Source organism: Malus sylvestris, chromosome 3 (genome assembly GCF_916048215.2).
Source record: "Malus sylvestris chromosome 3, drMalSylv7.2, whole genome shotgun sequence".
Taxonomy (NCBI): Eukaryota; Viridiplantae; Streptophyta; class Magnoliopsida; order Rosales; family Rosaceae; genus Malus; species Malus sylvestris.
The window spans coordinates 29,536,975-29,600,434 of NC_062262.1; the positions used below are offsets into that span (position 1 = coordinate 29,536,975).

The following is a 63,460-nucleotide window of genomic DNA, read 5'->3' on the forward strand; positions in this document are numbered from 1 at the left end:
TTACTAAAAATAGATTTAAATTGCTGTCAAATTTGATAGCAACTTTCTCTGTTGCCTTTCCATGTCAAGCCACATAGAAATTGGTATTTCAGTTGAAAAACACTATTAATGTCTTTTATTACTATTATTGCTAATATGAACTTTTTGACATATCCTTTGAAGATGCTCTTAGACGTTAAAATGAAAAGCAACCAAAAATAACAAAAGTGATTGATAGTTAGCATATTCTTTTAATTGTTTTTGTAATCCATATAGCATTAAGGACAAAATGTCCACCGAGATTGATCCTCGTGTGTCACTTTGTACTTGGTTCTTAATTTCTTCTAAGAGTTGTCAAGAAAATACTAAGTTTATTTTATTGCCAAAAAGGCAACAAAAATAATTAGTGAGCAGAAAAGTGACATATAGAAATCAGATACGCAACATCATGGATTTGGATCCGCTCCGGACCCTAAGGTCCGGAGCCTAGGGATTAAATCACTTGGGTTGCACAAATTCAATCCAACGGTTCTTATTAATTCATTTTCCTGGCCAACCGCACAAACCAACGACTCTAATTTCTTTTACACACCAATCAACGGCCCATATGATTTGATCTCTAGGCTCCGGACACTAAGGTCCGGAGTGGATCCAAATCCCAACATCATGATCCCACTTAGAATATAATGAATATATTTTGGCAAGGTAATTGCTTTTTTTATTTCAATATATATACAACTATCAACCAAATTTGGGATGCCTTAGGCCTTGACTTTCTTTTTAATTTTATTGCAGAAGATGTAAAATTTCAATTAGAATCTAATCAAACTTACCCCTTGACCAAAAAATAAAATAAAATAAAATAGGGTTAATCTTAAATTGTATATTTAGTTGCATGGAATGAAATCGCAAATAATTGTTAATATTGGGCACTTTTAGACCCACATAATGGTGCAAGTTCGGCAAAAAAAGTCACGAAAAGTTTAAGGTAAGGCCAAAGCCCAAGGTCCAAAGGGTTTAAACAAAGATTATACAAACGTTCAACCCATAATTATTATTTTATTAGCATGGTGTGATTGTAAATTTCCATCACGATTTCGTACCTTTGCATGTATTTAAGCTTGGCTTGGAGTATTTTTACGACAATCATGCTTCGAAATGTGATTGAGCTTGCATGTGCGATTTTTAAGCCCTAACAACAGCACTCTATAGTTATAGTAAATAACCATTTCAGCAGTGTTACACCAAATTTGTGCACTATATGATGTCACACATTCTACACCCTTATAAATTTTTATTACAATTATTAATCAAATTCTAACTTGAAGTAAAGCACAAATTTAATTAGTGCCACATCCATGCATAAACCTGGTGTGCCTAGCATTATTATTTGGAAACAATCAAGTCAGAAATTTGGAATGTTGCAATCTTTATATGCATTCTAATTTTTTCTCTCCTGCAACCTCATATCTCTCATTTTCTAAAATAGAAACTCTAGCACTGTAAGTCTTAGCTACTGTACCTTGCTTTGGCTTGGGGCTGGCAGCAGCCTCTCCCCCTTCCTAGTGCCCATTCTCCTCCTAACCTCTCCACCTTCATACCCTCTCTACTCCCTGCCTCCCATCCCCTCTTTTCCCCCCAGCACTCCCCTATGACCCTCCTTCTCTTTTTCCCTTTCTCCCCAATTTTTGGTGTTGCGTGTTGAGGATAGTGATCCAATGGTTCATAGGATGCCACTTGTCATTAGATAAGAAAGGTTGTTAGATTAGGTAGTTATAAGATAGCTTAAGAGATCAGCTTTAGTATGAAAAAGAATATAAGTATGTAATGATCTTTAACAGAAAATGTAACGAAATTCTTGAGTATTGATCATTGAAATCTCTCTTTCTTTTTCTCCAAGCTATCTCTATTCTTATCTTCTTCATTGCTTCTTCTTCTTATTCTTCATATTACAATAAGGTTTACATGGTATCATCGCCGGAATAGCGAATCGCTCGGTGATCGATCTTGATTATATTGCTTTCGCTCTACATCTTTCCTCTTTCTCTGATCCTAATTAATTTCTTCTCGAGTCTTTTGATTTTGCTTCTTGAGCATTGATCGGGTAAGAACTAATTTCTTGCACACCAGGTGTTTGTTAAAAGGTCTTTGGGTTCTTGAATTCGAATTGTTCAATAATGGTGACATCTTCTCAGCTACAGATTGTCCAGACTTCTATTATGGCTCTCATCTCCACAGTTTAAACTTCTGTAACAGCCAAGCTTGATGAATCCAACTACTTGACTTGGAATTTCCAAGTTCAATTGATGCTCAAAGGTCATGGAATTATGGGGTTTGTTGATGTGTCCTTGCCTTGTCCTTCAAGGTTTCTTGCTGCAGCATCTAGTGGTTCAGAGGTCAATTCTTGTACTTCATCCACCTAAGTCGAATATGAGGATTTCAAGATTTGGAAGATGCATGATCGAGCACTTATGCAGTTGATCACTGTTACCCTTTCACCACCTATTGTCTTATGTGTTATTGGCAGTACAAGTGCTCAAGATATCTGGAATCGACTAAAAGAACAATTTTCCACAGTGACTCGTACCAGTATCTTTCAATTGAAATCTAAACTTCAGAATATCAAAAAGGGTAATGATTCAATTTCTTTATATTTGCAATGGATAAAAAAAGCTAGAGATTACTTATCTGCTGTGGCTGTGAAATTTGATGATGATGATATAATAATCCTTACTCGAAATGGTTTACCTGCTAAGTTCAATATTATTTGTTTTATCATTAGAGGAAGAGAGAATGTAATTTCTCTCAAGGATCTCAGATCTCAACTACTTGCTGAGGAAACAATGCTTGCAAATGTATCTACTACTAATTTCATGTCTGCTATGGTAGCTAGAGATATTGATAAACAATTCAATGATAAAGGGTCAAAATTTGGGACTAATTCCAATTCTGGAGATCAATCAAGTGGTTTTTCTGATGGTAATTCATATGGTTATAACTTATCTGGTTATAGACTTTTCTATAATAAGAACAAAGGAAGGGGGAAATTTCAGTATGGTTCCAATTCTAAATTTGTCAATTGGCAAACAGTTTTATAACAATTCCACTCGAGGGATTCTTGGTTCTTCTCCACAAAGTCAATATCATCCAATTCTCAAGTGTCACCCTGCCAAATCTGTGTAAATATGGCCATTTTGCTGATACATGTAGATTTCAGAATACTGAATCTCCAATTCCTAAAGGTTACCAAATCTGTGGAAAAAGAAACCATAGTGCTTAGTTTTGCCATTTCAGGAATTCAAATGGTCTATCTTCTCAGCCATCTATGAATGCATATCATGTTAATGCTTTAGCACCACCTTTGGGACAAAAAGTGAATTCACGGCAAGTATGGCTTACTAATTCAGGTGCTACCAACCATATGACTGCTGATCTGAGCAATTTGTCTTCTAGCTACACCATATCCATCCACATAAATGATTCAGACTGCTAATGGTGAAGGTCTGAGTGTGTCTCATGTAGGCAATAATGTTTTACAAACTTTTGCTTACAAATTAAAGCTGAATTATGTGCTTTATGTGCCTAAACTCACTCAAAACTTACTCTCAGTACATAGAATGTGCCTTGACAACAACTGTCGGCTAATTTTTTATGCTTTTTGTTTTTTGGATTCAGGACAAAGTCACAGGAAAAGTACTGTTCAAAGGCCTTTGTAATAATGGATTATACCCCATTCCTATACCTACAAGACCTGCATACTCTAAACCAATTTTTCCAACTGCTGCATATCTTGGTCATCAAGTTAGCTATAGCCTATGGCATAGCAGATTAGGTCATCCCTCTAACTCTATAGTCTCTCTTATTCTTAAGAAATCCAACATACATATAGAACCAGATTCTTCTCCAATGTTGTCTTCTACATGCTTAGAGGGAAAATTTAGTAAATTGCCTTTTGCCTCTACCTTGTCAAAATCCAATAAACCCTTTAAGATTGTTCATAGTGATATGTGGGGCCCTTCCTTGTCTCTCTATAGAAGGGTTTAAATACTATGTTACCTTCATAGATGAGTGTACAAAATACTGTTGGATTTTCCTATCAATAATAAAGCAACTGTTTGTTCCATCTTTGTTGCCTTTTATCAGTTTGTGTTAAATCAATTTTCTGTATCCATTAAGACATTACAAAGTGATGGTGGGGGTGAATACATAGGAAAACAATTTCAATCTTTTCTGGTTCAAAAGGGAATAACTCATCAAATGTCATGTCCTCACACACTAGAACAAAATGGTCTGGCTAAGAGGAAGCACATACTCATTATTGAAACTTCAATCACTTTATTACAACAAGCTCAATTACCTCATAGTTTCTGGTCCTTTGCTTGTCAAACCTTAGTCTACCTAATCAATAGAATGCCAACTCAAACACTTAATCATAAATCACCCTTTGAAGTCTTATATGGATATGTTCCTGAAGTTAACCGTTTAAGAATTTTTGGCTGTTCATGCTACCCATTGTTAAGACCATTTAACTCGACTAAGTTGCAGCCTAGAACCAGTAAGTGTGTCTTTCTTGGTTAGGCTTCCAAATACAAGGGATTTATCTGTTATGAAATGTCTAGGAAGAAAATCTTTATCTCCCAACATGTTATATTTGATGAAAGAGAGTTTCCTTACCCATCTTTGGCTAGTACACAACCATTTCCAGTGTCTAAACCACCACATATAACAGTGTCAATACTTACTCTAGTTCCCAATATTCAAAATGTGCTTATATCTCCAGTTTTACCATCTCTCACATCACCCCTATCACACTCGAGTCCTCATGAGCCTCATTTAGTACAACATTCAACACCACTAGATTCTCCACTACCTGTTTCACATCACCAATACCAGATCCTCCAATACAACAACATTCACCATAATCCATTACTGCAATTGAACATTCATCCTCTTTTATTATCCATGTGACTCCTGAATTCCAACCAGAGAGACTACAAGTGGTTCTTCTGATTCCTCCATTAAACTTGCATCCAATGCAAACTCGCTCAAAAAGTCGAATTTCCAAGAAAATGGCTTTCTTAGCAACAATTCATGAGAATGGTGGAGTAGATTTATCAATGGCTGAACCCACCACATATAAGTTAGCCTTAAAAAGTGAAGTTTGGTTCAATGCAATAAAGGAAGAGATGTCTGCATTACACTCTCAGGGCACATGGACTTTAGTACCTTTACCTCCAAATAAAAACTTGGTTGGATGTAAATGGGTATTCAAGATTAAGAAGAATGTTGATGGAACTATTGGGAGATATAAGGTTAGGCTAATTGCTAAAGGTTTTAATCAGGAAGAAGGTATTGATTATGGGGAAACTTTTAGTCCAGTAGTTAAACCAACTACTATGAGATTTATGTTGGCCTTGACAACTAATTTTGGTTGGAAACTAAGGCAATTAGATGTGAAGAATGCATTCCTCCATGGGATTTTACAGGATGAGGTTTATATGTCTCAACCACCTGGATTTCTTGATTCTCATCATTCAGATTATGTTTGTAAACTCCATAAGTCTCTGTATGGTCTTGAGAAAACTCTATAAGTCTCGCTTATTTGCGATGGTTTGATGTGGTCTCGTTTGTGTAGTGGTGATATTATGTGTGCTCCAGTATAAGTCTGTTGCGTCTGACGTCATTGTGGTAGATTTGGACTGAAATGCTTATGCTAGTGTGCAGTGACGGATCCAGGAAATAATATTATGGGGGTCAATAAGAATAGTGCACGCAACGTGCAAAATTGTTTATACCAGAAATAGCATGCATATCACCATTTCATCGAGTTTTGGTAGGCCTGAAGTCATTTGAAAATGCATACTACAGACATGTTAATGTATGCAAGGGGCAACACCTAAGGTATTCATGGACATTCATCGGGTTTTGGTAGGCCTGAAGTTTATTGAAGGGCAAGGATGAAGCCAACTCTAATATTTAAAAGGGTAACACTCAAGGTATCCATAGACATTCACCGAAGTTCAGAAGGTCAGCACCTAAGGTATCTATGGACGTTTATTGAAGTTCGGGGGGTCAGCTGACCCCCCTTGCCCCTTAATGGATATGTCAGTGCTAGTGTATGCGCACTTGGTAGCCAATTAGGGATTTATCACTATTGCTTGTTTATTCGAATTACCTCCAAATCAAATATTTGATCAATGGAGATTGTACCCATGCGGCAACCCGTATAACTGTTATTGTTTATCGTTTGTAATGAAAATCGCTATCGTTTCTTGCAAAAAAAAATGAAAATTTTAATCTTAGAATAAGAAACTACAATCCTACGCCTATCTCTTAAGAACACCTAATATTTATTAGGTATCAAGCTTTTACATGTAAGCGACAAAAAAGTTAATTTCGTGTAAAATCTTTTACTATTTTAAAAGTTCTTGAGATGGTCCTTTTTATTAATAATTAAGGCAATACAAGATGTGGGATGGGCAGGCAAAAGCTTCCTATATTCATGTACATTGTGGATTTTGGGTTGGCTTGGGTTTTTGCCTTCAAACATTGAAGACAAGTTAAAGTCGGGTTGGCTTTGGTTTTTGCCTTTAAACATTGAAGACAAGTAAAAGTGCACCCATAATACGAAGCAGACAGTAGGCAAAGTGTGTGATGTTTGCGATGGAGTATTGACGTGTGATTTTTTCAGACTGTGGACTAGTAGGATTATCTGTTTCAATTAGTGATCTTTTAGGGTGGAGGCACATAGTTTGAGCTCAAGTGTGTGAAAATTTGTTTATGAAACTAGTTGTAAACACAAAAATTTCTACAATGAATAAGATAATAACATGTGTACAAAACAATATTTGTATTAATGAGTTTTTATGTTAACGACACTTTATCTTAGACGGAATATGATTTTCCAATGGTTGTGGCTTGATCTTGAGATTAAAATGGTATTGAAATTGGTAACCACATATATTATATAACCAGTCTTCCAATATGAATTATTTATATTTCTACAAGGTCTTATTTTTCCAATCATTTCTTATGTTGTCACTCAAGAAAGCCGGCCCAACGGCAATTAGAGCCACTGTTCTAAAAAACGGCCTAGGCGGTGATGAGCCGAGGCATTTTCTTGCAAATCGGTTGGAAAAATCGGATCAGCCCTAGGCGGCCGCCTAGGTGGGCTAGGTGGGTAGGTGGGGTAGGCGGGACTAGGCAGGCCTAGGCGGGGTTAGGCGGGGCTAGGTGGAGTTAGGCGGGTTTTTTTTTTAATGAAATTAAAAAATAAAATAAAAAAATCCTATCTAAGTCTATGTGGTTTAAAATTGTGAACTTATTGTACATTTGTCATCCTACAATACTCCTCAATATGGTTATATGACATATATGCTTAATGTATTTTTAAATTTTGGACTTGTTGGATACTCTTTTTGCATTTTATCATTTTTTTATTATCTTATCCATGGATTTTATACAAATATAATTTTTTGTAAGTATCAATATGCACTTATTTACAAGATATACAAAAAAATTACCTAAATCTGCCTAGACGCCCGCCTAGACCCCGCCAAGCCTCCTAGGCGCCAACCCGTCGCCCGACTAGCACCTAGCGTTTTTTAGAACCTTGATTAGAGCAATTCCACCCCTAAAAAAACATGTGCCAGCACCTAGCCCATTTATCCACTCAGTGAACAGTAATAGACCCCAATGAACAGTAATAGGTCAAAGCATCTCTAACCCTAAAAAAAATGCGCTGACACCCAGTCTAAAAATGTGTTGGCACAAACGATCTCCACCCCTACAAAATGCGCTGGCACCCAGCTCATCTAAAATATTATTAATTTTTTTATAAAATAATAAATAAAAAAATAGTTTTAATTTTGAATAGGATTTTTAACCAATCTCGTCACGCCATGTGTCATTAGCCGAACATACTATTTTATGAATAGATTTCCGCTACGCTTAGATTTTCAACCAATTCCAACACGCCACGTGTCACTTCTTGTTTACAATAATTTAGCCAAGATTTCGATAAGATTTTCAACCAATATTGTGAAGTCACATGTCATTATCCGAACGTACTATTTTGTGGATAGATTTCGGATAAGATTTTCAACCAATCCCGACACGCCACGTGTCACTTCCTGTTTACAATAATTTAGCCAAGATTTCGATAAGATTTTCAACCAATATTGTAACGCCACATGTCATTATCCAAACGTACTATTTTGTGGATAGATTTCTGATAGGATTTTCAACCAATATTGTGACGCCACGTGTCATTATCCAAACGTACTATTTTGTGATAGATTTCGATAAGATTTTCAATCAATCACATAGTGCCACATGGCATTGTCCAAAACCTCATCCTTTTTTTTTTGTCCATATAAACCTACATGTGGATGCAAATTTTCTCCTCTTCGATCTTGGACGATTTTGCACCTACAAAACAACTAGCACCTTAGGTTAAGGCCAAAAGCCTCACGCGCCCACGATGAATGGGGGGGGCTTTGGCCGAAGAACCTCCGATGCCAAAGTTAGAATTTTAGAGAGAAATAGTGTTTAGAGTGTTTTGGAATTTTTGCAAGAGATTTGGAATGAGTGTTTGGTAAAAATGGGTGACTATTTATAGGACCAAATTGGTCCACATCTTCAAGAAATGGCCGGCCCTTTCTTTGTGCTTTGGGATGAATTTTGTGGTTTTATTAGCCACTTTATTGGCTAATAAAATATAATAGAAATAAATGGGAAGTTACCCAATTGAATGACTAGCATTATTTGGCTAATAAAGTGGAAGAAATTTGAAAAGGTGTGGAGCAAAGAGAGGGAATGTGGCCGGTCTACTAGGTGGGATTTTAGGGTTTATTTTAGGTTTAATTAGCCAATTAATTGGCTAATTAAATATGAAAGGAAATGTTTTAGTATTTATGGTATTGATTGGCTAATTTAAAAGGGAAGGAAAGGTGGAAAAGGTAGAAAAAGGTGATGGAATAGGCTTTGAATGGGGTAGCCGGCCCTATATCATTTTTTAGGTTTGAGTGGATGTTTCAAATTGATAATTAAGGGATGATTTTAGGAGATATGGGAAGAATATATTATTTAGATAATTAATTAACTAAATAATATATTAGGGAAATTAAGTTTTGGAAATAATTACCTAAAATAAGATAATTTGGAATTGGTTACCTCTTTTGGAGCATTTTTGAATTGGTTGAGGATGATTACCCACTACTTGCGCGTAGGAATCCCGGTATGCCTCAAGGGTATTTTTGTCCTCTTTCATTCAAAAGTCCACGTGTCGCCTAGCGAATATTTTTGGCTCCACAAATGCCCCCACACCTGTTGGGCTGCTTGCAAAAAAGGGCAACAGGTGTAGAGATTTTCTCGCTTTAGGCAACTCTGAATTGATTTCTATTTTGTTGTTGATTCTCTCTTTAAATGGAAATTAGATCCTTCTAGGAAAGGGAAATAAATTTCTCTCAAAGCCTATTTAAGTCCACCTTAAGTGGGTTATTAAATCAACTTTGGAGAGCGATTTATTCTACCCTACAGGAGAGAGATAGCTTAGAGGATATTTGTTCCCCCTCCTCTAGCAATCTTCTACATCTTGCCCGTGCAAAGGACCGTATTTCGTTGCTTTCTTCGTCTTCTTCGTGCCGCACCAATGTAAGAAAAATTTAATTTTTCTTGCCTTATTCTTGGATAGTGCTATTGCGGGGTGGTGCGGCACGTCGGCTGGCAGGGGCCAGGAGCTGGCTCGGCATGAGCTGAGGAGATGTCGTGGCAGGGACCACTGCTTGGGCAGCTTGGCTTGGCCTGAGCCAAGGGCAGTTTGTGCAGCTGGGGTCGAGGATTGTGGCGCTAGGGCACAGTGTTAGGCGAGCTGCATAGCTCATGTCCTTTGGGCTCTTGGACCTGACTCGGGCCAGGCTGGCGATTGAGAGAAATAAGGAGATTGCGAGTCTCATAGGCTGCTAGAATGTTGGGCATGTATGCCTTCTGCCTGCTGGAATGCTGGGTTGAGCTCCCCTGCTGAGTACCATGAATGTCGTTGGCTACTTAGTCTTCTTTGCTGAAAGAAAGGTGGGCTGCTCCAGAAAGATGAGGTAAAGAGGATCAAGGCGGATGCACTGGCTCGTCTGATCGCTGTCGTGGAGCTTACTATGAATGAAGATGGAAAGAAGAGATCTTCCCCGCCTGCTCATGAGATGCCTAGTTAATAAAAAACTGAAGACTTCTTCTGCTGCTCATGAAGGTCCGCTTGCTACCGAGAGGTATGTGATTGACATAACTTCTTCTAATGGGAAGAAAAATAAGGCTGCTAGATCTGAGCATGTGGCGTCTTCCATGTTGAGAATGGCTAGTACAATTGTGGATAAGATTACTCAGCGTAAAGGTTTTATCATGCCCCCAGTGCCGAAGTCTGTAGGACGTTCTTTAGGAGCCAAGTCCGGTTCACCTTTGTAGAGACTTGCTATTATGAAGAGTGGTAAGGTGGACTCTGCTGCTAAATTGGCGCCAAAGCCTGCTCCCTTTGCTGCTGAGATTGATTCGCCTCAGATTCAATATCTTAAGCTTGCAATTTCTGAGCTTCGTTTCGCTACTTATGCTAAGAAGATAGTGGATGAGCTTCTCTATTTCTCCGGAAGACTTGCTTGCTTTTACTTTTAAGGCTTCCATTAGTGAAGTAGTTGGAGAAGTTAGTGCCCAGACTGGGGCAGCCGGGGGTGAAGCGTCGGATGATGCCGCTGCTAAGAGCGTTACGGCTGTTGAAGGTGTGGCGACCGAGTAGTCATGGGATGTCCAAGCTGCTGTAATGTAGTATTTTAGGTAGCCTTTAGGATTTTCTTTGTTTTTCCTTGTAGCTTTTGTTTTGCTTGAATTCCTTCGGCCTTTGCTAGTTGTTTATAAACATGTTTTCCTTCGTTTTTCTTCATCTTCACTTCTTTTGTTCATGCCCTAACCTTTAGACTTGATAGACCAGTGGCAGGCATGCTACTTTTTTATAAACAGACAAACTCGCGTAGCCTATGCAGCCGTAGGTGTTGGTGTAGAACTTTGCAAAGTTGTTAGCCATAGGGTTGGCAGCCGGATGCCTTACTTACAGAAGCAGACAAGTCCGCGTAACCACTAGGCTGTTAACCTTGACTTTCTTCAATTCTGTAGGTTGCGTAGCAAGTATCACAACACTTTAGGACTTGGTGTAGGTTGTTTCGCGCTTGGCAGAGGTGAAGCTTATCGACTACGTAGCATGTCGGCAGTGGATAAAACTTCGTATATACGCGCTAGCTTGTTTAACCTTTCACAAGAATGTGCGGTTGTATAAGTCTAGTGCGGCTTCACTGCTCTAAGGGCAAGCCGTAGGCAGTCTTCCGGAATCCGTAGGCTACCTTAGTGCACTCGGTAGCAGCTTTAGGATTCCAGGGCAGCCGTCCATTGGATGTACGGCGTAATGTGCCCTCTCCGTCTCTAGGGCCCGGTTCCCCACGGATTAGGCCAAGAGACCCAAAATCCTTCAGTTAGCTAAGCCTTGGAAAAGACCATTGCGGCTACTTCTAGGAATCCCGGCGCAAGCCATCGTGCATCTAGTTATACTAGGGCAGCCAGGCTCATCCACGTCTGGATATTCGGAGTGTAAAGTTTATCCTCCCGTCTTGGAGAGCTGACCCATATGGGTGTCGGAGAATTGGTTTACCCTCTCGCACTGGAGAGCATGGTTGGTCCCTCGGGGGGCGCAATTCCTGCGATGAGTCCCTAAGAAGGGCGCAATCTTCTTTTGAAGTGCAGGAGTGATTAGTTGTTGTAAGCATGCAGCCACGCCAAGTTGTGATTACTTCTAAATTCCTCATTGAAAAACGAGTGAAACGAACGAGAACTTTAGCTGTAAGGTAGGGACTGCATAACAACTGGATAGTCCTCAACTTGTGAGGTGGTGCCCGTCGAGCTTATTGAGTCTTTGGGTTTTGATGTAGCGGGAGGTCACACATGGTACTTCTTCAGATTGTAGGCCATCCATTTCTTTTCAATCTTTTTGCCGCTTCATGGTGGTGAGGGTGTAATTACTCTTACTCCCTACTCTGCTGATCTTGTACGGACCTTCCCAGATGGGATCCATCTTTTTGGAGCCTTCTCTGCCGGCAGTGATGAAGGCTTTTCTGCGTCGTCGACATGCAAATGCCAGAAGTCTCCATCGGGTGGAGTAGGCGCAGCTAGAGTGTGCTCGGCTACTTCTGAGGCATCGTTGGGCCGCTCTGTTGCGTCACCTAGGCTCGGCGTGAAGGGGCAGTAGGGAGCTGTGGAGATGGGGCCATGTCATACGCAACAGGAAATGCTCAACTGCCGGTATTGGGCCACTCTAGAGTTGAATCATTGAGCAAGGGTCGGCTAGGGCCGTGTGATGCGCAGCAAGAAATGGTACTCAACTGCCGGTACATGTTGCTCCTATGTAGAATCTTTTAGGGTGACGAGGACAAAACTTGCTTTCGAGTGTGTCCTTCCAGTGTTGTGTTTGTCAGAAAACTTTACTTCTGCCAAGGTCTACGCCTTTATCGTCGCGCGTCTGGATTGGGCAGAATAGTACGTCATTAAGATGATTGCATGCGTTTGAAAGTAAAACTTGTGTTTCTGGGTTGCAACAACTATCGCCAAAGTTAGCTTTTGAATTTTTAATAACATCGAGGAGAGCTTTTGAACTGTAAAATACAGGTAATTGTGGAATACAGGTAGTCGGGCCCCCATCTCTTCTCGCATGATGGTAGAGCTTATTGCTACTTTAGATACCGTCAAACATGTGAATAAGTCATCCGCTGCTTCTAGGGAGGTGATGTTGGGTACTTCTTCAAGTCATTGAATGTGCATTGGCGAGCCTCATCCCAAAGTGCATACTTCTCTGCCAAAGCAAAAGAGTCTGCCAGAGTTAGATCTTCTTTCATGATCAATTTTCCGAATAGCGGGTGGTCTGCTGGAAGTCCTTTTTGGAAGGCTGCTCTAGCTATCGAGTCGTTGCATCCAACTATTTTTGCCTTCTCTACTTTGAACCTCCTCACATAGTCGCGAAGCGACTCCTTTGGGTTCTTCTTGACGTTGAACAAATGATCAGACTTCTTTTTGATCGAGCGATAGGATGAATATTCTTTGGTGAAAACCAAAGAAAGTTCGTAGAAATCCCGGATGGATTGTGGCGGCAAGGTGTAGAACCAATCTTGCGCCTCGCCTTGTAGAATGGTGGCGAATATCTTGCACATGAGCTCATCGTTGTTTCGATAAAGGATCATTGCGCTTCGGTAGCGCTTTAAGTGTCTCTCCGGGTCTTCATCCCCTTTGAAATATGTGAAATGTGGCATGCTGAACTCTCGTGGAGGCTCTGCCTGCTCGATCTCATCCGTGAAGGGTGACCTGCTTATGTTGGTCATGTTCCGTCGTAGTGCCTCGTCGGTGACCTCATTGCGTTGGAAATCATGCAATCGCTTGGTCAAGAGTCTCTCTACTTCTTCCTGAATTTGCCTTTGTTGGGGTAGTGCAGCTCTCGGCTGCCCCCAGCCATGACTTGCTGGTCTAGGCTGCTTTTCCATGTGTTTGGCTCGTCTATGCCGTAGATGCAGTGCATATGGTGCATTCCTAGCAGGCGAGCGAGTTCTTTGCAGGCTGCTGGTTGAACTTGAGCTGGATTGAGTGACTGCTTCTCTCCGTCCGTCGTGCTGCCTACTCTGATGTGAGGTGGATGATGCTCCTTGTGGGCTTAGCCGCGAATGAACACTTTGTCTGGAAGGTTGCTCATGTTGACTACCGGAGTGTGACCCCAACCGTGAATGTATGCTCATTCGTTGGCCTAGTCGAGAGTACACGCTCCTCCGCGCGCTAAAACGGGAGTATACGCTATCTCGGGGGCCCAATCAGGAATGTACACTGCCTGAACGTTCAGCTCGTGGCTGGTTGAATGGCTGCTTGCTGGGATGCTGCTGGAAAGGTTCGTCGGCCCTTGTCCTACTTCGGGATACCTCGTCCGGGGCACGTTGGATCCCGATGCGTTGCAAAAGTTGATTCACCAAAGTTGTCTGTTGTGCAAGGGCGCTCGTCAACTCTATGACTTGTCGAGACAAGTGTTGTTCGCCATTTGGATTGGAAGAGCTTGGAATGAATGCGCCTCCTTGAGCAGTGGAAGGGTGGTAGACTCCGGGCGCGAGATTTGAGTTGGGAAATGTCAAATCCGTGAAAAAATGTGGTGAGAATGCCCCCGGCTCGATGGTAGGTCCAGATGGTTAAGATAGTTTTGGGCCGACTTGGGCTGCTTGGAAAGCCACGGGAGCAGTGTGGGCCTTGAGAGTGGGCTGCTCGTCGGGAGTGGGCTGCTCGTTGGGAGCAGGCTGGGTCACGAGAGCAGGCTACTTGGCAGGAGCAGGTTGCTTAGCGGGAGCAGGCTGGGCCACGGAAGCAGGCTGCTTGGCAGGAGCAGGTTGCTTGGCAGGAGCAGGCTGGGCCATGGAAGTAGGCTGCTTGGCAGGAGTAGGCTGGGCCACGGGAGTGGGCTGCTTGGCAGGAGCAAGCTGGGCCACGGGAGTGGGTTGCTCGACGGGAGCAGGCTGGATCACGGGAGCAGGCTGCTCAATGCGCGGTGCATGTGAATGCGAGGCTTGGGCTTGGGTCCACGTGAACTTGGATGGCACGGCTTGGATCGTGGTCTTGGTACCGTGAGCCTTGGATGGCACGGCTCGGGCCGTGGTGAAGGCTCCATGGACCTCGCCACGAGTGGCTACCGAAGTAGCCATCGTGGTGGTTCCCATGGTGGCGGTGGTGAAGGCATCATGGACCTCGCCGTGGGTGGCTACCGAGGTAGCCACCACGGTGGTTCCCATGGTGGAAGCTCGTGGTGATGATGCCGCTCCCCTTATTGTCGCATTTTGCCTTACGGATCTCCGGGTCGTGGTGAAGGCTCCATGGACCTCGCCACGAGTGGCTACCGAAGTAGCCACCGCGGTGGTTCCCATGGTGGCCGTGGTGAAGGCACCATGGACCTCACCGCGGGTAGCTACCGAAGTAGCCACCACGGTGGTTCCCATGGTTGAAGCTCGTGATGATGATGCCGCTCCCCTTATTGTCGCATTTAGCCTCACGGATCTCCGCAATCCCATTTCTTGAACATTAGAATTTTCACTTGTGGAATTTTCTAAATTTCTAGCCATTATATTTTGCTTATACGTTTTATCAAAGAACCTTTGCAAGTAAAAAATTCTAATAATAAGAACGTATGAAAAATATTCAAATGGACTAGAAAATAAAGAAAAAACCTTTTTTGTGCGAGAGTCTTCTACGAGTATGGATTTCAACTCTCAATGAAAGCACCAATTTGTGGATGCAAATTTTCTCCTCTTCGATCTTGGACGATTTTGCACCTACAAAACAACTAGCACCTTAGGTTAAGGCCAAAAGCCTCACGCGCCCACGATGAATGGGGGGGGCTTTGGCCGAAGAACCTCCGATGCCAAAGTTAGAATTTTAGAGAGAAATAGTGTTTAGAGTGTTTTGGAATTTTTGCAAGAGATTTGGAATGAGTGTTTGGTAAAAATGGGTGACTATTTATAGGACCAAATTGGTCCACATCTTCAAGAAATGGCCGGCCCTTTCTTTGTGCTTTGGGATGAATTTTGTGGTTTTATTAGCCACTTTATTGGCTAATAAAATATAATAGAAATAAATGGGAAGTTACCCAATTGAATGACTAGCATTATTTGGCTAATAAAGTGGAAGAAATTTGAAAAGGTGTGGAGCAAAGAGAGGGAATGTGGCCGGTCTACTAGGTGGGATTTTAGGGTTTATTTTAGGTTTAATTAGCCAATTAATTGGCTAATTAAATATGAAAGGAAATGTTTTAGTATTTATGGTATTGATTGGCTAATTTAAAAGGGAAGGAAAGGTGGAAAAGGTAGAAAAAGGTGATGGAATAGGCTTTGAATGGGGTAGCCGGCCCTATATCATTTTTTAGGTTTGAGTGGATGTTTCAAATTGATAATTAAGGGATGATTTTAGGAGATATGGGAAGAATATATTATTTAGATAATTAATTAACTAAATAATATATTAGGGAAATTAAGTTTTGGAAATAATTACCTAAAATAAGATAATTTGGAATTGGTTACCTCTTTTGGAGCATTTTTGAATTGGTTGAGGATGATTACCCACTACTTGCGCGTAGGAATCCCGGTATGCCTCAAGGGTATTTTTGTCCTCTTTCATTCAAAAGTCCACGTGTCGCCTAGCGAATATTTTTGGCTCCACACTACATCCCTACATCCATCCTCACACCAGAATTAATCCTTTTTTTTAGCCTAGAATACTTCTTCATCGTTTTCAAATCTTGAGTTCTTACAATGTCTTCTTCAAGGAAAGTGTATAAACAGTTGTAGGAGCAACAGAAAAGGTTGTTGGCACAACAAGAAGAATTGGTCAATCTCGAGGAAGGCGGAGGTGGAGATGAGGCTTTCACAATGGAGGAGGATGAGGATGATCACCATAGAAGGCAAAGGGCCTCACATTCCTGCCGTGTCATGGAAGTTGTGGATCAGATAGCCAAACCCAGACGTGCCGTAAACATTGATAGAAGAAGGGAAATACGAGGTAAAGATCTCTTGGAAGATTATTTTATTCCCAACAGCTTATTCCCTGATCATAATTTTAGACGTTGTTTTAGAATGCAACAAAGTTTGTTTGACAAAATCATGAGTAATGTTTGCAACCATGATCCACACTTTGTGCAAAAAGATGACGCTTTTCATGTTCTAGGTCTTCTTCCCGAGCAAAAAATTACGGCTGCCTTGCTAATGCTTGCATATGGAGCATTTGCAGATCAAGTGGATGAGATCGCGAAGATGGAAAAAACAACTATTCTGGAGTTCCTGATGTGGTTTTGCTTTGCAATTAAAGCCTTCTACACCAATGAGTACCTCCGGAAACCCACGCCAAGGGACATGAGAAGGCTTCTGAGGAAGGGTGAAATGCGAGGCTTCCCCAGCATGATTGAAAGCATTGACTGCATGCATTGGACTTGGAAAAACTATCCAAGTGCGTGGTAATAAGCTTATGGCGACAGAAAATGAGCCAAAAACATCATTTTGGAAGCGATGGCTTCATTTGATACATGGATTTGGCATGCTTTTTTTGGTGTTCCAGGAGCTCAGAATGACCTAAATGTCCTTGCCCAATCTCCAATGTTCGACGTACTACTGCAAGGAAAATCGCCGAGATGCACATATTGGGTTAATGGTAATAAATATGAGGGACCATACTACCTTGCAGATGGCATTTACCCAAGCTGGTCAACATTTGTCAAAACCGTGCCACATCCACAGAGTGAAAAAGAAAAACACTTCACAAAATGTCAAGAAGGGTGTAGGAAGGATGTCGAGCGTTGTTTTGATATCCTGCAAGCTCGTTGGGCGATTGTCAGGGCTGCAGCTAGAATGTTTGATGTCGAGGCTCTTCGATCCATCATGATGACGTGTATTATTCTCCACAACATGATTGTTAAAGATGAGTATGATAATGATGTCGTCGATGAATACGAGCCAGATTCGATGAACAACTCAAGAACACAAATCTACTGTGCTCATGGCCGGACCGAAGATCCCGTGCAACATGAGCTGTTGGAACGGGATGGACATTACAATGAATTGATCGTTCAGTAATACACTTCATTGCAAGAGCCATACTGGTATGTAACCCGCCAGATTTGACACGCCCCGACCTTGATATTCCCTAAATACCAGGATAAACACGTGCTGGCTGACACCCAAGGGTGACGAAAGCCATTAATTGATACAAAAGTTAAGGATAAGAAGTAAATAAGGGTTATGAATTTAAAATACAATAAATTAATAATTCAGGAATGTGTTCAGAGGATACAGCTAACTAGAGTTCTAAAAGAATTAATGTAAAATTGAATAAATAAAAGAATGTGGGTCCTACACCGAGAGGACTTGAATATGCCAATGCGAAAGCGTTGACGTCGGGATCGTATGCCTTGATTCTAAATCCTGAAAGGGGGCGCAAAACAAGGGTGAGTGGACCAAGTTTATATACATACCTAATACGAAAACAATTATAAACATACTAACTCTCAGATTTATATATAATGAAAACTACTAGCATAATAAAAGATAGTTTTTCTGAATTTTAGCATGCCATAAAACATCTCAACAGGTAAAACACGGAAAAACATCATGTCAATCATCGCATGTATCGTCTCATATATTGTCTAGTAAGCGTGGTGTACTGCTAGTAAGATCACTGAATTAAATATATACTCCCGGCCTTATGCCAGCACCGTGGTCTCTGCGCCCGTAGCCAGAGATTACCAACTCCCGGCCCAATGCCTACTCCGTGTCCCTCAGCCCGTAACTAGGGATTATTTCTCCTGGCCCATCTGCCAACACCAGATCATCGCCCCAAGCGGCATAGTGTCCACTAGGTACGCACAAATGCTTACGCCTCTCATAAATAACCACTTCATAGTATAAAGTCATCCATCGTCTATACTATAAAGAGGGGTTTCTAAAAACACGTTCTAGTATCCTATCGTCATCCATCAGATAGTCTACTAGTTCATGGTTTTTATAGAAAATACGATATATTAAAATATAGCTCAATATAGGCCGACAATTAATTCCTCACAAAAAACACGAGACGAAAGTCAACATATTCAATAAACATGCTTAACATAAAATTAGTTCATAACTCGTAAGGCATGCAATTCATTTATGCAATTAAACCATAAAATCATGTAATTTTAGTAGGGGTCCACTCGTAAGGCATGCAACTTGTAAGGCATGCAATTCGTAGCAGCCAGAAACTGCGCCACTAGCGAAGACGGAAACGTCACAATAATTGCCCCTAAGCACATAAATAGCACATTTATTCAAACTCCACTCAAACGATTGAATTTGGAAAAACGGACATTGGAAATGGGTTCAGGACGTCGAATTACCCTAAGAAGGGTCTCAGACGAAAACCCGAAAAGTCAACCCTAAAGTCAACGTTGACCTGGGGTCTACGGTCAAACTAGGTCAAACGGGTTTTAGGCTTGAGTCCGGATTAGGGTTTAGGTTAAATAGGATTAGGATCTATTGGGTTTTGGGTTTAGGGTCCTAAGGTTTTTGGTTAAAAAGGGTTAGGTTGAAAAAAGGTGGTTTGGGCTTAAGCCCAAACCCATACACATACGCCCAAACCCATACACATACACCTACGGCATACACACACACGTACACACACATACAAGCATACGCTGGCCCAAGGGCCTCACACAAAGGATCGGGCTTTAAGCCCTTTCATTTAAAATCGGCCCAAGGCCCTTTGGGCTGCTGAAAATAAATAATTAAATAAAACAAAAATGGGCTGGGCTATGGGGTTTAGTACACGGGCCCCAGGCCTTTAGGTATTTGGGTTTTAAAAACATAAAACTAAAAATAAAAATGGTACGGGCCAGGGTATTGGGTTGGTCCAAAACGGGCTAAGGCTTGTGATGTTCTAAACGGCCTAAAAAGCCTGGTGTCGCTGGAGAAGAACGCCGGAGCTGCTATAGCTCCGGCCGACGGCAAACAGGGGTTTTAGACCCCGATCTAACTACCAAAATGAAAAGCAAGATGAGGGGAAGAGATTGCTACCCTCGAATAGTCGTGACACGGCCGGAGGTGACCGGAAATCTCCTCGAAACTCACAGGTTCGCCAGAAAAATGGGCGAGTTTCCCCCGCGCCGTTCCTATCTTCAAAACCTTGGGAAAACAATGTAAATCTCATCACACAACATCCAACATCATCAATGGCGATTTAAAAAAGGATCCAACCTTACCTAACCGGAAAACTTAGAAAAATTCGCTGGAGGTCCTTTGCTCTGTTTGGCCGATCTTACTACAACAGGGAAGAGAGAGAAGTCCGAGTGAGGATAATGATGATGATGATGATGTTGAGCCAGGAATGCAGCTGTAGATGGTGTTTGTGTGGTCACTGTGCAGGAGAGGAAGAGGCAGAGAGAGAGAAGGTTGAAGAGGGAGAAAACGAAGAAGAAGGAAGAGGTTACGAGGAGAGCAAAGAAGAGAGAGACCGGGGGAAAAACAAAAATCATAAGGTGGGCCCCACGTGGCTCACCATTTAAGAACTAAAACTATTTTTAAAATATAAAAGGGGGTTGGGGTGTTTCAAGAATGACTTGATTGAGCACCAGTAGGGATTGCACGAAGGCGAAGATAATTAAAATGAGGCTTGTGGTTGAAGAATAAAGTGTATTTTTTTTAAAGTAATCTTATTTAGTGTGTTTGTTTTTTAGTTTATATGGTGAGGTTATGTAATTTTTTTTGGTATTTTTTTTATAAGTTTATTTGGTGAGTTTATGTAATCTTATTTGGTGAGTTTATGTAATGTTATTTGATGTGTTTAAATAAAGTACAAAAAATATTTTTGAAATTGCATAAAGTTCTAAAAATAAATAAGAAATTACATAAAAATTGCATAAGAAATTAAATAAAGTTGTAAAAATAAATAAGAAATTACATAACATATTAAATAAATACTACAAATAAACACGAAATTATACAAAGTATGTGGAGCTAGGATATGTGGTGCTACGTTCTTCGTTGCTAGGATTTCTATAGCTAGAACCCCCTCGACTTGTTTCGGCATCTCTTGCACGCCTCCTTCGCACGACCTTTCTTTTTTCCGATGTCCAAAAATATTTTGACTTCGGAGACAGTCCTATTAGAGGCTTGTTCATAGTGTCACGATCTACTTGAGCCATCCTTTCTTCTCTAAGCATTTGATTTTCTCGATGAAGTGCTTCTCTAATCATCTCGTTCTGTCGATTAACTATTTCTCTTTGTCTCCCAGCCGCTGCATCACGGGCCTTAGTAGCTGCTATTATTGCTGCCATAGCAGCATTTTTTTTTCCTCATCTCTAGCCTTTTCCCGCGCCATGTTCAGTTCACCTTGGCGAGCAAGTTCCTCCATATATTTAGTGTAGTCATTTAGGAAGAACTACCTTTTTTCTTTGATGCCTTTTTACCTTGAGGCCTGAGGGACTGACGAGTCGGTTAGGTCTCCGACACTTGTTCAGGGGTCCCTTCCGTGTCTTCAAATGTGTCGGCTTCTTGTTTGGCCATGTCTGCTTCTGGTGAACTATGTAGACCCATACCGTGCATGACAACTTCTGGACCGGTTGCCACAATTTTGTATCAGGGGCAATCTTTGACAATTTGCCAACATTCCCATTTGTTGAATGATTTGTTTTGGTTCTTTGCATTGTAGAATGCTTGTGCTTGTAGTGTCTATAAAAATGTGGGATAAGATAGTATTAAAAAATGCGGGTGTAACACAAATAAATAAATTAAAATATTGAAGCGGGTGAAATGCATATAAATAAATAAAAATATTGTCACCTGATCCGCTAAACTTGTCCCACCTGATCCGCTAAACTTGTCCCACTACGCAGATTACCGGAAGCATGAGAGATGACATTTTCCCAACAAGTAAAGGATGCGTTGAGTTTTTTTCCAACGACCTTGAGGACCTTGACTAGTTTTGGCGTCTTTTTCATGTACATTGCAAAACACTTTCTTAATTTTACTCCACATTTCTCGCTTATCCATCTCATTACCCATAATTGGGTCATGAGTAGTGTGAACCCAACATTCACACAACGTAACATCTTCAGTGAGCTTCCACGAAGTCATTTTTTTCTCTCAAAGTGTACAAAATATTGAAATGTAGAAAGTGTTGAAAATATTGAAATGTGGTGTAAGGTGGAAGATGAGGGTTAGCTATTTATAGGAAAAAAATTAAATTTTTTTGTATTTTAATTTTTTTTTCATAATTTGTAATTATTTTTTTAATAAATTCTAATGTTGTTAATTAATCTGGACCGTTGGATTTGAAAAATATTCAATGCCAACAGCCAACGAGCAGCCACGTGGCCAACGGTCATAATTCTGACTGTTAGGCCTTTTTTTTTGGAGAAAAAACATGGATCGTTGATCTGTGATCAGACGGTCCAGTTTAAAAGTGAAATTCAATTTTGTTTTATCGTTGGAAATCCAACGGTCTAGAAAAACTAGCCGTTGGAAATCCAACGGCATAGAGTGGGCCACGTCGCCTAACCCGGATGCCATTTGAGTGCACCTATCAACAGGCCCCGCCTTTGATTTCTTGTCTCTTACTCGCGCCCACGCGCGTGTGAAGGCCATGCGCCAGGCGCAAAAAAGCAAATGGGTCGGTCCCTTGGTCAATCGATTTTAGGCTGGCCTGGAGACTGGCTTGGGCTGCGTGCCAGTCTATTCCACGGGCTGGAGTGGATTGGCTGAGTCCCAGCCTGTTTTTTTCACTGGGTATCGGGCTCTTTTGCTTCAGGTGGAAGTGCACTTAAGGTGAGCAAGGCCTGTGCTTCGAGCCTCTCACTTTGAAAGAGGCCTCACTTTATTTTATACATTTTTTTACATGTATCTTTAAAATGTCATCTTCATAATATTCTCGACAAAAGAGAAGGGAAAAAACAAAAAATTTCTTTTCCTCCTAGTTTCTCTAGTTTATTTAAAGAAACTCTATTAAAGTACTACATTAGGAAGAAGGCTAAATTGGATTAATATTCCATGTGGTAATAGGGTAATCGTAAGATGATCCTCGTGGTGAAAAAATTCAGATACAAACTCTCGTGGTGAAGTCCGTTAGGATTCAAGCCCATACTTAACATTTTTGTCAACTCTCCGTTAACATCTATGTAGAAAACCAAACTAAGGTGTGAAAGTATTTCTGGAAGCGTTGATTTCCTTTGCTTCATTCCTCTGTAAAAATAGTTACATGAGATTGATTTACAAGAATCCTATTGGGATGTTAATTACCCATTTATCTGATACATGAGATGACGATTATTAACATCAAAAGCCAGAATACAAAAGTCTAATCTATGTTGGACTCTCACTCCCACCGGGTCCTACCTGCTTCTTTGCATCCATCCTCTCTCTCTCATTGTCTATCCAGACTTCTCTCTCTCTCGAGCTTTTTAGCTTCCCTTCGTTTGTCATGGTATTGTTGCTGAACAAATATCCAAACTTTGAAAACTGGTTTCATTTCTGAATCACTCCTCACCAACATTCAAACCAATCTCATTATTACCCAGCTTCTGTTGATCAATTCCGATTCTCCGTTATCAATCAGATTGCAGAATTGTTTTTAAAAAATTCAGCTAAGATCTTAAGTTTTGGCGTTCCCAATATCGCCTCTAGTTTTCGATTAATTTAACAAACAAGCAATTCAATTAAAGTTTCCACATAAAAAAGGATAATTAAGATTTTCAATGTTATTTGAATTCGCTCGTGCTGGTTTAAAAAAAATCTAGTCGTTCTGATGGATAAAAGAGCTTTGAATGGAATCGAAGCATGAGTAAAGAATTCATAGCCTTGGATGAATGAGTTTTTTTTCTTTCTTTTAGTTATGAAGGCTGAATGAGTTAACAGAGAGTTAACGGAAATATTAATTTTGGGCTTGAATCATAACGGACTTTACCACGAGAATTTAAATCCGAACTTTTTCATCATGAGGACTATCTTTCAATTACCCTATCATCACAAAAACCATTAATCCAATTTAACCTAAGGAAGAATCCATTTCATTTTCGTCTTAAGCCTCATACTGCATTTGGACGACTCTGAAATATAGGTAAAAAATTATTGAAAACAACCAAGTGGGGGATCACGATTCACGAATGCCATCGCTAAGATTTCTATCAGATAAGAAATATAGGTAAAGTTCACCAAGAGCAGTTGAAAAATCATATACGAATCGTAAAAGCCAAAAGTGTATCTTCATATGGCGAATGGCCTCCCCAGTAATAACCCATGCACGCACTTTCATTACTTTCTGCAATATTAAATACGATTAAAGTGAACTTTTCACTAAAACACTACTTAATTAAGAATTAATCGCTAATGCTCTTTCTTAATTAAAATATATAATTGTATTTGTACATCACATCATTACCTTCACACTCAAGCAATTAATCCAACATCAACAGGACCAGGGTGAGTGAGAGTTAGGTTTGCTCAAAGCCTTTGTGTGAGTCGCCATGCAAATTATCTAGACCGTCCGTTCTACATTTTGATTAATCTATTGAGAATAGACAGTCCACTACCATCATGCTTTCTCTTCACCCTGATTAGTTCTTCAAAAACTAATAGTCCTTGGTGTAAAATATATTTGAGTTAAAATACGATATTATTCATTGACAAGAGAAGAAAATTACAATGGAAAAAAAAAAAAAAAAGTTATTTCTTTGATTTACCAAAAAATAAAGGTTTAATGAAAGAGAGTTGAAGGAAGTTCAAGTTTCAATATAAGACCAATTAATTGATAATTTAGAAAGTGGGTCAACTCCTTATAAGCACATGTAATTTTTTTTTTTCAAGTTTGAAATTCATACTCTCAATAAATTAGGATTGACATATAGAGCTTTAAACTTAACTATCCAAGACAGCGCCAGCTTCTAAGTTATCTAATGCCTTGTTTGAAAATAATTTTAAAATAGTAAAAGAAGTTTCGGGTCATCGAAAACGATTTTCATAATGTTGGGCGAAAAAAAAAACTATTTTAAATTGGTTTATTATATTAACACCTCATAAATTATTGAATAAACCACACATATTTAATACATCACATATTTGTTTTTTCAATTAAAAATTATCTTAATACACCCCACATATTTTAATATACACCTTACATTTTCTACATGCACCCCATATTTTCTATACACCCCACATTTCTCAAATCTTATAAAGCTTTTAATTTGGACAAAAAATGCCGACTGGAATTTTGATAAAAGACGCTGCATAGGATTTAAAGCATATGTGTGTTGTTTTCAATTCCACCATTAAAACTCATGTCGTCTGTTTTTAATGGTAATTTTAGGTGTTTAATTCTTCATGTAATCTCTATGATTCCTAAAAGATGAATATGAAATAGAAGCTTGAATAATGCAGCAAAAGAAAGATTAAATAATTATTGATGTCGTCAAAATCACTAAAACAATAAAAAAATGAAGTTTTACCTCATGTGAAGCTCCTGAAACATCGATTTTGTGTTTCATTCGTCAAAAATAATTTTTCTCAATCAACATGTTTGTAGTTTCATTGGTTAGGGTTTTATTCAACAATAGAGGATCATGGGGTTTTGATAGTTGAATAATATAAATAATACGTTAAAAGTGATTTGAGGTATATATAGAAAAATTTTATTTATTTTTTTAAACCTAATAAGGTCAAAATTATCATTGCATAATAAGGTAAATAAGTTATTTAATATTAAAATTTAATGTGTAATGCATTCAATATTTTATGAAATACTAACATAAAAAGCCTTTTAAGTTCTCTTACAACACAAACGTTTTTGAACTAAATTGTTTTTCTAAATTGCATTTTCAAATAGGCCCCAAGTCTCCCCGGGTGAACGCGCGCCCTTCATGGCTGGCATGATGACTTGCCAGAGGCTTCACCATGTGCCTTATCTGCTTAATTATAAAATAAATAAAAAATCAGATTAACTGTAAATCATATCAGATTAATTGTAAATCATATGTGTCAATCCATGCATAATATATAATATAGCGGTTGAAAAATTATAGGCACCTTGTAAGGCTGGACCACGAGTGTTTTAAATACTAGGTTTAACCAACAGGATCCTCTCCGGATCATTTTGGTGAGGATTCTGAGAATTCGTGAATCGTGTTCGTTCATTGTACATCATGCGGTCAGTTTTTGTTAAGTACTGTTTATATTTATTTTTAAATAAAAATATTTAAAATGATTTTTCTGACTGAACGATGTATGATGAACAAATACGATTCTTGGATATCCGAGATCCTCACAAAGAGGATCCGGACTCCTAGTTTTAATACATTCACTGCATCATGACAGTATTCACAGGTAATATATGTCTTTGACATTTTTTTTTGGTCAAACTGAATTACTTCAATTAATTAAAAAAAACAAGTATAACGAAAAGGTAACCCAAAAGGCAGTCCACTACCTAAATACAAGCCCAACAGCAAATAAGAAAATACAGTAGATAGGCTCAAAAGTGGCTAGCTGGACAATAACAAAAAATCCCTAAGACTGGAATGGAAACTAGCAGCCACCAGATGCGCCTCCATCGCAAGGCCACCGACACGACTAAGAGAACGAACCAACTGAACAACTGGATCAACGGAAAATGGGGGTGAGCGAGCCACTCGCACAGTGAGCGCTCTCATAATCATACCAAATAGTGCTAAAAGCACTCTGACAACCACCAAACACAAGAGGAGAAGCACACGGGCCGAGTAGAAAAGGTTGGTGGTTGAGGACGCGCGATGAAAAGTAGCATCGGAGAGGGAAAGGGCCATGTAGGTCCAGATCTAAGACCAGCTCATGGGAATTGAGACAAAGTTCAACGAACAAAACTCAAGGGAAGCCAAAACAAAGACCAAAAGAGAAAAATTTCACAAATTAAAAGACTATTTAAGTGGAAGGATGGGGGAATGATGAAGGAAAGAAGGGGGGAAAGGAAGATGCAGAGAGTGGAGATGGATGGGAAAGAGAGAATGAGGGCTAGAAAAAGTTAGGAAGGATGGGGGAAAGATGGGAAAAAATGAGGAAAAAGGAAGAACTAGAGGATGGAAAAGGAAGAGAAAGAGGGAAGGAAGGCTAGAAAGAGGGGGAGTCAAGTTGCCGCCGACCCCAAGCCGGAGCAAGGAGCGGCAGCTAGAAGGGTTTTGTTTTTCTTGAAGGCAGAGGGTCTCTGACATTCTTATGTCTTTTGTAGTTTATGTGCTTGATGATGAGGATCCTCTCGGATATGATGAACTGATCCTTAAAATCCTCACCAAGAGAATCGAGATAGGATCTTATTCCGTTAGATGAAGACCCAAAACTTCAATCTACATTAAATACCATAACACGGCTTTCATTTTCTTGTCCCCATTTTGAATATCCTTTATGTCTCTTTTCTCACTTATTGACGCATGTGTAACCACTTAACACCAATCTTAATTTTGTTAACTTTTAAAAAATAAAAAATAAAAAACAAAATTAGAGAAACTAGCAGCCACCGGCTCTCCACCGACTCTGACATCCACAAAACCAGAGACCTTACATGGCTGGCAGCAACCCCCACTCCTATTCGCGGCCGGCAAAGCCTCATCTCCTAGAAAATTACATCATAAATCCTAATAGTACCTAATTGGATTCGACCCATCATACTCTCACTAATTGGATTCTCAAATGTAGGTGGGTAGCCGCTGTGAATGGCGAGGCTGGCGTAGGTGACTGGCTAGTTGCTGGCGCGGGGGTCTTGCCTGGATCGGGGTGGGCTTGGGGGACGCGGTGACTGCTCGTTTCTTTGGTTTTAGTTTTATTAAAATTAGCGGGGTCAAGGCTGGGTTAAATGGGTAGATACTTGTTGGCAAATAAGAGAGGAGACATGAATGCGGCATCAAATTAGTGACAACATATATGTAGCCCTCTCGTCTTTGATTCGGACCGATTTTCTTTCTTCTTAGTTATAACTAATTATTTAACACACTAACGTTATCAGACCATTAAAATAACTTTAGATAAGTTTGTTTTTGTTATTCCACATATAAATGCAATAAGTTTTTATCAAAATCGTACCATATAGCTCCGCTCTTTAAGTGGACAACATCCACGCTATAAATTTACTTAGATGGTTGAGCAGACCTACGGAGCATGTCGTAATAACTAATAAGGCCTTCATAAGAGTTGTGCTACTAGCCCCTGTTCAAACTAGAGTTAAGTTTTTTTTTGTTTTTTTTTTTTTTGGAGAGAAACTCGAGTTAAGTTTTATGTTTACCATGCTTGCTATGTATTATGTAATACATGATGAGAATTCTCGATATTCCAAAATACTGTCACGTCGTGTTATAAATTGTTTTAAAATATAAAATATGCATTTAATTTTTTTCATTAATAAATTTTAAAATGTGACATATTAATTATGTCCTAATCATGTAATAACACTAAAAAATACACCACATAATAAACACAGGTAACATAGTGTCACAATTCTATTCAAATTATGAATACATTGTTTTTAGGGAACTTTAACGAAAAACTTCCGAGACTATTCACTTTAACGAAAAACCACATTTTTATACTAAAAAATCAATTATGGTACTATTCATTTTACCCTTTATTTTGTCCTTATCGTTAAAACTCAAAGTTTTCAAGTCATTTTCATTAGTTTTTGTTTGTTTTTAGAGTAAATTGTAGCAATAGTCCCTCAACTTTAATCAAATTGAAGCAATGATCCCTCAACTAAAAATCCATTATTATTGGTCCCTCAACTTATCAAAATGTGTAGCTATAGTCTTTTTCATCAATTTTATCAAAATTTTGTCAAAACAAGTTATGTTGAAATAACCATTTATATAATTAGGGTCTCTCAACTCATCAAAGTGTGTAATTATGGTCATTTTCGTCAACCGCGTCAAAAAATTTGTCAAAACAAGTTATGTTGGAAGGACTATTGCTACAATTGAGTTAAAGTTAATGGGTCATTTCTCCAGTTGAATTAAAATTGAAGGACCAATGATAATGAATTTTTAGTTAAGGGACCATAGCTGCACGTTTTGATGAGTTGAAGGATCATCGCTTCAATTGAGTTAAAGTTAAGGGACCATAGCTACAATTTATCCTTGTTTTTATATGATACTATTTCACCCCACCTCTCCCCTTCTCTTATAAATACCCCTCTTGTAACCCCCACACTACTCGAACATCACCACCGCCACAAACAAAAGAGTTCCATCCCTCCTCCGCCTCCTCCCCGCCACTTCTCACTGAACCTGTAACTGCATGGCAGTGAGCTTCTTAAGATACGAGGTATCCGACCTCTGTCTAGCCAAGCCGGCCCTGAGGTCCCTCTATGCCTCCGCCACCGTCGCCGATGCCTTGGAATCCCTGAAGACCTCGCAGGACAACTTCATCAGCGTCTGGGACTGCAACCACTCCAAACCCAATTTACCAGATGGCGGTGGTGTAGGTGGTAGCGGCCAGCTCTTCTGCTGCATTGGCAAGGTCTGCATGGTTGATGTGATCTGCTATCTCAGCAAAGATGACAGCTTGACGTCTCCATCCGCTGCTCTCAAGGCACCTGTCTCTGAGATTTTAACCAAAATTCCTGGCCATGTTATGCACGTGGAACCTTCCTGCAGGTACAGAAAATCAAAACCCATGTCTTGAAATTTCTTATATTTCTCAATTTTTTTTTGGTTTGATTTGCGTTTTTGATGAATTTGGCATCTGGGTTTTCTTGTTGTTCCAGTTTTGTTTCATTGACTGTACAAATGGGAGTTTTCTGCTGTCTTTTTCTCAAATTGCAGCCAATTTTTTGTTAAATTTGACTTATTGACAAACCCATCAACACAGTTTTCTAATTATTAAAAAAAAATCCTAATCATATAATTTTCTGATCTAAGTTTTGTTTTGTACTGTAATTAGTAACCAATTTACCCAAATACTTAATCTTTTTTACTTTACTCTGTAATTTTCAGTCTGCTAGCAGCCATTGATCTCATCCTCGAGGGAGTCCAGAACTTGGTGGTCCCAATCAGAACCAGAAGCAATTCAATAAGAAAGCAGCACCCAAAACCCATCTCTGCCGCCACCACCACTATCCACAACGGCCAAGAATTCTGCTGGCTGACACAGGAAGATGTGATGAGATTCCTCCTTAGCTCAATTGGGCTTTTCCCCCCCCTCCCAGCCATGTCCATAGACTCCCTCGGCATCATCAGCACCGATATCCTGGCCATCAACTACCACTCATCCGCCAGCTCCGCCCTTCAGCTCATCTCCCACTCCCTCTCCCAGCAGACCTCGGTGGCGGTGGTCGACACCGAGGGGGTCCTGATCGGTGAAATCTCACCCTTCACCCTTGCTTGCTGTGATGAGTCAGTGGCTGCCGCCATCACCACCCTCTCAGCAGGGGACCTCATGTCCTACATTGACTGTGGTGGCCCCCCTGAACACCTGGTAAAAACTGTAATGCAGAGGCTGAAGGACAGGAAGCTCCAAGGGGTGTTGGAGCATTACACACTGAGCTCATCAAGTAGCTATGCACATGCATTGATGATGACATCATCTTCTTCCGACGAGGAGTCATCAGTGTCTCCTAACAGGAGTCTGCGGCGGACTAGGTCCGAGAGGTACACCCGGTCGAGCAGCTACTCGGCGAGAATGGTGAGGAGGGCAGAGGCCATTGTCTGCCATCCAAAGAGCTCACTGGTGGCTGTGATGATCCAGGCAATTGCTCACAGGGTGAATTATGTGTGGGTTATTGGGGATGATTGTAGCTTGGTGGGAATTGTAACTTTTTATGGGATGTTGGAAGTTTTCAGGGAACATTTGGAAACCATGGGTTAGAGAAAGTAGGAAGGGCTTGCCTACACCCGGCCCTCCAGGACGTCACGGTAGGATCTGAGGGGTGTAGGAGGGTCTATTTTCTAGAAATCTTGTTATTTAGGAGGAGTCTGTGAGTGTACAAGTTTTGGTTTTGATCATCAAAAGCGGTTTGGAATGAATAAAACCATGGGGGTAAAAAAATCTAAGTAAAAACAAAACCGTGAGATATGAATAGGAAGGGAATTGTGTGCTCTAAAAAATTCATGTTTGGTTCTCTAATGTTATTCGGGACTCGGGAATTTGTATGATATCTAAAATCAAATGCGATCTTTTTTAAGAGGAATTCGAACTTGAATGCAGAATAATAACACAAGTACACTCTTTTACCTAACTAAAACTTGAATGCAGAGCGAAAACACAAGCACGTTATTTTAGCCAACTAATCTATCTTAAGAAAACACCTCAACTAAAACGCAATTCCGTTGAGATGATTAATTTAACTGGTTTTGCAAAGGTTTGCCCATGGAGAGGGAAGAATTTGTCAAATTAGTAAGAAGACAGCACATTGTTGCACTACATATTCTACAACTTCAAGGCCAATTGGCCTCATATATATTATTTATTTAGGAAAATGTTACTGACATTCTAAAAATCTCATTTTATATTCTTCACAAGTGTATTTTTCTTTCCAATTATAGAAAGTTTGAAGTGTAGAATGAAATTTTTGGAATACCAATAACAATTGCCTTTATTTATTTTCTCTATTGTATCTTTTATTTACTATTTATATATGAACATGTCAACATGAAATAAAAGCAACCATGAAATGGTCAGTTTTTATGTTGTCTTATTTATGGACCAAAACGAAATACTTTTCGATTTGGGCATAAAGGTAGTTTGGTTCTTGAAACAACCCATTAATTGTTTTTCTCGTATAAAATTTCATTGGTAAAGAAAGAAGAACATTTTATTCTGAAGAGAATCCGTCATATGGCTGATTGTAAATTATTTTAAGTCGTTGATATAATTGATATGCACAAAGAGCTATACAACTGAGAATACAGAATATCTTCGATCAAATTAATATTTGCATATAAGCAATTCGATAATAAGAGTGATCGGAATTTTCTGTACAGAACGTAAGTAGATTATGATTATGACATACTGATCTAAGTAGATGTACAACAGTTTAATAAGGGTTTTTATCATAAATAATCTTTGAAATTGATCCATCCCATCAAGATATTTCCTGAAATTGAAATTCAATCAATGTAGTCTCTGAAAATGGGTGATACAAATCAATGTCGTCATTTCATTTGAATTCCGTTAGAAAATTTGTTAGTATGCTGATGTGGCACATTATAGACCCCCACTTCAATATTATAATGCCACGTAGATTAGAGAAAGTTTATTTTTAATTAAAATAAATAAATGTGTTTCAAAAACTAAAAAAACAATAAAACTAAAGTAATCGTCGTCCTCATCTCCGCACCCATCCATATTCTTCTAACCAAAAAGCAATCCTTGTAATTTTGGAAGAATAAACATCAAACCCAGGCGTCCATTTGTGAACTACAAGGTACATAAGCTTGAAAATTGAAATCCGAGGGTGTGGGGTGGGTGTCGACGGCATCAAACCGAGTTGGAGAGACGAACTTCTGAATGTCCAGAATGGATTACAAGCTCTGGATCTGGAAAATTTCAAATGCGATCTTGATGAGTTGGATTGGAATCCGATTGTTGGTCTTAGTACTGGTTTGGTATGAGGTGCTTTTATAAAAAATGGGTATAAAAAAGCTGAGCTCAAAAATATGTTTAGTAAATATTGAAAAACAGTTTATTTTCACAGTTTTAAGTGAAAAAAAGCTGAAAACATAAAGCAGAAAAAATGAGCTTATTCTCATAGTACACCAGAAGCAGTTTTTTTTTCAAAGCACAGCAATACTAAACCAGCCCTTAAACTTGTAGATTTGATTAACAACTATTTTGCTGCTATTTTGAAAGGAAAAGAGGATTTGGAATTTGTTCTTACTGGAGGACCTAGGCTTATTTTGGGTCATTACCTTGTAGTTCACAAATGGAGGCATGTGTTTGATGTTAATTCTTCCATATTTGCAAGGATTGCTGCTTTTTGGGTTGGAAGTAGATGGCTGGGTGCGAGGAGGAAGACAACCATTATTTTAGTTTTTTAGTTTTTCTTTTTAATTTTTGAAGTATATTTTCTCTTTTTTTTTTAATTAAAATAAACTTTCCCTAATCCACATGGCATAAAGTGAGGGGCTCATACTATGACACGTTAACACACTAATAGATTTTCTAACGAAATTCAAACAGAATGACGACATTAATTTGTACCACCAACTTTTAGGAATCACATTGATTGATTTCAATTTTAAAGACCATCTTAATAGAGTGAGTCAATTTTAAAGACTATTTGCGATGAAAACTCTTTCAATAATTATGAATCTCTCTCAAATTTATCTGTAACCAAAATTGGTAGCGGAATTGACATGCTTATCCCCAGCCACATAATATACAGCATGCCATGCAATAGCAATGATGATCCAAATTACAATAATATCCATACAAATACTACTGGTCATGTCTGCTTCTCCACCGCTTTTGTTATGGCTGGTAGCTGGTACAGTAGGCAGGCTTTCACTAATATCCACTCCAAACCAGCGAGGCCTAGCCAGTCAATTCACATCTTTCCATGCTGTCCAATATACTGCCATTTATTTACACTTGATTGGTGTCTCAAAATAATCATTCGAGAACTGCAAGAACTGCACGAAAATGATTTTAAAATAATTAAAAATGTTTTTAAATTATTAAAATTATTTTAATAACATCTGACTACGAAATAATTAAAAGTTTTACTAAATTACAACGAGCACTCCACGAATGTAGTTTTATTAAAAGAATAATGCTAAGAGAAACTAAAATTTTAAAATAAATTTACAAATTAATTAATATACAAACACGATATTTAATTCAATTATCTATAATTATATTATTTGTTTTATATATTCAACTTAAAATTTTGATTTCCTTAATATTATTTTAGTAAAATATTAAAGAATTAAAGAAATGTTAAAAGCAGATGGATATGGATGGATGGAGGCCCTTAGAGAAAGAGATTCTTATTTTAAAAAGAATAATATTAGAAAGATTAAATTTTGTAAATTAAATGATATGGAAGTTGATGATTGAATTATTACTTAATCGTTGTTAAACATGCTCATTTTCTATTAGTGACATCACATTTGGTTTGCTAATTACAAATTTAGTATATCTAGCATTATTCTTTTAAAAAATTAGAGATTAGTTGTGGGGTCCATATTACATCGAATTTTAACAATTCGAACCATCTATTTTTTAAGTTGTACCTTATAGATCATTCATGCAAAATATTAGTCAAATTGAAAATATTTGAGACATCTATTTGAGTTCAAAGGAATTGACGAACACTTTATTATATAAGAAACAATGAATTTTTTTGTGATAATTAAATATGCAAACAATTTTGTTTTGAATTGATCTTTTACAAGAATAATTTATGAATCGAGACTTATAAAATAGATGATTCAAATTGTTGAAATTCGATATAGAGTAGATCTCTCAACTAATCCCATTTTTTAAAAGGAAAACTAATGAAAAGGGCTTGAAAACTTTGAGTTTTAATGATAAGGACAAAATAAAGGGTAAAGTGAATAGTACCAGTATTGACTTTTTAGTGTAAAAATATGGTTTTTCATTAAAGTGAACAGTACTGGGTGCTTTTCGTTAAAATTCGATTTTTTAAAATGAATGGGGTCCCTTCTTTTCAAAGGTATGATGGATGGATAGCAAGCCAGCAAATTCTTTTTCTGTAAAGTGTAAAGTGCACTGCAATCAACATAAAAATAAACAACAAAAAGGCAAAAGAACAAATCAAGAGCTGCAGAATGGGCCATTTGAAAAAAGAGAGTAGAATTTGGGAAACAAAAGGGCATCCCAACTCATTCACACTTTAAGGTTTAAACACACTTCTGTTATGATAAAGTTAAAATATGTTTAAGAAAGGTAATCTGATCTGATCCTCTTGGAGTTAACAGTAACTAAAGAAGGGAAGGGGTGATTAGGGATTAGTGATTAGTGATTAGGGATTAGATAATACAAAGTGTCTTCATCAATAAGAGAATTACTTTTGACCATTAGATGTTCTTTACAGCCCCTCTCTCTCAAAGCTCAGGAGTGCACTAGGCTAGAAAAAATGTTTCAACAAATCGTCACGTGATAAGAAATCACATGAGCGTCACATGTACTAGTAGAAAGACTTAAATAAAATGGGGGGCGTCAAGTTGGGGAAATTTTTTATTGTAACCGGCACATGGGTAGTGCATCATTTGTTTTTATATAAGTTGTGAGAATTTTTTTTTTCTTCAAGTTATTAACCTTTTAACACACATATCCCACAATTTGTATAATGACACGTGGTATACCATCCCGTGTTTCAGTTACATTGCAAAACCTCTCATCAAGTTGGTCGTATTTCGAACTTATCACTTGTAGTCACATATTTCAATTTGTTTACATAGTATTGCATAATTAGTTAGAACACGACCACTTTGACGCTCTTGATGCATGCAAGTCCTTCTCATGGGCAGTAGAAACATAGCATAAGTTGCACTTTTGTGGTCGGAATTTAAAAAGAAGGAAACATAGCTTGTTGGCCTCCTTTGATAAAATTGGAGCATAGTCTCTGAATTTTGGCCAAATTTGATATTTGTACCTAAACTAAAAATCTGTGGTGGTTGAACTTATCACAGCATGAAGCAATGGTTATTTTAGGTAAATTCATTAAAAGTTTTATTCAAATTAAAAGGTAATTGCATTACGTTTGTGACAAACTTAAGAATCAATTCTTATGATTTTTTTGTTCAAATATCAGAACTCCAATTAAGCTAAAGCTCAAAACCAAGGCTCCAATTATTTCTTCCTCTTACAAACTTCCAACTACTCCTTAACCTATTTACAACATTATACTGATTTTGTAGCAAGAGTAGCAAACATCACAGTGAAGGCACATTCATCATTTGAATGATGGGCTTTCATTTCACTCTGCTTCCAACTTCCCAATTCAGAAGGCAATTGATATTAAAACACCAACATAAAAGATCATAAATATTACAAAAGTAACTTACATAAAACTAGTTCATTGTCACGAGATATCATGTGTCGATAAACTATTCCATGTAAGTACGTCTCTGGATATTACATTTCAGTAGAGTTTGATGAAAATTGGCAAGTACAAAGTGGGTAGTGTCTTATATAATAAATGTTGACATGGACTGCTAACTAAATTTGCATCCTTTCTATTTTAAAACAAAAATCCAAAAGATGTGACTATGCTTAGAAAGTCCATTCAAACAAATATTGTCACCCCTACAGGTATGATTTTTGTGATTTTTTTTTTATGTTACCGACAAGGCTACAAATGGACTAAGAATTAGGCCATCTCTAACCGAGGGCTGGCCAGATGGCTCATTTTAGCCCTCTGGTCCTCCAAGATTCCCCAAGATATTAATATTTTAATGAACAGTACAGGGCCATATTTGCCTCCGTCTCAAACCGAGGGCCAAAGGGCCAGAGGGCTCGTTTTAGCCCTGTCACAAAAAACCGTCTCCAACTGAGAGCCAAAGGGCCATAGGGCCAAACATAATTTATTATTTAAAAACTACAACTAAAATGTTGTTTAAGTTTCATGTTGTATAATTTTTATGTTGGTTAATGTTATTTAATGTTGTTTCATATTGTTTAATGTTGTTTCATGTTACTTAATTTAATTTAATGTTGTATAATGGCTTAGGAAGTTATAGGAAAAAAAAATAGAATTTAAAAAAAATATGAAACAAATTTTGTCAAATAGAAGTTATAGGAAAAAAAATGGAATTTAAAAAAAATATGAAACAAATTTTGTGAAATAGAAGTTATAGGAAAAAAATGGAATTTAAAAAACAATATGAAATAAATTTTGTGAAATAGAAGTTATAGGAAAAAATGGAATTTAAAAAAAATATGAAATAAATTTTGTGAAATAGAAGTTATAGGGAAAAAATGGAATTTAAAAAAAAAATACTAATAATGTAAAAAAAAATCAAATCAAATGCAACGGCTAGTAGCCGTTTCATTTGAATTTTTTTTTAAAACAATCATGTCGGTTATAACCGACAGGAATACACCATTATTTAGTATATTAAATAATAGCATGTATTCCTGTCGGTTATAACCGACAGGAATAACAAAACTATAAAAAAAAAAATAACCAGCCCGGGGCTGGCTGGCTGGCCTAAAGCAGCCAGCCCTTTGGCCTTTTGGCCCTTTGAAATTCCGTGGGGCCCTCCCAGATTCCCGAGCCCTCTGGCCTAGTTCTCGGTTGGAGACGGTTTTAGGGCTATTTTCAGCCCTCTGGACCATTCGATTAGAGATGGCCTTATGTTACATCCATCATCGTTACTGACCGTAACTTCTTGCGGTCTAAGCTATAAAAATTAAGAAAAACTAATGAAATGATTTGAAAACTTTGAGTTTTAACGATAAGGACAAAATAAAGGGTAAAATGAATAGTACCATGATTGATTTTTTTAATGTAAAAATGTAGTTTTTCGATAAAGTGAACAGTACCGGGATGTTTTACCTAAAAATTATGCTAACATCAGCTGTGCACTGACAATATTTCACTTACTTATTGTGAACTCAACTCAACATATCAGTAGTTGTGTTACGTTGATGCTAAGGGTAATCCCGACGCTAGCGTAATTTATCAGTAATGATAAAATGAATGAAAAAACCAAACCTGCACAGCTGGCTTTTGAGGTTGGTCAAGAGTTATGGGGTGGTCTTGTCAATCTCATCCCCGTGGCCTAATGCACCACACTAGCCTTTGCCCCAGATTATATACCAGCAATTTCCATACAGAAAGTTACAACTTTTTTTTGTTAGAATTCAAATGCATGAAAACATCGAAAGTATCTTTCGTTTGGAGACTAAAAAATCCATTGGAATCAAGTGCCACGGCATGCTCGTTGCCTGCAGGGACTCGAACCACCCTCTCTCACTCTCCTTCAATTAAATTTAGGTCACAACAAGGTAACGACATATTAATTATCACTTTCAAAAGCGGGTGCGGAAATCACTTTCAAATACATATTAACATGTCCGTGTTACATTCGGGTCAACTCCAGCAAGGTAGTGGTGGACGGGTCATGGGAAACCATATACAAAAGCAAGATACAATTTTATAGTTTGAAAGGCAAACAAATGTGGCAGCCTTAACGAATAAGTGATTCTCTTTCTAATTTTCTCTGGAGCTCATGGTGACGACCAAGTCAAAAGGAAAAGAAAGCATCTAACCGAAAAACGATCAGAAAAGGGCTCTACAACAGCATTCGGCTTTTAGCTTAGCATGCAAGTAATCCTTCTATAACGAGACTGTATGTAGCACCGGATCCCTGGCATTTAAAAAAATAAAACCAGGGAATAAGCTAATAGTAACATATAGATGCTTATCGTTCATTAATGAGAGGTAAATCTTATGATAAAGAAGAGAAAGGTGAAGAAATATACAGAAGTATACACTTTAGGCGTCGATTAAGGAATTCAGAAATCAGATTCGTAATTCAGTGGTCTTGTAACAAAAAACTCGTAAACTTTACTTACCGAGACTGTTCAGGTGGAACATGAGACTCGAGATTGGGTGCCAATCTAAATTTTAAAATCTTTTGAAGGCTCGTAACTGGTTTTACTTGCTTGCTTGGAGATTGATTTGGATCCATTATGCATTTGCCTGCAAAAAGGTTTGCTTCTGATGGTCCCGTTTCTTCATGAACTCCAGGGCTAGCATCTGCAATAGGGCTTGCTTTAGTACAAGATAAGGTGCAACTGCTATTGATGCAGGCAGATACAAAAAGTAAATAAATGAAACAATACAAGTTGATAGGTGGCTTCTTTTTTACTGATTGATTGATTGAGAAACATAAAAGAAAGGCTATGACTGGCTTTTGGCTATCATGCTCATATAACCACCTTCCGCAACAATAAGACCAATTTTTTCATTTTAAGGCAAATTCTGCGCCTCATGAAAATACATAGTGAGGTGACAGGTCTTGGGGAGAGAGGGGTTATCCAGTAACAGATTCCGGATTAACAACGGTTTCCAATGGTACATCTATAGATACCTAAATAGAATCTGGATCTTGGTGCGAGTTAATCTAGGTCAGGATTTGCCCCATATTCGTATTCAACCTGACTAAAAGTCATAGCGAGGCGCTTCGAGTTAGGTAGTGCATAACTAGTGTCGAAGCCCTACTTTCCATAGGCAAAGGGAAGTGGTATAACCTAAGTTTTCTATAATCTATATCAAAAGTCAAGATCACCTTTCAATATCTATTCTAGTCCCTCACACTCTTATCAAAGCATGTACTAAAAAACCTTCAATGGACTACAACTCAAAAGGCAAAATTCATTGCCTATTATGCGCACCTCTTGATGCCAATGAACTTTAACCAATATTTTCACATTACACACCCTCAAATGAAAGTAGATCCTTGAATTGGAACATCTTAGCTCAGTTGGAGAAGAATAGAATCGTAACAAAGTAGAGAAGGAACAAAGAATGAGGAAGCCCTCAATTTACTTGCAGAAAGAGAGGACCCTAATTTAAAGAGGGATCCAAACACCTTGATCCGAAAATATACGGTACAGTAAATGTATAAAGGGCAGTTTTCCAGACATAGTTTCTTACAGGTGTATTCTGAGTGTGAGAGAGAAATGTAATTTACCTTCTTCTTTGAATATAAGGCATGTTCCAATCGTTTCTTGATATTCTCCTATCTGTAGGAAAACAAGAATTAGTGAAAAGAAATCATGTCAACACACAACTTCAACCTCCAAGCCTTTCTAGTTACGCAGAACTTGCCCTAGTTCTTCCAAGTATAACATACCGATTACTAATAAAAATGAATGAAACGGCATACAAGGCTCAAAAGAGAAAATGAAAGTGGGAATTAGAGCAAGTACTGAATAATAAAGAAAACTACTGCGAAGTATCACTAGTTATAAACAATACAAAGTGCCAGGACAGCACCAAACCCTCAGCAAGATAAACAGTAGGAAGATTGGAGTTAAAACATTCAATTTCCACTAAAGCATTCAATGCCAACGTTTTAAAGAGTGAGGCTGATCCGAAGGTGTTTCATATGCTGCGTAAAACAACATGAGAATTTCACAGGCTTGATGCTGCAAACAAGTCCAAAAGAGACGAAGGTAAAACAAAATGGATAAAGGTGCAAAGCAAACACATTCCAATTTAAGAGTCTCCATGGTAGTTTTTACACGCATACATTGTCTACATAAAAGACTCTGCTAACTATATATCAACTAAAAGCCTAAAACCACTCTCAGGGATAATAATTTAGTCAAATTCTTCTACAAAACACACAAACCGTTCCAGGATAGCACCAAACCCTAACCACGATAAACAGTGCAAAGATTGGAGTTAAAACATTTCATTGCCACGAAAGACGTCCAATGTTACATAAACCAGCATAACTTAAGACCAAATTCATATGCTGCATAAAAAAACAACATGAACTAATGTCATAGCCTAAACACTCCTACCAAGTCCGAAAACAGCTAAAGGTAAAAGAAAAAGGGAAAATGTGGCATTGACCGCATAGAAACATGATATCGGTTTTACAAACGGATTCGAGTTTTCGCAGTTTAAAAGTTAAGAATCGGCATAGAATCACAGATTACAGAACCACACGATGGAATTTGATACAGAATTTCGTATTTACAGGCTGTTAAAAACTTAAAACTCACCAACTTGAGTTTGTCGCCTATAGTCAATACTGGATGCTCCGTGTTTAGACCCTGAAAATCAACGCATTTCGATTTTAAAAATGGCATCACACAAAAAAGAGTTTCGAATGCTGAAAATTGCGGGGCAAAATGTTATAAAACAACGAGATACTTAGATTAGAAAAAACGTACGGAAAAAGAATAGGGTGCGTTTGGTGGAATTTCAAAGTGCGAGGAAACGGAATCGAGATCGAGCAATACATATTCTTCTTCTTCTTCTTCTTTTGACTCCATAGCATACGTCTATAATATACATACACACACACACACACACACACACACACACACAAATACAAAAAGAAAAAAAAGCAATTAATTCAGGAATCATGATATAAAATTTGAGAAATCGAAGTAAAAATTGCAGAAGAAACCCGAGAGAGAGAGAGAGAGAGAGAGAGAGAGGAGGGGGGCGGGGGATAGTGTTTACCTTGAACCAGTGGGGCAAGAGCTGACGCTTTGAGATGTCCAGCAGCAGCAGCAGCGAGCGTGGTGAATTAGAAGAAGAAAAAGAAGAAGCGATACGCAGCGTTTGGAGATGCGATAAATTTGCGAGCCCAACACTGAACGGGCCACTTGAGAAAGGGCTACAAGTGGGCTTCTGTATACACCCACCCATAAAATGTGTAAAATTTATGTTAGTAACAATAGACAGAATAATGTTTTATATTAAATGATCAATTAGAGATTTAAATCTGAAAAATTGGGAGTACACCTCAAAATGGGCAGTGCCCGGCGGTGGCGACTTCCGCCGGCGACTAGTGGATGACGGCAGTGTGGAGGGCAACGGCTCGTGGAGGAGGCGGAGGCCCGTGGTTGAGGGGCGTTGGTGTGGACTAGTTGCTAGCTGTTTCTTAGAAGTTTTAGAGGGCGTATTCAATTGAGAATTTGAGATACTTTAATGGATTTATAAATCCATGAATTTTTATTGAGTTTAACTGATTTGTCAAGATTCCATATAAAATTTTGATTCAATTCCTTCGAAATCTCTTGGTAAGATGTGAGATTTGTGAATGCTTAAAATACACAAAACTTCGGGAATTGATCTAACTTGAATGTATAATTGAGCTTATGCATTTTAATGATTAAATTCATAGATATCTCAACCGCATATGAATTTAATATTGTAGTATCTTTTAGCCTCTATATTGGCATCTATGGCAAAAAAATGGTACCTTCATGAGAAAATTTTGTAGATCAATGAATATTTTCAATTTGGATATTTATCAGATACCAGAAATTATAAGTCTATTCGCGAAAGTTTAAGTCAATGCCACGTACAATATTTGTTAAGATATATTTAGGAAACTATTATTAGCACTCTAAAAATATTAATTCTACACTCCGCATAAGTGTATTTTTCTTTCTAATTATAGAAAGTTTGGAGTGCCAAATGAGGTTTTTGGAGTGTTAATAACAATTTTCTATATTTATATATATTTTATTTTAGTTTGGAAGTCGACTTCCTTTTTTTTTTGGATAATTCTATTAACACCACACAATCTTATGAATACACTCCATAATTTTATTTTTTTTTCAATTAAATTTTTGTTTTTACCCTGATGAATTAAGTTTTGAAGTCCCAAAAAACCCCCATCCGCCCCCTTATGTCGACTGCCAACCACCAGAGTGTCTGGGCAAAAAATCACAGCCACTCGCCATGCTATCCCAACCACCACAGTGTTTGGGCAAAAACAACCCTATTTTTTTTTAGCAGTGGCGTATTTGGAGAACAATAGCGCATGGATGACAGTTTTCGGGTTCATAAGGGACTGAATATGGCTTCAGTCCATTTTTTCAATCCAAATGGCGCTTCTGTTATAGCTGCTAAACAAGACAATATCGAGATTTTGATTTGAGATCGTCATATATTAGGATTAAGTCTGTTAGCAGTTAGGTTGTTTGCTAGCAAAATAAGCCTAAACATGGGGATGGGGTGGCTTCAGAAAAATGGAGGATAAAGTTAGAATTTTAGAAGCATATTTTAGATGTGGGGTGTATTAAAAAAGATGCGGGGTGTTAATAAAACAACCATTTTTTTCTTTCTTTATCAAGTTGGGTAGTATCATTGAGTGTGACACTGTGCAACTAGTTGTTGATTTGTTTTGAATAATCAACATGATTTCTTACAATGTCTTGGGCGTATGAATAACAGAAAGAAAACGGTCATGATCCAAGCCGATATCATGCACAAGTTGTATTACTAATAAATATCCAGATTGAAAATATTCATCGATCTACAAAATTTTCTCATAGAGGTACCCATTTTTTTACCACAGATACCAATATAGAGGCTAAAAGACATTATGATATTAAATTCATATGCGGTCGACATATTTATGAATTTAATCATTAAAATGCAGAAGCTCAATTATACATTCAAGTTAGATCAATTCCCGAAGTTTTGGTCAACAATAAAAACTGCTTACCTATGAGTTCACCTATAAAACGTGCAAAGACGATATATTTTTTATCCACAGTTTTATGTATCATTGTATTGTGAATTTTTGTCCGCAACTTTTGTGGCATATAGAGGCTAAAAGATACTACGATATTAAATCCACATGTGGTCAAAATATTTATCAGTTTAATAATTAAAATGCATAAACTCAATTACACATCCAGGTTAGATCAATTCTCAAAGTTTTGCTCCACAATAAAAACTACTTAGCTATGAGTTCGCCTATAAAACGTGCAAAGGCGATATACTTTAATGTAATATGAATTGTTGTCCGCAACTTCTGTATCTAATAAATATCCACGGTAAAAAGTATTCATTAATCTACCAAAAGTTATTATGGATGTACCCATTTTTCTACCATAGATAGGAATATAAAGGCCATAAGTTTTCGTCTTAATAGAAAGAGGTCACCATGCTTGCAAAGTCACACATGGCAATCAACTTGCATTGGCCCTTACGTACATTCCGTTTTTCTTTTTTCACAAAGACTTCGACGAATGTCAGACAAAGTTAAGCCAAGTGATGGTGATACTTACAACTTTATTTATTATTATTAGATGAGTTTAAATTTTGAGATCTATGGTGTATAGATACAATCTCAAAATTTAATTAGACTCAAGTTGTATTACTAATTAGTACCATTTAGATTGATTCAAACTTAAGTGAATAGACTTCTAATTTATGGTATCTAATAAATACCTAAATTGAAAATATTCATCATTCTACAAAATGTTCTCTTGGAGGTACAAATTTGTTGCCATAGATACCAATATAGAGGCTAAAAGATATTACGATATTAAATCCATATGCGGTCGAGATATTTATGAATTTATTCATTAAAATGCATAAACTCAATATACATCTAGATTAGATCATTTTCTGAAGTTTTTGTCCACAATAAAAACTGCTTACGTTGACTTCACTTATTAAACGTTCAGAGGCGATTTACATTTTAGCCATAGGTCAATGTATTGTGATTTTTTGTCTGCAACTTTTGTATCAAATAAATATCCACGATTGAAAATATTCTTTTTTTTTAACAAACGATATTATCTACACTAAGGGAAGGGGGTGCGCTTAGCCTCATAATGGGTTAGCAATAATGTGGTTCAAATTTGCCTTTGGGGAGAATCGAACCTAAAACTTGTCACTTACAAGTGAAGAAGAATACCAGTAGACTGTACCAAAAAATCTCATGGACATATAGCCATTTTTCTACCACAAATAGGAATATAAAGGCTATAAGATGCAAAATCAAAGTTATCTATTTTTTTATCTAAGTGAGAGTCGTGACTTAGGAGGGTCTAAGTAGGCGCCTAAACCTTTCTTAATCTCCAAATGCTTAGAGATTAATCGGGGCGGTGACCAGTCACCTTGCGCCTAGGCGGCGCAAGACAAGGATTTTTAGAACAGTGTTTAGTATTCAGTAATAGTTTTAATATTTTCATTTTTCCAATTAGGTTAAAGTTGAGGGACCATTGCTACAATTTTTCTCATTTTGTTTTCCATAATTGCCCCTTGATTCAGCCTCACGTGTGTGGCACGTGACTCATTTTGACGAAAGTTCTAATGGAGTTGGCGAAAAGGACCATAACTGCATGTTTTGAAGAGTTAAGGGACCAATGGTTATGGAGTTTTAGTTGATGGACTATTACTCCTATTAGATTAAAGTTGAGGGACCATTGCTACAATTTCCTCAAAATATAATGTGAAAGAGATTAAAAAGAATAGCCCACAAGTCCTAAGGGTTGGTTTGGGTTAGAGTGCTTATGAAAAAACAGCTGATTAAAAAATTTGGAACACCAAATAGAAAAGTAGATGTGGAGCAAAAAATAATCAAGAAAATTATGGAGGCGACACATGAACTTTTGGGTGAAATAGACAAAATTACCCTTAAGGCACATCGAAATTCCCACGCGCATGCAACGGACAATAACAACTCAATCAAGGAAGAGTCAAAGGTGATTAAAATGGTATTTATTCAAATCCCTCTCATCACTCTTCATCAAATCCTTATTCAAAAGGTAACTCCCAATTTTCCTATTCAATTTAGGTGTAATTGCCAAGTTAATTGCAAGATATTATTTCACTTAATATCTTGCAATTACACTCACAATTTGACCATATATGGCCGGTCCCTATTTTCCAAATAAGGTTGGTCACTCCCCTATAAATATCCCTATTCTCCCACTAAATTTTAAAGTCATTTTGCTACCCACAGACTCCTAAACACATTCTTTTCAAAATTCTAACTTTGACATCGGAGATTCTTTGGGCAAACCCCCCCCCAAAATTCATCGTGAGCTCGTGAGGCTTTTGACCTTAATCTTAAGAGTTATTATTTTGCAGGTGCATTTTCGTTAAAGGAGAAGATGACGAAAATTTGCATCCACAGTAGAAGCATGGTCTACTATGCTTATAAAAAGTACTTTTTGTTTTTTCAAAACATAGTAAACGGTCCCTCAAATGATATATGTACCTCGCATATTTTACAAAATTGCAATCTTTGTCCAAAATTATTCTCGTTGACTTATTATATCACATTTAATATCATATCATTTTTAGTTATTTAACATATTCATAACAGTTTTATATACAAGTTTACCAAACACTTATACACTTTTTTTTGTTGTTAAAAGAGCTTTTACAAAAAAGAAAAACAAAAAAACAAAACAAAAAAAAAATTTACCAAACACTCAATAATTTTTTTAAGAGCACATCAATACAAACTCTAAAAAAAAAAAAAAAAAAAAAAAAGCGTCATGCAGGACAACAACAAACCCCATATTGGTTGTCGTGTGCGCCACGCACAAGTCAAAAAATTAAAAGACTAAATTTTTTTTTTTGGCGTTAAAAAAAAAAATTAAAGAAATAAAAATCATAATGTAGCGTCTTAAACTCGAAGTCACACATGCCAATCAATTTGCATTGTCCCTTACGTACACTACGCTACGATCCGTTTTTCTTTTCGACAAAGACTTTGACGAGCAGCATATGGTAAAAATCGGACAAGGATTGTCTGCCCTCCTAGTTGTGGTGCCCTTCCATGTCCTCCTATTTTGTGCGGTCACGGTTAAGCCACGTCAATATTTTATATTTTTATTGTTTTTTGTCTTATTATCTCATTAAAAAATTAATATAAAATATTGACGTGGCTTAACCGTGACCGCACAAAATAGGGGGGTATGGAAGAGCACCACAACTAGGAGGGCAGACAATCCTTGTCCGTAAAAATCATGTTGGACAAAGTCATGGTCAAGTAACGGTGATGATCACTAGTTTTTATTATTTTATTATTATTATTAGATTAGTTTAAATTTCGAAATGTGTGTAGTGGATAAATACAATCTCAAAATTTAATTAAACTCACATAACAGCGATAAATAAAGGCATTATCACAACTTAGGAGTGGTGAGCAAAAATACACTCCCATTAAAATAGAACTTAATATATACATATTAAAAACAAAAACAAATTGATGCAAAATCTCCCGACCACTAATACTATTACAAGTCATGCATGAAACATACACATTTGTTTATAAGCAAACATCATGCACAAGTTGTTTACTAATCAATACTATTCAACTTGTATCAAGACCTTTTTCTTTCTTTTATTCATATGCCCAAGACATTGAAAGAAATAATGTTGATTCAAAACAAATCAACAACTAGTTGCACATGATCATAGTCAGTGATACTCCCAACTTGATAAGAAAGAAAGAAAATAAAGGAAGTCGACTTCTAAACTAAAATACAATGTATATAAATATAGAAAATTGTTATTAGAACTCAAAAAATCTTATTTGGCACTCCAAACTTTCTATAATTAGAAAGAAAAATACAGTTGTACGAGTGTAGAATTAGATTTTTGAAGTGCTAATAACAATTCCATAAATACATCTTAACAAATATTGTACGTGACTTAGACTTTCCCGATTAGACTTATAATTTATGGTATCTAATAAATATCCATATTGAAAATATTCATCGATTTACAAAATTTTCTCATGAAGGTGCCATTTTTTTTGCCACAGATACTAATATAGAGGCTAAAAGACACTACGATATTAAATTCATATGCGGTCTAGATATTTATGAATTTAATCATTAAAATGCATAAGCTCATTATACATTCAAGTTAGACCAATTCCCGAAGCTTTGGTCAACAATAAAAACCGTTTACCTATGAGTTCATCTATAAAACGTGCAAATGCGATATACTTTTTAACCACAGTTCTATGTATTATGAATTTTTGTCCACAACTTTTGTGGCATTTAGAGGCTAAAAGATGATGCGATATTAAATCCATATGTGGTTGAAATATTTATTAGTTTAATCATTAAAAGGCATAAACTCAATTACACATCCAAGTTAGATCAATTCATGTAGTTTTGCTCCACAATAAAAACTGCTTATCTATGAGTTCGCCTATAAAACGTGCAAAGGCGAAATACTTTTTAGCCACAGTTCAATGTAGTGTGAATTGTTGTCCGCAACTTTTGTATCTAATAAATATCCACGGTTAAAAATATTCCTTGATCTATCAAAAGTTATCATGGACGTACCCATTTTTCTACCACATATAGGAATATAGAGGCTAGAAGATTCTCATTTAATTGAAACATACCAAACTCATTAAATACTCTAACCAGAAGCTCATTTAATTGAAAAGAAAAAGGAATCAATATGTAAAAAATTTAACCTGTTCGAGCTTTAATTATTCATTTTCAAGTTGAAAGGAAGAAGACAGGAAACTTTGGATTACGTATGCAATTAGTTGCCCTATATATACCCAAACTTTGAGAATTCCGAATGTAAAGAAACATATATATGCTAGAGCAGCTTAATTTCTAACCCAATGGCTCATGGCTTCCTTCTCATACTTTTATTCTCTCACATCATCTCTTCAAGTGTTCATGCATGTAACCAAACTGAGCGCGCCTCTCTTCTGTCCTTCTCCTCCACCCTATCTTCTTGTCCTTTAAATTGGACTTCAGTTAACTGTTGTAGTTGGAAAGGCATCACTTGTAATCAAGATGGTTTGGTCACCCATTTGCTCTTATCCTCCAAGGGTTTCAAAGGAGCTATTTTCCCCTCATCATCATTACTTGGAAATCTCACACACCTCATCCAATTGAATCTCTCTCACAATTCACTTTCTGGATCACTTGAAACTGAATTCTTTTTGCCCTTGACTCGTCTTGAGATCCTAGATTTGAGCTTTAATCTTCTTTCTGGAAAGTTACCATTTTCTATGCCATCCCACAATATCCAGAAGTTGGATTTGTCAAGCAATCACTTCCATGGTGCAGTTTCAACATTATTCTTTCAACATGCTCGGAATTTAACTAGTTTCAATGTCAACAACAATACCTTCTCAGGTTTGATCCCATCCTCTATATGTCCTCATTCGTCTCCCTTGATTAGGCTGTTGGATTTTTCCTTCAATGCATTCAGTGGCAACATTTCTCCTGGACTCGGGGAGTGTTCAAAACTACAAATTTTTCGTGCTGGTTACAATGACCTCTCAGGGTTACTTCCGAAAGATATCTACAATGCCACCAAACTCGAAGAAATTGCATTCGCTTCCAATTCACTCCATGGAGCCATAAGTGAGAAAATTTTCAACCTCACAAACCTCGCAATCCTTGACCTTTCTTTTAACCAAATGAGTGGCATACTCCCTCTCCATTTTGGAAAGCTCTCCAAATTGAAACTCTTGGCTCTTGGTTTTAACCATTTCGAAGGTTCTTTGCCCCCATCGTTGATGAATTGCACGAACCTTGTAGAAATACATATGGCAACCAACAACTTGGAAGGAGATATCTCCATGGTCAATTTCTCGAAACTTAGTCAGCTTAGTAAACTTGACCTAGTTCGAAACCACTTTACTGGCACATTTCCAACAAGCCTTTATTCATGCCACTCCCTAAAAGCTATTCGTTTGAGTAATAATGGTACAGAGGGACAAATCCAACCTGAAATTATTTCGTTGAAATCTTTGTCCTTTCTCTCACTTGGTGGCTTAACCAACATCACTGGGGCGATGAAGATATTAATGCATTGCAAAAGTCTTCAAGTACTCATCATTTCGTATTCATTCAAAGGCGAGGAAATGCCAGTTGATGAAGGCATGGTTGATTTCGGTGGGTTCCAAAATCTTCGATCGTTGACCTTTTATTATTGTAAGTTCAGTGGTCAAATGCCTTTATGGTTATCAAAACTCAAGAATGTAGAGATCTTGATTTTGGAAGGTTGTAGACTTACAGGGCCAATTCCTAGATCGTTGGGGACGCTTCCCAAACTCTTCTTCTTGTACTTGGTAGACAACCAAATTTCTGGTGAATTTCCAAAAGAACTTTGTGGACTACCAAGGTTGGTACATGAACCAACCACAGATCAAGTAGAAGATTATATTGAGCTACCTATCTACACTGATGCAGGCCTAACTTACCCGCGAAGATTGTCCAACTGGCCACCAACAATATCCGTATCTTTCAATCACATTCATGGTAGAATACCTACTGAGATCGGCCAAATGCACCTTCTCCACAACTTGGGTCTTGCTGGCAACTACTTTTCCGGCAACATTCCAGAACAAATATCCAACCTAAAAAATCTAGAGAATTTGAGCCTCTCTATGAATCATTTGTCTGGAAACATCCCGTTGTCATTGGCAAACCTTAATTTCTTAAAATATTTCAATGTCTCGTACAATAATCTCGAAGGACCAATCCCAACAAGCACTCAGCTCCAAAGTTTCAATGCTTCTGCGTTTGAGGGGAATTCAGAATTGTGTGGCTCTCCACTTCATAATGAGTGCCTACCAATTAAGGGCATTGATGCAGATAACAAGAACAACCAAGGTGTGGATAATGAGCATGATTTTCCATGGTTGTATATATTCATTGCACTAGGTTTTATCGTAGGGTTTTGGGGGAGTGTGTGGTTCTTTAATTGTTAAGAAGACATGGAGATATGCGTATTTTAAATTCTTTGACAATGTATAAGATAGGCTCTATTTTATTATTTCAGTGCGTATGACAATGATGAAAAGAAGGCTTAGAGGAGACTAAATTGTACTTTTTTTATCGGTTTTGTTTTCATACCGAAGATACCTTTTGCTTTAGGTCTATGTCCCCTTTTTTTTCTTGTATTTTCCTTTGTAAGAAGCGTAAGGTTTATGTCCCCCTTAATTTCTTATATTTTATTTTATTTTGTTTTTCTTGTTTTATGAGGGATAATGTTTATTTCCCTTACTAATTGCAAGGCTAGAAAAAATTCCCAAAAATTCCGAACAAAACCAAAAAAGAACAGAGCATTGAAAAGAACTAATGCCTTTCCTGTTAGGATCAGACCTCGTAATTTTAGCGAATTTGCCCTAGATGAAGACAACCACATTGAAAATAACTAATGCCCTTCCTGTTAGGTAATTGAAGAAAAGAACAGAGCACTGAAAGGACCAGACCTCGTAATTTTAACGAATTTGCCCTAGATGAAGACAACCACATTGAAAAGAACTAATGCCTTTCCTGTTAGGTAATTGAAAAAAAAGAACAGAGTATTGAATTTTGGGAAAAGTATAGCTAAAATAGAGTGACGTCTAAAGATGGTTATGTAGAAAAGTCAACAAAATTGAAGTGTTGTATACAGAAAATGCTAAACATGGCTTAAGTACAAAGAAATTTGAAATAGATGATACATATCCTCGATAATATTGATGAATTTGAACGCAAAGGTAAAAGTTAAAAATGGAATAGCTTGAATTGGATGACAGGAGCCCCGAAGTTTCAGTTAAAATCATCTCCAATTCTTTTGACCGTGATAATGAATGACCTGAGAAAGAATTTGTAAATTAATTTTTTTTATAAATAAAATAAAAATCTAACTTGAAAATATGTAAATAGTAAAATATAATGTGTAAAAAGGTCGACTTTGATTAAAAACTAAAATTCAACAAATTTTCCGTGATAGAAAATTCGTGACTAGGGATTGAAAATTCGTGACTCGCGATCTGACGAACCCACCACTGCACTATAACCCGCGAGGTTCATCTGCAACCAAACAGAAATTTTTTTTTTTTTTTTTTTTTGGATTTAAAGTTTGGTGCTGTTTTTTTGCTGGTGGGAGAAATCTGGTTCCAAATCAGCAAGAGTTCTAGGGATCGTGAAGGTTGTGCATAGTAAATTTTCCTCACTTTGTTCGAATTCCAAGTCTTATTCTCTCTAATTTTCCCTACTCTTTTCGAATTCTAAGTCTTATTTTCTGTTATTCTCTATAATTTTTTGCTGTGCATAATGTACCAATCCAAAGGTGCTTTGGTATTGTATCATTCCGGATATAGATCAACGCCGCCGCTGTGAGAAACACTAGGAACCGAAAATCGCAAGGAATTTATATTTCATGAGTAAACTGCCAATTGCCCTTTAATGTTCACCTAACTTTCGATTTACCCATTAATCTTTCAAATTGGAAAATCAACGACTTAAACTAAGTTTTCTATAGATTTCATCCAAATTAACGTTAACTCTTATCATGTGCACACCACATGACTCTCATTTGAGAACAAAAACGTCACTTCACTATACCTCTAGACACAAAAACTATATAATTACATAGATTTGCACAGGTCAACATTTTAGAAATTTAGTATTTTCAATTATTTAAAAAAAACGAAGTGACATAAGTACCCTCCTATGTTATGAACATGTTTTCATTTAATAGAAATTTGGATGGAATGAATGAAAAACTAACGGCAGGGGGAAAATTGCTAAAAAAAAATTAGTTTAAGTCTTTGATTTTCCAATTTAAAAGTTCAGGGGTAAATGGAAAGTTGGGTAAAAGTTCAAGGGGAGATCAGCAGTTTACCCTTGATTTAATTTTTGTGCGAAAAAAATTATGGGAGCTTCCAATCTCATATAAATTTGAATCAGATGGAATTATAAAGATTAAGGAATGCATAAATTTTTCTTCATTTTTTTGGTGTATGGGGAATTCTATTCGCATTTACTTTACTACCAGACAAGTTTCATGATTTGCTAACCTGCGCAATCGAAGATGACAAACTCCCATTCTCTCTAATTTTTTACAGAGCAATCGAAGATGCAAAACTGGTAATTGAATTTCAGGACAAGAAAAAATAAAAGCAAAGGATTTTACACCCACTGTTCTAAATGTTACGCAGTTGAGTCATATTTTATGCCGTAAGAATACTTTTGTTTGGAATAAAACATTGATATGTTTTACACAGTCTGTGTTTTTTTTGGAATTGGTTGAGTGGAGATGTGCATTTTCTAGATTCATCTTGGACGAAAATGCACCTGCAAAACAATTAACACCTAAGATCAAGGCCAAGAGCCTCACGCGCTCACGATGAATGGGGGGTTTTGGCCGAAGAGTCTTCGATGCCAAAGTTAGAATTTGAGAGAGAAAGTGTTTAAATAATTTTAGGAGGAGAATGAACTTAGATTTTTGGAGGAATGAAGAGCTATATTTAGGAGTGTGGCCGGCCCTATTTGGAGAAATAGGGACAGGCCACTTGTGGTAGAAATTTGGCCTTAATTACAAGATATTATGTCAAATAATATCTTGTAATTATTTTGGTAATTAATCAATTAATTTGGCAATTAATCCCAATTTGAAAAGAATAATTGGGAGTTACCTTGTGGGGAGGATTTGAGAAGGAGTGATAAGAGGGTTTTAAAAGAATACCATTTTGATCACCTTTGACCTCGATTGAGCTGTTATCGTCTGTTGCATGCGCATGAGAATCCCGGTATGCCTTAAGGGTAATTTTGTCTATTCACCCAAAAGTCCATATGTCGCCTCTATATTTTTCTTGATTATTTTCGGCTTCACACCTATAATTGAAAATGCATGATGGAATCAGAACCCATAGTAGGGGGCGGTCAATTTTTCTAGTATTGTCTAGTTTGAAAAGAAAAGTCCACTCACTAATACGTCATCGGGTCGTAAGTAGTTGTGCCCTACTGCTCTCTGAATTCGTCGGGGTAAGTCTCTCCTATTTAGAAAACCATTATACAGGTCTGTACAGCGAGAGGTTACTATATTCCAAAAACCAAGGTTTTAGAAAATTTTTATTTTTGCCTAGTCACACCTTTTTCTTTTGTAGCCCTCCAGAAGTTAGTAGTTGTACTCTGGTGGAGACAAGGATCACTTGCAGTTTATGATGTTCACTTTCGAAAATGTAGGAAGATGTTTATGTTATTTTTGTATAAATATTCTTTACATTTATGCACTTCCAACAATGCTCTAACACTGCATGCATTGTAATAAGAGTGTATCCCACATTGCGCAGTCTTAGTTTAATTTATTTTGATATGAAAAAAAAAGAGTTACACTTAGTTAGGGGGTGGTTTGGTATGGGATCCCAAACCAAAAATGGGATCCATAAACTCAAACTGAAAAGTTTCGGAATGGGACTTTGAAAACCAATCCCAAACCAAAATTTCGGTATTCCCCAATTTTCAAAACTACAAATTTTCCGTGCTGGTAACAATAACCTCTCCCGAAAGATATCTATAATGCCACCAAACTCAAAGAAATTGCATTCCCTTCCAATTCACTCCATGGTGCCATAAGTGAGAAAATTTTCAACCTCACCAACCTAGCAATCCTTGACCTCTCCATTTTGGAAGGCTTTCCAAATTGAAACACTTGGCTCTTCATTACAACCATTTTGAAGGTTCTTTGCCCCCATCGTTGATGAATTGCACGAACCTTGTAGAAATTCATATCACAGCCAACAACTTGGAAGGAGATATCTGCATGGTCAATTTCTCGAAACTTAGTCACCTCAGTAAACTTGACCTACATTAAAACCACTTTACTGTTACATTTCCAACAAGCATTTATTCATGCCAATTCCTAAAAGCTATTAATTTTGCTTCAAATAATATGGAGGGACAAATACATCCTGATATTCTTTCATTGAAATCTGTATCCCTTCTCTCGCTTGGTGGCTTAACCAACATCACTCTCTCAATCACATTCATGGCAGAATACCTAGTGAGATCGGCCAAATACACCTTGTCCACAACTTGGATCTTAGTGGCTACAACTTTTCCGGCAACATTCCAGAACAAATATCCAACCTAAAAAATCTAGAGAATTTGCATCTTTCCATGAATCATTTATCTGGAAACTTCCCATTGTCATTCGCAAGCCTTAATTTCTTAAAATATTTCAATGTCTCGTACAATAATCTTGAAGGACCAATCCCAACAAGCACTTAGCTCCAAGGTGCTTCTGGATTTGAGGGGAATACAAAACTGTGTGGCGCTCCACTTCTGAATGAGTGTTACCAATAAGGGCATTGATGCAGATAGTAAGAACAACCAAGGTGTGGACAATGAGCATGAATTTCCATGGTTGTATATTTTCACCGCACTAGGTTTCATTGTAGGATTTTGGGGAGTGTTTGGTTCTTTAATTGTTAAGAAGACATGAAGATATGCATATTTTAAATTGTTAGACAATGTACAACATAGGCTCTATGTGATGAGTACAGTGTGTATGACCATGATGAAAGAAGGCTTCAAGGAAACTAGATTGTACTTTTCATTGTACATCTTCGGTTTTCTTTTCATACCGAAGACTACAAGAATATGTATACTTCTGATGTTCTCTATGTAAAACTTATTACTAATGGCACTTGTAAGGGCGATTCTGTCAAGGGTGTGTGCTTGGGGCGTTTATCTATGTTTTGAATATCCCTAGTTTTGTGTATGTTGAAATATTATGTCCTTCAAGACCACCAGATGGCTTAGAGAATGGGTATTGAAGCGTGATGGCATGACATAGTCATTCTCTACAAATATTTGCTCCAAAAATAAGAGTCTGAAGAGAGAATTATATAGCACGGTATGGAAGACTACATGAATTTAGCAGAATAAGTTGTTCAATTAAATATATTAATCTGGTTAGGTTGAAGATTTTCTTATCTTTTATGATTTTTCTTCTTATGTTCATATTTTGAAAGTTGAAATATTACAATTTTGAATGTCTACTTCGAGTATGTCGAGTCATATTCTTTCTCAACATGCTTTCCTGTGTGTGGGGAAAGTTCTTCCTTAGGTTGTTGCTTTGTTGGCACTTATTTTGAACTTATTTTAGATATTTTTTGTTTAATTCAAGCTTTTAAGTTAGGTAGGACTAGCCCATGCAGCTGTGCTTGGCACGGCAGGTCGTGTAGGGTCTTTGGTTTCAACATGGCCTTGGAACGGGCCAATATGAGCTTTTTAAGTGTTACAGATATTAGGTATTATTGATCAGTTTTTTTGGGTTTATTTTAGTATTTTATAATTCATTATGAGGTAAATTTTTAGTTTTAATTGGGTTGTCTTGCCCTGATAATAAAGAAGAAACATATGACAAGTTCATCAATAATCATTTTTTGTTTTATTGAAATTTAAATATAATTTTGATATTAATAGAAAACAAATATAGAATTGCATCACTATACCGTATATTAGTATCTTACTGCTTTGGATTGGCAGGGTCTGTCCATTTACACCGCTGGGTGGTGGTAGTGGTGGCTTGCTGATGGCTTTCTTCTATAAAATGTCCGGCCTTATGCTTTGTTTATTGTATATTTAAAATATTATACAATTCCAATGTAATCTAACATGATTCGACCAGATATGGATTGTTTCAAAGAAAAGGGTACATTTGATCGGGAGAAATACCGATGAACGATTTGACAAGGTAAATTCATCCTTTGCTCAATAACAAAAGAAAATTTCAAGTACCATTTATTTCTGTTAGACATATATTGGATATTGAAAATGTCATACAACTAGAAACACATGGCTTCTGATAACGTTTAATAGTTAACCACTTTTTCTTTTGCCCATTCTGTCCTGCTTATTCACACGTTTGCTTTTCTCCTGCAGTTAGGTTTATCGCAAATACATGCTAACCGTTACCATTCCCAGGCTGACGCAGTAAGATCATTTGCGTATTTTAGAATGAATGGTAAGTTGGGTTTTTTTTGGCTGCTTTACCAATTTATGCTCATCTTTTTAACAAAAGGAACGAAGTTACTCCAATTTTCAGCCCTAAAGATCTTACCAGTAAGTTTATTGAACTACCTAGAGGAGCGGCCTCACTGCCTTATACTTTTTTGTCAAGGGCATGTGTAGAAGTTTGTAACTTCCTGATATGTTGACTGAAATAACTTTGTGTTCCCATGACAGGCGTTCTTGAGCTGGAAGTGTAAATTTTTGAAATGGATTTGGTTGACCATAGAAACTGAATGCTTTACTACCAAATATGGGAAGAATAATTGGAATTGCAATTTTGGTACTACTGTTCTCATTGCATTGACAAATCCAGGTACGACATTTCAATTTTAGGAATATCGTCATATTCTCATATCCGTCACTAAGAAAATAATGTAGTCTTTGCAGATTGAAAACAACAATAAGAAAATGGATCCGAAAATATAGCGAACAAAAAGAACTAAGAGTTCACTCCTCCACAGTCCTTCAAGTACTTAGTCTTGATTTTGGTGAGTGTGATTGCAGCATCTTTCATGTTAATCCTCTCTCCCGGCAATGCTGCAGAGCAAGCTAAAGCTAATCTCATAACAGATGATAAGCAATCCCTCCTACTCACGAAATCACCATCTTCCTCCACCCCAAGTATATCGGCATCCACAACTTCACCTATTGCAGCATCTGGAAATAATGAATCTGCAATCCATTGCTTTAAATCCATTTCCCCAACAAACATCTCGTCTGTTGGCTTCCTTTTTGTGAATGTCTCCATGAGTACAATACCAAAACTATACACATCCCCTCCTGTCGAAACGCTTCCTTCCATCCCAAACTCTGCAAAATTTGTATGTGAATTTAGTTATATATGATAAAAAGAAAATTGTAACTCCTAATAAGACCAACATATACAAAATTGAGAAAATACATCACCTGGAGCCATATATCCAACTGTGGCTAGGGTCATGGTTTCTGTCATCGAATCTCCACCACTGATAAGTCTTGCAATGCCAAAATCAGCAACATGTGCAACCATATCATCATCTAGTAGTATATTGCTTGGTTTCACATCACAATGAACGATAGGTATCGAGTAACCATGATGAAGATATTCTAGTGCCAATGCAACATCTTTCATTATGTCTAACCTCTGCAGGATAGTCATGGAGTGGTTTGGAGAATACAACCACTTTTCGAGGCTTCCATTAGGCATCAATTGAAGTATCAAGGCTTTGAAATCAAGTTGATCGCAGCAACTTATGATTTTAATAAGATTCCGGTGACGGATATTGCTTAGCATTTCACATTCCTTATCAAAACTCTTGAATGACCCGTCTAGCTGTAAATTGAAAACTTTGACGGCGATATCTATCCCGTCTGAAAGTGTTCCTCTATATACTAAGCCAAAACCCCCTGTGCCTAGTAAGTTACTCTCATGAAATCCATTTGTTGCCTTTACAAGTTCTAGGCGCGAAACTCTTCTCCAAAGAACTTGATGTAGCGAGGCAATTTCTCTAACAGCTTCGACATTCCTTTTCTTGCATAGTATCAGAATCAATGCAGCGGCTGCTAGGAGTATTACTGATATGACCCCTGAAATGATATATTTAGCTTTCCTCCAATTTGGCTTAACTTTTGTTCTATTTTTGCACAGTGGAACATGGAGTCGGGAAGCACCGCAGAGTGCACTGTTTGATACAAATGAATCAGCAGAGAGGTTTCTGAAAGGCCCGCCGGTTGGAATTTCTCCTTGGAGTTTGTTGAAAGACAAATTCAGATGCTTGAGATACAAGAGTGCTTCCAATGACTTTGGGATCACTCCAGATAGATTGTTTTTGGACAAATCCAAGGATTCTAGGCTTAGCATGGTTTCAAATGAACTAGGGATAGGGCCTTCAAGTTTATTGTTTTCCAAGGAGAAATTAATCATGTTCTGAAGACCTCCAAGGCTACGGGGAATGTTTCCCGAGAAACGGTTATTGGATAAATCCATATCCACCACATCTTTCAACTTTCCGATGTCTTCTGAGAGTGGTCCAACTAGAGAATTGGATGACAAGTTTAGGTGCAATATATACTTGAGTTCCCACAAGGAAGATGGTATTTTAGAAGTTAACAAATTGGAACCTAATGATAGACTTCTTAGAGCTACTGACAAAGTACCCAAGCAGGAAGGAATAGAACCAGAAAGCTGATTACCATCCAAACGTAACTCGGCTAGGTTGTTTAGTTGACAGAGTTCATACGGGATATGTCCTCGTAGTTCGTTATCATTCAAATACAAAACTTGGAGATTTTGTAGCCTTGGTATTGGAGTTGGAATTGCTCCGCTCAATTGATTGTTTCCCAAGTCTAATGCTATCAAGCTGCTCAAGTTGGCAATATCAACGGGAATGTTACCCCTGATGTTGGAAATGCTTAAATCAATAGCTATGAGTGACGTAGAGATGTTCCCACGAGAAGCTGGAATCGTGGTGTTTAGTGGATTATCTGACAAGTATAATCCTGTCAAATTTCTAAGATTAAACAAGCAAGAGAGAGTGCTTGCTGCTTGTGGAGTAGAAGCATCAATCGTCAAATTATTCGAGTACAAGTTAAGGTACTCAAGGTTTTCCAAGGAACAGAGTGTGATAGGAAGAAACCCGGTAAATGAGTTTATACTCATGTCTAGCTCCCTGAGCTTGGAAGCATTGGAGAGGTTAGGGAGTAGTCCGGCCGCGAGGTTAGTTTTGGCTACAAGAAGGATTTCTAGGTTTGGAATGTTAAGACCTATGTTTGCTGGGAGGCCACCTGATAGCTGATTAGAAGAAAGCGATATCACTCTTATCGCGGAGTTATTGAAGAGTTTGAATGGGATGACGCCATTGAGATTATTAATCCCTAGTGACAAAATCTCTAAATGTGGAAGATCGCCAATCTCATCTGGTATTATACCTGTCACAATTTCAGCACATTTGTATTAACTTTGTAACTTCAGTTTAACTAAACTAAAAACAAAATGATTGTAAAACGCCCCCAAATTAATTACCTTCTAAATTATTTTCTTCAAGACGAATCGTGGTTAAGTAGGTCAAATTGCCAAGACTTTTGGGTATGCTTCCACCGAAATTGTTATCCGCTAACGCGATATCACGAAGCTCTTTGCATTGCCACAATTTGGAGGGAATCAGACCGTCAAACTGGTTTTGAGCCAAATTAATTTCTTGAATACTCGAAAGATGATCACATATATTGTCCGGAAGACTGCCACTCATGTGGTTCCCGAATAGAGTGAAATTAGTCAAAGAAGATATGTTGAGGACAGGCACAAAAGCAGAGCGTTTTAGGGCATTGTTCTGCACAAATAACACCTCCAGCTGACCTAAACTGCCTATCTCGTTCGGAAGTTCTATAAAATCAATCCGTGTATATTGTTAAAATCATGTATACATATATAGGAGCAGCTTCTTAGTGGGAATCCAGTTGTACCGTAGCAAAAGTGGGATCATTCTAAGGACCATGGACTCACTATATAGGACCTCTTTTTTGCTCTAGAGTACGAGGGTCTTACATGGTAAATATACGATCCTACGATAGTCCTCTCATCTCATGTTTTGCTGAAGTTGAACAGGATCCCAGCTAAGAAGGGGCTTGTATATATATGTATGTATGTAACATAGCCTAAGTCATACAGTATACCTTCGAACTTGTTGTCGTCAAGGTATATGCTCTTCACCATTGTTAAGTTGCCTATTTCTCTGGGTATGCTACCTGTTAATTATGTGCATGCATTCCAACAAAAAAGAAGGGAAAAAAAAAGAAGAGACGATTGTTATACATCTTATATATAGATGTTAAAATGAAACAAAGACGTTAAAATGTAATCATGAAGCAAGCAACATTAATTTATATTCCTAGGTGGTTGGTAATGGTGGTACGTACGTACCTGATAGTTGGTTCCTGCTCAGATTAATGCTTTCGAGTGCAGATAAGTTGAAGATAGTAGCGGGTATGAAACCAGAGAAGCCATTACGGGCCAATCTGAAGGTTTGAAGTTTAGGGAAGGACCCAAACCACGAAGGAATGGTTCCCATAAAGTTGTTGTTTTGAAAGTTAATCGCCTTCAACCGGCGCAAACGAGACAGTTCTTGGGGTAGGGGACCATGAAAACTATTATTCTTAAGGCCCAACTCAACGAGAAATGAGAGGTTGCCTAGATGCGGAGGAATAACCCCGGCAAGGCCCATGCACGAGAGATTTAAGGTCGTGACTCTGTGGTGGCGAGCACCGCAGGTAACGCCAACCCAGTTGCAAATGTCGGAATTGGAGGCAGAGGACCAGTTGGTGGTCAAGATGTTTTGAGGGTCAGTAGTGATGTGAGCTTTGAGAGCAAGAAGTGCAAACTGATCTGTGCTGAAATTGGTATGAGCTATTGCTAATGCACCTGCAGTAAAGTAATTAGCCATAATCATCATATAAATATAACACAAGTAGTGTATCATCGACAACATTCTCGACAGTAGGAAACGACTTCTCTCCATACACAGTATATATGTACTCTCCTTAATTGTAGTAGTTTTCGTCTTTCGGTTTTAATTTGATGAAAAACTTGAACTCATTACATTCACATAAATAGGAAAACAAGATGGTGTTACCAAGACTTGTGCACGACTTAGGCTTGCCCGGCTTCTACGTCGAGACTTGCATTGCCCGGCTTCTACTTCGAAGTGAGGAGACTTAGACTTTGAACGAAGAGCGAACATCATGATGACCAAACATCATCATTGAAATTTAACAATATTGGTAATTTGTGCTGCACAGCTGGAGATGCCCAAATGTGGAATTGTAGTGGAATTGTAGTCTTCAGTTCACACTCGATCAAAACAAACAATATAGAATTGTGATCTCTACAATGCATTAAAAAAAAAGTATGTTAAAATTTCTTGCTTTCTTGATAATTAAGTATCCATTTGATAACTATTTCGTTTTAGTTTTCATTTTTAGCGCTTATTTTTTTGAAAACTGAAAATTTGTTTTGTAACTATTTTTAATTTTTTTTAAATGAAAATTGAAAAATAAAGGCTAAACATTGAAAACTCAAGAAAGTAGTTACCAAAGAAGTTTACAATTTTCAATTTTAATAAAAAGTGAAAAAATGAAAAATGAAAATGAAATGGATATCAAATGGCGTGTAATTAAACTGTCACTGAAATTCATTGTCTCAAATCAATGTGAGTATTCCATTATAATATTTTTCCATTTCAGTCAAGCTCAGCACGAACAACGAACCAGAAAGGTACAAGCTTGAAGCTTGAATCCCAATTTATTCATTTACTTGTTCGTCTTCTTCTTCTTCTTCTTCTTTTATTCTTTTTTATTTTTAACTTTTTAATTATATAAAACTAAAAATTGTTTTCTATTATCTAAATATTTTTAAATTCACATAGTAATGTTTAATGAATCAGGATCCTCTCCTGAGCTTAGGAGGCTGAGCCTCTTGAGCAAAGCGCACAGACCGTTGATTTTTTATTCAACGGCTACAAACAAGGGGCCCCTCTAAAAGTTATAATAATTGTAGTCGTTGGATAAAAAATCAATGGGTCGTGTGCTTTGCTCAAGAGGATCAGCCTCCTAAGCTTAGGAGAGAATCCTGATCCATATTTAATTAGATTTGTAGGACCCAGTTATTTGCCACATCAACATATAACAGATTTTTTAACGGAATTGTGACGGAATGACCACATTGATTTGAGACACCCAATTTCAGGTACTATATTGATCGATTTTCAATTTCAAGGATCATCTTGGTGGGATAGGTCAATTTCAGGGATTATTTATGATAAAAACCCTTAGTATAAACATGTAGCCACTAGCACTATGGTCTAATGACATTCCTCTCCACTTATAGACAAGAAAGCTTAAGTTCGACTCACTTGATGACAAATCAAGACATGAAGATTCTGAAATCCATGAAAATCAACCATGCCATCATCAGTTGGCATCGCCTCAGCGTCGAATCGCTAAGGATAAGTGTCTAAAGACTTTTGCATTGCATTAATATCTTCATTGCCCCTATAACATTGGTCAACCGTATATGAACAAGCGAGATGAAGGACAAGGATTTCAATGAAAGAATATGAGGTTGTATTTGTCCTCCTAGATAAGGATTACCACCCAACCGAATTGCTTTCAGGGACCTACATGAGTAGAGGCTTATCGGCAAGGTATCAGTGAAGTTATTCCCATATAGGTCTAGTTTACTAAGGTGTCTGAGTTTGGACAAATTAGGCTTGGTGAGATCTCCTTCCAAGTAGTTGAATCGAAAGTGTAGTTCTATGAGGTTTGTGCAAATCATCAAAGATGGGAGAAAATTACCTTGTAAGCTGTTGAAATCAAGATTCATGAATTTCAACTTAGAGAGCTTCCCGAAATTGAGAGGGAGTACACCACTCAGATGATTAAAGTAGAAGGCAAGGATTGTGAGGTTGGCAATTCTTTCATCAATGGCTCTATTTAGTGAATTGAGAGGTAATGCAAGTTCCTCAAGTTTGGTAGCTTTATAGATATCATTTGGAAGTGATCCTAACAAATTATTGTGACCGGCACGAAGAATCTGAAGTTTTGAACACCTCCCGAGCCTTGAGAAATGTTGCCACTAAATTCATTAGAGGAAAAATCGAATACTCTTATGGAAGGATGGAAGGAGACCATTGGAGACAAATAGATGATGGGATATGCCCAGAGAATGTGTTGTTGCTGACATTGAAACTAGTCAAATTCCAAGCTTGATGGAAGAAAGAAGATGGTAATGCACCCTGGAAGTGATTGCTTGAGAAATCTACTGTTTGAATATTTTTTGGTGGTAGTGAAAACGGAATCTCTTCGGAAAGAAGGTTATAGCTCAAATCAAGAATCTCGAGGCGTTTCAAGGACAAGAAGAATTTCGTTTCAACTGTTCCATAAAGTGAATTGTGTGAAAGGTTCAAGTGGGTGAGATGTGTGAGATTTCCAAGTAATGAGACAAACACACATCCTTTGAGCCTTTTGGAGGACAAGATCAAATGGGTGAACCAACCTTCATGATTGCAAGTGATGCCGCTCCAATGACAACAATCAACAGAACTACTCAAATTTACGGGAGGAGAAGATAGAATGCGGGCTAAGGCCATGAGAGAGGTGCGTTCAGCTTGGTTGCATGCATGAATATTTGTTGTAGATATAATACAATAGAATAAGAAACGGAGGAAGCCATAAGCCATTTTTTTAACTTGGATATTGCTTACAATAACATATCTGCATATATATATATATATATATATATATATATAGTGGCAAACTGCCAAACTGAGAAAATTGGATGCGTCAAAGAGATAGAGATCCAATTGGGAAAACTTCACTCCACTTTGAGATAGTGCTCCGTCCACATTGATTTGCAATGGGAAAACCAATGAAGAGTTAGCACTAAATGGTTGTTCATAATTGCAGCATACTTTTCCACTCCAAAATTATATATATACTAAAAGAGAAAATGAACTGAAATACTGTTCATAAGAACAGTGTTCTACCGAATTTGCCCTCCCATGTTTACTCTAATCTCGGTTTTACCCTTTTGTACACGTGTTGATCTGCTCAGGGTTTCTATATGCTTCCAATTGCTTCCAATTGCTTCCATCTGCTTCATCTCTCCTCAAATGAAAAAAAAAACACCTGCT

General features: G+C 37.6%; 4 protein-coding genes and 1 pseudogene across 4 annotated transcripts; 2 read left to right on the top strand and 3 right to left on the bottom strand.

Moving 5' to 3' along the window:
* Positions 1-28,761: 28,761 nt before the first annotated feature.
* LOC126614522 (CBS domain-containing protein CBSX5-like) lies at positions 28,762-30,732 on the top strand. The gene is made up of 2 exons (XM_050282191.1): positions 28,762-29,200; positions 29,540-30,732. Exons 1-2 carry the CDS (start codon positions 28,842-28,844, stop codon positions 30,408-30,410), a joined length of 1,230 nt encoding a protein of 409 aa, XP_050138148.1. The 5' UTR covers positions 28,762-28,841; the 3' UTR covers positions 30,411-30,732.
* Positions 30,733-37,338: 6,606 nt separating this feature from the next.
* LOC126614313 (uncharacterized) lies at positions 37,339-40,852 on the bottom strand. Its single transcript, XM_050281902.1, has 6 exons — positions 40,720-40,852; positions 40,425-40,535; positions 40,254-40,304; positions 39,212-39,263; positions 38,091-38,274; positions 37,339-37,882 (listed from the first exon to the last, which is right to left on the bottom strand). The coding sequence occupies exons 2-6, from the start codon at positions 40,524-40,526 to the stop codon at positions 37,852-37,854; spliced, it is 420 nt and encodes a 139-aa protein (XP_050137859.1). The 5' UTR covers positions 40,527-40,535; positions 40,720-40,852; the 3' UTR covers positions 37,339-37,851.
* A 6,732-nt stretch (positions 40,853-47,584) lies between these two features.
* On the top strand, positions 47,585-49,958 carry LOC126617457 (receptor-like protein 2; annotated as a pseudogene).
* A 6,089-nt stretch (positions 49,959-56,047) lies between these two features.
* LOC126617458 (probable LRR receptor-like serine/threonine-protein kinase At3g47570) lies at positions 56,048-57,632 on the bottom strand. Its single transcript, XM_050285513.1, has 2 exons — positions 56,703-57,632; positions 56,048-56,606 (listed from the first exon to the last, which is right to left on the bottom strand). Exons 1-2 carry the CDS (start codon positions 57,067-57,069, stop codon positions 56,236-56,238), a joined length of 738 nt encoding a protein of 245 aa, XP_050141470.1. The 5' UTR covers positions 57,070-57,632; the 3' UTR covers positions 56,048-56,235.
* LOC126617145 (LRR receptor-like serine/threonine-protein kinase FLS2) lies at positions 57,234-60,521 on the bottom strand. Its single transcript, XM_050285193.1, has 5 exons — positions 59,695-60,521; positions 59,448-59,519; positions 58,798-59,157; positions 57,422-58,703; positions 57,234-57,306 (listed from the first exon to the last, which is right to left on the bottom strand). The coding sequence occupies exons 1-5, from the start codon at positions 60,287-60,289 to the stop codon at positions 57,234-57,236; spliced, it is 2,382 nt and encodes a 793-aa protein (XP_050141150.1). The 5' UTR covers positions 60,290-60,521.
* Positions 60,522-63,460: the final 2,939 nt, after the last annotated feature.

Coding starts and splice junctions, on each gene's coding strand:
- LOC126614522 (XM_050282191.1), top strand. CDS start 28,842: ATGGCAGTGAGCTTCTTAAGATACGAGGTATCCGACCTCTGTCTAGCC. Junction 29,201..29,539: donor CACGTGGAACCTTCCTGCAG/GTACAGAAAATC, acceptor TGTAATTTTCAG/TCTGCTAGCAGCCATTGATC.
- LOC126614313 (XM_050281902.1), bottom strand. CDS start 40,526: ATGGAGTCAAAAGAAGAAGAAGAAGAAGAATATGTATTGCTCGATCTC. Junction 40,305..40,424: donor ACGCACCCTATTCTTTTTCC/GTACGTTTTTTC, acceptor GTTGATTTTCAG/GGTCTAAACACGGAGCATCC. Junction 38,275..39,211: donor CCTTATATTCAAAGAAGAAG/GTAAATTACATT, acceptor GCCCTATTGCAG/ATGCTAGCCCTGGAGTTCAT.
- LOC126617458 (XM_050285513.1), bottom strand. CDS start 57,069: ATGCTAAGCAATATCCGTCACCGGAATCTTATTAAAATCATAAGTTGC. Junction 56,607..56,702: donor AGTTGGATATATGGCTCCAG/GTGATGTATTTT, acceptor CAAATTTTGCAG/AGTTTGGGATGGAAGGAAGC.
- LOC126617145 (XM_050285193.1), bottom strand. CDS start 60,289: ATGGAGAGAAGTCGTTTCCTACTGTCGAGAATGTTGTCGATGATACAC. Junction 59,158..59,447: donor TGACGACAACAAGTTCGAAG/GTATACTGTATG, acceptor TTGATTTTATAG/AACTTCCGAACGAGATAGGC. Junction 57,307..57,421: donor TCCCGACTCCATGTTCCACT/GTGCAAAAATAG, acceptor ATACTATGCAAG/AAAAGGAATGTCGAAGCTGT.